General features: G+C 42.3%; 2 protein-coding genes across 6 annotated transcripts; both read left to right on the forward strand.

Moving 5' to 3' along the window:
* The first annotated feature begins 7,281 nt into the window (after positions 1-7,281).
* On the forward strand, positions 7,282-30,939 carry ZFX (zinc finger protein X-linked). Of its 4 annotated transcripts, XM_057419700.1 has the most exons (8): positions 7,282-7,419; positions 12,664-12,752; positions 13,200-13,766; positions 22,350-22,499; positions 22,693-22,836; positions 22,923-23,057; positions 25,480-25,620; positions 27,116-30,939. In XM_057419700.1, exons 2-8 carry the CDS (start codon positions 12,692-12,694, stop codon positions 28,300-28,302), a joined length of 2,385 nt encoding a protein of 794 aa, XP_057275683.1. In that variant the 5' UTR covers positions 7,282-7,419; positions 12,664-12,691; the 3' UTR covers positions 28,303-30,939. The 4 variants fall into 4 exon arrangements, with proteins under 4 accessions (XP_057275683.1, XP_057275684.1, XP_057275686.1 ...); XM_057419703.1 differs by lacking the exons at positions 7,282-7,419; positions 12,664-12,752 and adding an exon at positions 14,859-14,936 and having other exon boundaries at positions 13,628-13,766; XM_057419702.1 differs by lacking the exons at positions 7,282-7,419; positions 12,664-12,752; positions 13,200-13,766 and adding an exon at positions 19,445-19,563.
* A 23,502-nt stretch (positions 30,940-54,441) lies between these two features.
* Positions 54,442-64,340, forward strand: LOC130604780 (organic solute transporter subunit alpha-like). Of its 2 annotated transcripts, XM_057419644.1 has the most exons (8): positions 54,442-54,528; positions 55,808-55,959; positions 56,076-56,149; positions 57,742-57,900; positions 60,868-60,979; positions 61,836-61,982; positions 63,297-63,402; positions 63,871-64,340. In XM_057419644.1, exons 1-8 carry the CDS (start codon positions 54,450-54,452, stop codon positions 64,056-64,058), a joined length of 1,017 nt encoding a protein of 338 aa, XP_057275627.1. In that variant the 5' UTR covers positions 54,442-54,449; the 3' UTR covers positions 64,059-64,340. The 2 variants fall into 2 exon arrangements, with proteins under 2 accessions (XP_057275627.1, XP_057275628.1); XM_057419645.1 differs by lacking the exon at positions 57,742-57,900.
* The last annotated feature ends 6,662 nt before the right edge of the window (positions 64,341-71,002 follow it).

Genomic DNA, 71,002 nt, shown 5'->3' on the forward strand with positions numbered 1-71,002 from the left:
TCAGTGTGCGCTCGCAGCCCAGAAAGCCAACCGTATCCTGGGCTGCATCAAAAGGAGCGTGACCAGCAGGTCGAAGGAGGTGATTCTGCCCCTCTACTCTGCTCTTGTGAGACTCCACCTGCAGTACTACATCCAGCTCTGGGACCACCAACACAAGAGAGACATGGAGCTGTTGGAGCGACCCTAGAGGAGGGACGTGAAGATGCTCCAAGGGCTGGAGCACCTCCTCTATGGACACAGGCTGAGAGAACTGGGCTTGTGCAGCCTGGAGAAGAGAAGGCTACAGGGAGGCCTTACAGCAACCTTCAAGTATCTGAAGGAGGCCTACAAGAAATCTGGAGAGGAACTTTTTACAAGGGCATGCAGTGACAGGACAAGGGGGAATGGCTTTAAAATGAAAGAAGGTAGATTAGATTAGATTTAGATTAGATATTAGGAAACAATTCTTCCCTGTGAGGATGATAAGGCCCTGGCACAGGCTGTCCAGAGTAGCTGTGGCTGCCCCATCCCTGGCAGTGTTCGAGGCCAAGTTGGATGGGGCTTGGAGCAACCTGGTCTAGCGCAAGGTGTCCCTGCCTATAGCAGGGGCTTGGAATGTTAAGGTCCCTTCCAACCCAAACCATTCTAGAATTCTGTAAAATACAATTAAAAATACAAAAATCAGTGTTATCTTTACTGCTACTCTAGCAGCAAATTTTGTTTCTATTAAAGTCTTATTGCAGTTTGTCCTTCAGTGTAATGGTTGGGTTTGTAATGTCCTGCTGTCTTGTTATGTATTAGAGAAGCAGGGAGGGGCTGGCACAGTCCTATTTCAAAATACAATGCTTATATAGTCACTGAAGCAGATTGCCCTCAGGGCCATCTACAACTTTGTTAACCAAGAGGAGAAAATAGAAGTATCTTTCAACGATCTGAATCTTCTCTAGCCTTTCTTTTGCAAGATCTGTCAGTGCTGACTTCCAGCACTGTATCAAGCTGAACATTTACTAGCCCTTTTACCTTTATTACATGTAGTCACCAACAACTCTGGAGGCAGTTATGTTTGATTCATGGGCAAATAAGGCAAATGAAATGTGAGCTTACAGAGTTACAGGGTGAATCTTGCATTTTTTGGTGGGTTGTTTTTTTTTCCTCTCTCCCCCCCCAAAAAAACACCCCAATGAGTTTAAACTAAGATGATGTTATTTGAATTCATAGAATAATTAACCTCCATGCCCCATTAAAAATTCCTTTAAGCTTGCAGTTAATAAGGAAGCACTAGAAATAAAATGGCCTGTGAAACCCTACTTTTAACAACTAAGTATGAAGAAGTCTAGTATTTGTAAGCCAGAGTATTTAAAGGAGTTTAATGCAGCCATAGAACTTGTCAGTTCTCCATTCTCCATAGGATGCCAGTGACCCCTGCTCAACACAAGGACCACGCTGCTGTTTAAATACAAGACCTTTTTTCAATTTTAACTTTTCAATAAAAAAAAAAAACCAACAAAATTGGGGGGGGGGGGGGGGTATTTTAACAAGGGCAAATAATCTGCATTTTGATCTCAGGCAGCTGACAAAACTGGAATCTTCCCAAAAAACATCAGTTTGAGGCCAACACCCATTATGGAAAATTTCAGACTTGGGAAAGTTGGTAAAGTTTTATGAGCAACTAAAAACCTGTATAATGTGAAATGTCAGACAGCTTCAAAATGAGTGACACTACACTGCACATTGCTAATATTTTAAAATAGAGAGGTTATCAGAGAGAGATCACAGCTGTAGATATTTCATATTGGTCTTACAGCATTTTCACCCATTTAAACCTACTGGGTCAGTACAAACCTCTTGACTTCTTATAACACCACCATATCCGGACTCTCTTCTCATCTTCATCTACAACTATCTTGCATAGCACAGCACAGGCAGAACAAATACAAGACCTTCCCACTACTCTTCCAGGTCCAAACAGCCAGCGGGTTCTTTACATTTGACAGAGTTCTCAAACACAAGTGATGATATCTGCATAAGAACCACGTCAGCTGGTTGTCAGCATGATATATCTGCACACATTTTTAAATTTCTTTATAAGTGGGAAGCATTGGAAGGTCTAAATCTGAATTCATTGTTCAGTCCCCAGACAATACTGAAAATACCCTCAGATCACAGATCTGCTTTCCAGGAGTCATTAATACCTTCTAGGTACACAATTTGCATTCATTAATCCTAGATGCACAATTTTGCATTTGGACACATAAAGATATGACTCAGGTGGTTCAATTTATAAAGTAATCAAATGGTTCCATTTACAAAGTAATCCAGTCTGGTGTGATTGTTCTGCGTTTCTGTCTTCTCATCATCCACATGTACTCACTCCAGCATCTTTCTCACAGCCACAAATAAAATCAGTGGCAATATTACCATGACTTCCGAACTACGATGGAAATGTTGGGCTGTAACTAAGGCTCCAGCTCTGTGAACAATACGACTGTTTATTTTCATAATGTTACTTATTTCTTTGGATCTCTCAGTCCATCAACTTTTAAGATATTTAACATACTTTAAGCTATTTAACATACTGTACTGAAACCGAGTGAGACTTGGTGTGTGTAGTATGAAGCACCTTACCAAGGTCTACTCCATCAACATTTTGTGCTGAAGATTCTCACCTAGTCAAGTTATGAAGCTTAGTGTGTTTGCCAAGATCTCTTTTCCTTAAGCCACACATACTGGTATTAGTTATCTTCCTGCCTTTTTTTCAAAGAAATCCTGTGTTTCCTTTTCCCTTATTTTGATGAGGACTGACTTTAACACGACAGGCTGGCTCAATTAGTACCTGACTCATCCTGCTCATTCCACTCCCTGTTTTTCATCTGATGGAAATATACATTGGCTAAAACCTGTTGCTACTAACATCCTACAAAGCTCTTTGTCTGCTACAATCCTTGTCAGGGTAGTTTTGGTGGTGATACAAGCTGTATGAAAACAAGAACAGTAAATACTCGAGTGTTTGGGTTCTTTAGAAATTCACTTTTTTTTTTTTTTAAATGCATGTAGTCTTCAGTGTATAGCTGAGAAGTTACTAGTATTTTTCCTGCGTATCACAAGCAGTTTAGGGCACAGCAGTATTAAAAGCACAGCCTCAGAATCACATATGCAAGTTTTTGTGCTTACGCCAAACTCCTGTTTCTTGTGTTTCAAGGGTGGACCAGAGCCAGCTAAAATTAAAAGATGTTTTGTCCCAACTCTTCTTCAGCTTAGTCAGCAGCTACTACAGTTATGAAATAAACTTTTACCACTGTTACAAGCATTTTGCTATTCCTTTTTAATCAATTGATTGCAGGTAAGTATTGGTGTATGGGCAATATTAGAAACAACTGAAATAGAAAAAGTTACGTAAGACTTTAGTTCCTTGGGTAAGATTACAGTATTTTCTTTTTATAGACAAATTTCAAACAGAAGCTAGAAGACTGAAAAATTATTCATAGAATTTTCATGAAAATACATTAACAGAAGACTATTCTGCAAGAAATAAGCCCAACCCCTCCACTTCCTTGCCTACCCAGCCTCTAATTCCTCTCTGTCACTGTGGCTGCATAGCAAAAACATGAACAGATATCTTCAGCAGGCTCAGTATTCTTACTGTACAGTGAAGTAACCTTGATTCAACTCAAAATGACCACTCATCACTAGTCAATGGGTTTGTCAAGGTTGAAAAATTGCTACTGTTAAAGGCAACACAATAATGAACTGGATGGTAACTCAATTTCCTTGTAGATGAAGAAGCAAACACATTTTTACCTAAATGCCTTCAAACCAGTCAACACAAAGTTGACAACCATCAACTCAGCATCTTATAACCCAGGGCTGTTAGCAATAGAGGACCAGAAGCCTGAGAAATTTGGCAGGTTACTCGGCACACTGGTGTTTGCGAAGCGTGTTGCCAACACCTGGAAAGGGATATAAATAAGACATAAATAGGAAGGAATATAGTTCTTTCTTTACTAATTTTTTACAATTTATTCACATGTAAATTATTAGTGAGATGGATGCAAACATTCTCAGCAAACTTACAGCCATTCCAATTTTTCATGACTTGGAAGGACAAACTGTTTTTAAGATTACCTACATGGAACCTGATCATAACACTGCAATAGCCAATGTGATAGTTACGCATCCAAGTAAGAAATTAACAGCACATATCTTCAGAACTAACTTCATGCTACGCAGGAGTATAATTTTAAGAGGATATTCAGCAAAAGCCACCAACTTCATTTGCTTTTGTGAGGGTGTAGTACTTACTGCTGGGTGACACTAAAACAAGCTCTAAGGAAAAATGCAAAGAAACACTGGATCACAGGTAAAATTAGAACCAGAAAATAGGGGCTCTGTTCCCAGGACTGTGAACAACTGAGCTATAAACTTGTATACGCAAGTATATTCTGTCTCTGACTCAACCCAGTCACTATTGCTTACAGGGTATTTTTACTATGTGCCTACACCACTCCAGAAAGTACAAACTACAAAAACATTTGTGCAAATAAGTTATGCTATGCTGCTACAAAGTGGTGCAAGTGTACCTACTGTATCTGCAGTTTTCAAGCGAGCAGAAAGGGCTGCGAGTATCAGTTGTAAACATGGGTTCCCTTCTGGCAGCTCCACCAATGGGAGTTACCCTGTTCCTGATCATACCAGGTTGTTTGTGACCTACTGGAAACAGTAGAGACTGGGGACAAAATTTAGGTGATGGCTACATCAAGACAAAAATGTTTCTTTAATGATTCACAAGCTGCTGGAATCTGGCTCCTGAGTAGTAAAGAACAAGGGGATAAATGTGAAATGGTTATATGAAGACAGGGTAAGCGGCCAAACAGTCAAGAAACTGAGATTCACATCTTCACAAACTATCTAGCCATTTGGTTTTTAAAGGCATCACAGCTTTTTTGAGGTCTTCCCCTGCAATGACAAAATAATTGCTGAATCTCTGAGGGTAATGTGCCCTGTATTCTGGACTTCCACTCCCTACGTGAACAACAGACTGGTTAAGATGTCCTTCAAACATAAGACCTTACAGGATATCCCACTGTTCATTATAATCTTCTGGGCACATTTGTTGGAAAAACTGGCTTAAAAAATCATAGAATCACTTAAGTTGGACAGCACCTCTGCAGACCAACCTTCCTGCTAAGAGCAGGGTCATCTACAGCAGGTTGCTCAAGGCTCTGTCCAGTTGGGTACTGAGTGTTTACAGACACTTCAGAATCTCTCTGCGAAGCTTGTTCCATTGTTTGAACAAATGCAGTCTTCTTTTCCTCCTTACATTTAAACTGAATTTCCCATGTTTGTGCCATCACCTCTTGTCCTTTCACTCAACACCAAGAGTCTGTCCCTGCTATCTTTACTTCCCTCATCCCATATCTATGCACATGGATAAATCCCCCTGAGTGTTTTCTTCTCCAGCTGGACTAAGCAGACCCAGCTCTCCCACCCTCTCCCTGTACATCAGATGCTCCATCCCCTTAACAATTTTAATGACCTAGCCTCTATGAAAGCATTGTATAATACAGGCTATCAGAGACAGGTTCCAACCAAAGATCTCATCAATGTATAAATAAAATCAATGAACAGTCTAACCATATTTTTACTTCTCTGTATTATAACTACCTTGCCGTTGATTACAATTCTGTCATCATCTTTCTCTGCTTTTGTTCCTTTGGCTTCTTCCATGCTGATAAGAACATTTACTTAAGCCTGTTTTACATTAATATCACATGTAGGGTCAAGCTCAGCAATTCTTTTTAAGGTAAATGTTTTAGGACACCCTTCTGCAATACACATCTGGGTTGAGCCTACAGAAGTTTAAGTAAAACTTAACGGAATTAAATAAAAGGAATTAATTTTTCAAGCAGCATGTTTTTTCTTCCATTCTCATATCATGGTTAAAATCTGCATAGTGCAGGCAGGGTGAATGTTTACCACATGCTATACTGAAATAAAACAACAAGCACTGCCCAAATTACATTTTAAGCCTGTGTGTTAAGATAGAAAAGTCTAGTGCCTAAAACTAAAGCTGAGTCAAGGCTGAATCTAAAGACTCATTCACAACATAAACACTGCACGTATGCTGTTCTGGTCCAGATAAGTCACATTTGCATTCTTTGATAAGTGCAACAGCCAATTTCCTCCCAGTTTGCTTAAATAGCAATAACAGGAGGCGAAGCAGCCTCCTCAAGCCCTGACCCCACAATTATGCAAGAACTCCAACCAAACGAGTGTACCTCCTCATCCGTGAGGTTACTCATGGTACATAATTTCTTATGCCTCAGAAACTTTAGGATGCACCTTTCATGGACGAATAGCAATTCTCTTCTTAAAATAAGTAAAAAAAAAAAATTAATTTCACGACAAGGACGAGAGCAAACCGTTACCCAGGACTTTGGTTTTGACAGTACATTATGTCCAGTTTTTTACTGTCCACAAAGGCGATCCCCGCCCGCCCCACTACTGCTGTTCCCGGGGGATACACGAGTGCCAGATGGCGTGGGGAGCGTCGTTCGGTGACGCGTGGAAGGGCTGCCTCCTGCATGGAAACCCGGGGCTGCGCCCGCCGCCGCCCGACACCCAGCCTGACCGCTCCGTAGCCGTTCTCGTTGTTCCCAGTAATTCCCACCGGTAGCCGCGGCCCACGCAAGGGTGACCTGAGGCCACGCAAACCCCGGCCCAAGGCCCGAGTCCGCCACAGTGCGGCGTTTCCGCACCCTAAAAATCCACCCGTCGCCCCCCGGAGCGCAGATACGCGTTAAACACACCAGCCGGGGGACGCGCGGAGCCCGCCGTCCAAAATCCCCGCACCAGGGCCCGGCTGGGCCGCAGGCCTAGCGGCCGGCGCCGCAGAATGGCGGCCGCAAGAGGTGGAGGGCGGGGGAGCCTCGCCCGGGCGGCGCCAGCATGGAGGGGCCGGGAGGGGGGTCCCCGGGGCAGCCGCTCCACTTCGGGGGCGCACGCTGAGCCCCGAGCTGCGCTTCGCGGCCGAGCTGCGGCGGAGGCGGCGGCAGGAGGAGCCGCAGGGAGCCGAGCGCCACCGCGCCTCCCCACCCCCCCCCTTACCGCCACCACCCCCCCCTACCCGCGCCGGCTCGCCTCGGCCGGCAGCGGCCCCCGGCCCGTCCGATGGCCCAGGCCCCGGCGGGCGGCTGGCCCGAGGCAGCGGGCAGCGGCGGCGGCACGCTCCCTTCCGCCTTTTCCTGGGTCTCTCTCGGGCAGTGACGTGACGTGCTGACGGCGGGCCCGGCCCGGGGAGCTTGGCCGCTTCCACTCAGCTCCGAGCTCGGCCCCTCCCTCCCCTCCCGCCCGCCCGCCCCGCCGCAGCCGCCGCCGCCGCTCTCGGCCCAGTCGCGCTGAGAGGCCGCGCCGAGGCGAGCACCGCCGCCCGCCACCCGCACGGTAAGCAGCCCTGTACGGCCGCGCCAGGCCTGACAGCCGTGCCCCTCCTGCCGCGGCGACCGGCACGCCATCCTCTTGATCTCGTCCCGGCCGCAAGGGAGTTCGGCTGGGCATCGGTCGGAGGTTCGTCCTCAGCCTCCGTGGGGAGCCGGGTGTGGAGGCGCGGGCTCCCCTTGTGTTCCCCTTTGGTGCTGGTTTCTTCTCCTGCTTATCCCCTCTCCTGCAGAGGCCCCCAGCTGAGTGGAAAGTAGTTTCAAAGGGACGCCCGAGACTGGTTATTTTCCTAATCTGGATTTCCTTAAGAATTAGTTTAGGTGTCATCTGACGCACAACATCCCTATGAAATTTGGAGAAAATGTATTTCTTTAACCAGCTTGTGCAAATACCCGCACCACTGAACTGCAACAAAGAGGAAGAGACTTGAGATTTTTATTACAAAATCGCAGTGAAAGCAGTATTGATTCTTCTGCCAAAACTGAGGGAGATGCATCAAGAAATAAACAGCTAAATGATTACATTGTCACATTTGTAACATCGTTTTTATTCTTCCAATTATTCACCTAATAATAAGGGGGTTATTTCCAAGACCAGAATTAGGTAATACAGGGGTATAATTCGTTTAACCTTTCATGTGTGTGTGATTGAAAGCGTGTGTGTGTCCATTGCATTCTACGTAAGTGGGTCATGTAGGGAGAGTTGTGACGCTGCAACAGTAGTGTAGACTGAACCCACAGTTGTCTCATAACCACAGCGAAGCTTCAGGTAGCTCGGGGCTCTAACCCAATTGGGACATGCAAGGCGTGCTGCAATTTTTAATGGGATGTAGCAAGGCAGGATGGGAATTTGGTTATGGTTGCACACTAAGTCATCCCAGCGTACGTAGGAATTGGGGCTTGGACATGAGCAAATTTTGCTGGTTTTGCCTTGATTTTTCTGGGAAGTTTTGCTGTGTTGGAATTTGGTTTGTGCCCTTACCCACAAATGAAAGAGATGTACTGTTCTTTCTTTAAGAGTAAACAAAGTAGGCAAAGGTCTATTCTATGTATCTCTTTTTTCATAAAGGTGGTTTTTCTGAAGTTTTCCCTATTTTATCTCTTTTTTTTTTTGGGGGGGGGGGGGGTGAGTTGTGTGTGAGAGCAGAGAAACTGTCAGTTTCTGTAGCATAATAAAGCTCTTTCTTCTAAGGAAGCCTATTTTTAAAGTTACTCCTCTCTTAACACGTGACAGCTCCTTTATTTCTTTTTGTTTCATCTCTATTACCTTGCTAGGCCTATTGAGTCCAGGATCTGTAACATGGCAAAACTAATGCACTGCATCTGTTGCTTCTCTTGACTGATTGTACTCAAGATTTACAGAAAATACCCATTTTTATTTTTGAAGGTTATTTTATTACTAATAGCTTAACACTATTTCTTCCATTTCATTTTTTATATGTCCTTTCACTTGAAAATACTGCGTTGACTTTCATAAAACCAAACCCAGTGAAGTCTCTGGAGAAATAGGTAAAAATATATTTGTAAGAACTAACTTTACAGACAGAATTGGGTGTATTTCAGGCTTGTGTTAACTCTTGATCCAGGTGAAGCTGGCTTAGACCCCACCAGAGGAGAGATGTAGATACTTAGTTTTTTCTGAGGTATAAAACCTGGATTTAGGTGCTTGGTCTTTTTCTGATGTAGTGGTAAAAAAGCAGTTCCCACATTACTGAGATCTGAACAATGAGCCATGTAGATTTGGGCACTGAGAAGAACTAAGAGTAGGGGCATGGCTGGGCACCTGCTTCTTCTCTGGGCACTACCTCTCTGTTGAAAGTTAGGTTGTGGAAGTGAAAATTGATTCGATTCTGTCCACTTCAGTGCCAGAACCTGTTCCTGAAGTAAGTCTCAGCTGAAATATTCTGAAAGGACAGATGAGTATTTCTGCCTTTCTTGGAATCTTGCAGGAAAATGAGCTGCTGGAATTTCTTCTTAGACTTGTGGTACCACAGAGTTCAGGGGGCTTGCTAAGGAATTTGAAGGTGTTCAGTGTGGTGCTTGCAACAAGAAGCTCTGGTATTTCTTGTGTTGCAGAACAGTGCCCTCATCATGGAACTGCCGGTTGGTACAAAACCATGTGGCTGTACCTCCCTTTGTGTGGCTGAATCTTGGGCCTCAGTGCTGGCCCACTGCTCAGAAGAGCAAGCAGGAAGAAACGGTGGTTTCTCATCTACTGGGTAGAATGCTGAAACCCTGACATGATTTCAGGACGTTTTTAGGGATTTTTTTTTTTTTTTTTTCCCCTATCCATAGTGAATGCCTTGATGTCTTTTTGGACTGCAGATTTTGATTTAGACACCCTTATTACTATAGATAGTTAAATCCTGTTTTAAATGTCTGCATCCTCTTCTGGCCCTCTTTCTGCAGCAAACTTCTGTGGAGAGTGGAGTCTGTGCCCTAGTGGAGCACTTTGAAAGTCTTTATGGTCCTGCACAGGGGTAAGAATTTTTGCGCATTAATTTGTTGGCTGGGTCTGGGTGCAAAAGTGCATTGTGGGAAACCTTATTTAGGAAGAAACCCATTCAGTGAAAGGGTTGTTTTTTTTTTCTTTGGAAGAAGTGCCAACGTTTAAATATGTGGCTTTTTTAAGACTCTTGTCTTGAAACCCCATGTGCTCAGGAAATTTCTTCAGTTTGTGGGGAACCTGAGCTCTTGTTTTGTGGCATATTACGTCCCTGTAAGTGTAAAGACCTCGCCAATTTAGAAAAGGCCACACTTGCACAGAGAAGGTAGTTAAAGGTCTCCTGGGCTGTCACTGCTGGTGGCAGTATCTTTATGAAACTGCACTGCTGTGAACGCTGCAGAGTCTTCTTGGTTTTAGCATCTGTTGCCTGGAATCTGGGCAGCAATGAGATGGTGTCAGTGTGCATGGAAGCTGGGGAGTAGTGATTGCAGCCTTTGGGTCTCAAGGGTGAAGAAGATAGAAGGATGATGAAGGAGAGAGCCTCAGTCAGAGAGACAGACAGGAATCCAGGGAGAGGATAGAGAAAGTGTATGCATGAATCATAAGAAGTAGGAATTTGTGGTGGAGTGATGGTCAGGTGAGTGATGAAAGCAGGAAGTGGAGAAAACAAATGCCAGTTCATCCGGTAGCTAGTGGTAAACTAACACTTCAAGCTAGTTGAGTGCCAGCTGATCAGGGGCTATTATGTGTGATAATACAGTCCTCAAAAGCATAGGCAGAAAGAGCATCTTGACTTTTCCCAACAAGCCGGACACCGAGTGCCATCTTCTTACATGTGTGTTGCCTGAGGAAAAAGGCAGTTTATTTCTGCTAACTGTTGATCCTCCCTGCCTCCTCCCAGAAGAAAATCTCAGGATTGCTGATACAATCTTTGCTACAAATTGAGGAGTAGCAAGGTTTTGTATGAATGATGAGCGTGTGCTGGAGTTACAAGTTGGAGAGCTGAAATGAGCGGGTCAGGAGGTAATGGGTATAATGTAGGTATAGGCACACAAGAAGTTGTAAAAGAAGCAACAGAAAAGAAGAAACTAAGCACGGAAGACAATGCTGACAAGATGGGAAGATGAATAGGAAAGACGTTTGTAATAGACTGGCTAGGTATGAACTGAATAGATGGAAATAAACCAATTTGGGTATGAATAATTCTTGCTTAAATGATTTTGTAGGAAACCTTGTTACTCTGTTTTTGTTTCTGTGGCATGGCAGAAGTTGATCAGTTAGTCAAGCTGCATCGTGTATCTGAGGCTGAGAAATAATTTTCTTCTGCTCTTGATTCTGAAGGGGCATCTGGGTGAAGAGCTGCTCCTGTTAATAGTGGGTGCTTCTGATAGAAATGTTTGACAGAATAATTGTGAGGTGATTTATGTCCATCTGGACACAACAATGGTCTGTTGACACAGCTGTCTTTAAAACGGAGGCCATCCGACTGAGCATCACACAAATAACGCGACCCCTTAGATAGTTATTACATTGACACTGCTTTTCCTCCAGTTCAATTTCTGGCTGTATTTCTCCCTCAACTTGTAAAAATGAGTTTTCTGATACATAAATTATGTGATTAGGTGCAGAGAGTTTGAGCTAGAAAAATGGTAAAGTCTAAAAAAATACTTGGTACAGATTATGGTTGTAGGTTTGTGGCTTTGAGTAGTTGCCTTTTTTTTTTTTCCTTTTTATGGTAGTTTTAAGGCTTAATTATGTAAATGTTAGTTGAGATCATTTGGAACAGTTAAGACTCTTGGAGAGAAATCTTGCAGATTCTGCCCAAGGTTTCCATGTCTTTCGTATAAGTGTCACAAGAACTGGAGATTTTGTGCCTATCACTGTCAAAAATGTTTGGAGGAAAGAAAATTGCATCTTCCACTTGTATATCTTCTGTTACTTCTTGCTGGTTCTGCACCTAGGAAACTAGTTGGACTAAGTGCAAGAGAGTAGTACAAGTTGGTGTTAGATCACATTTTACCCCCTTAGGTTTGCCTGATCCTAATTATAATGCACATATGTGAACGGCAAAATTTAGATTACACTTTCAGATTTTTGTAAGTATTTTAACTTTGTAGTTATGTTTGTTTCTTTTGTTAAGAAGATGGAAAAGGTTGTTATTATGTATTGCAGAAATGTTGACATTTGGTAGAATATGACATTCAATAGTTTTTGAGAACCGGTGATACTTTTTAATACAAAAACAAGTAGGTGCTTTGTCTTGGGGCAGGAGTTTTTAAAGTATTCACACATTAGGGGGTTGAAAATGTGATGTTTTGTTCTGGAAGCAGTTTACATTGGTTATTTCAATTCTTGAAGTGACATAAGAGTAACCTCCTCCTGACCACCCAAGTGTGAGCACAATGGACATCAGAAGCACCATACATTTCAGATTATTAGCTGTCTGCTTTTAACTTACATCATTAAGCCTTATTGATTTGACGGCAGGGTATTCCTCACCATCCAAAAGACTTGTGTGTGAACTTGTCTAGGTTTTGGTTAATTTTTTTTCCTTCTAAGATTGTAAGGAAATAATTTTTTCATACCTCTTTATCAACTGCTTCTCTGTTTGTGGGGTTTTGAGAAGTCGACCTATGGTGTTCTAGAGTTATTATTTCTGGAATCCCGAACAGAAGTATCCTAAAGTCAAGAGCTGTTATCTGTTCACTTCTGTGCGCCCAAAATTTCTGCTTTTCAGTGCACAGGGAGAAGCAACCTTCAAAGCATAGTACAAGCTAAATAACCTTTCTTCTTTACCTTCTGCAGAAACTGTGACTGATGAGAGTTAAAGGCCATGGATGAAGATGGGCTTGAATTGCAGCCGCATGAGCCAAACGCATTTTTTGATCCAACAGGTCTGTCAGGAGAGAATATGTAGATAAGTGCTGACATTAGATGCAATTGACTGTCATTTATTTTGTCTTTGCTTGGAAGTGCTGTGCTGCATCAGTGCTTTTGTATAGAGTAGTTGCTTTAGATTTTTTGGTTGCTTTTATTACTCAGAGCAATATGAATGAGCTACTGTTCTGTCAAGTAATAGTTGTTTGGGTGTTGGGGAAGAGTCTAAAAATTGTAATCTTTACCAGGAGAAAAAAATGTTGACCTTAGTTATGTTAGCATATACTGAGGACTGACTTTATCAGCTCCCCGTAATTGTGCAAAGCTTACCTTAATTGTGCAAAGGCTATTACGCCTGTTTTACTAAATGACAACATAGTGTAAAATAGAAGGGATTTCGATTGTTAACCACTTCATCTGAGTTAGGTTTACAATTTAACTGCTATTATAATTATGTTTTTCAGGAGCTGATGCAGCACATATGGATGGAGATCAGATTGTTGTGGAAGTACAGGAAACAGTATTTGTTTCAGATGTAGTCGACTCAGATATAACCGTGCATAATTTTGTTCCTGATGATCCAGATTCTGTAGTAATCCAGGATGTCATTGAGGATGTTGTTATCGAGGATGTTCAGTGCCCAGATATTATGGAAGAGCCAGATGTATCTGAAACTGTCATTATTCCTGAACAAGTGCTGGACACAGACGTAGCTGAAGAGGTTTCTTTGGCTCATTGCACTGTTCCAGATGATGTTTTAGCTTCTGACATAACGGCAGAAACAATGTCTATACCAGAACATGTACTGACAAGTGAGTCAATGCATGTACCTGAAGTTGGACATGTAGAACATGTAGTTCATGATAATGTTGAAGAAGCAGATATTGTCACCGATACTCTGGGAACAGATGTTGTTTCTGAGGAAGTTTTGGTGGCAGACTGTGCATCAGAGGCAGTGATTGATGCCAATGGAATCCCTGTGGAACATCAAGATGAGAAGGGCAACTGTGAAGATTACCTTATGATTTCCTGTAAGTGTCTGTGTAAAGCCATCAAGATTCTTATGATGTGGGCATTGGGTAGTCCTTGAAATATCTGAGGGAGGGCTTACAACAGATTTTCTGTATTACTTAATGAAATGCAGATCTCAGATGAGGGTATTTTTGGGAACATATGCCAACTAGAAATGTTCTGAAGCTAATGGAGAGGAATACAGGCAAATGTATGTCTGATTACAAGTTGTTTCTGTAGCGTTTTATAATGTATGAACAAAAGAGTAAGAATTTCAGTAAACTAAATGCCATATACTTAGTAAGTACTGAAAGAGAATAAATGTGGCAATGTTTGAAAACTCATGGGAATACAGGTTACTAAGATTACTTCCAAAACATTGAGAAAACAAAGAGAAAAATCATGGCAAAGGGAAAGTAAAACCCCCTATGTTTTGGAAGTCCGAGTGATAATTTCTTATGTTTGTCCTGTTTTTTGTAAGCCCCCACCCCTTTCACCCCTTTTACAGTTAGATACAGGCAACAGTATGGTTTTCTTTGCTGTTAGGATGTGTTTTGTTCTCTTGATTAAAGAAAGGAGGGAGGTACACTGCTAACAAAAAGAGTAGCTGTTGCTGCTCATAGCTGTAAAGCAACTGCGAATATCTTAATCTCCCTTAGGAACAGTGGCACAATCCATTTGAATCATATTTCAAAAGAGTTAAACTAGAGAGTGGAGAAAAATAGAGCATATCATCAGTCCTTTTTCTACTAAGGATATTCATTTGCGTGAACTAGAGCTTACTTTAAGTATGTTACTTACAATGATTGCTCAGTGTAGTACTTAGGAACATGAAAGTGTCACTGCTGAAAATTTGTCATAGAAGTAGGAAAGCTTTGTTAGACTGGTTTGTTTAATTTGTGATTTCAGGCACTTCAGTTTTGTCTAGTGTTGAGTGACTCCATTGATGAGGTATCCTTCATGCTCTGCTTCAGTTACTTTTTTGTTTCTCGTTTCCCCACCACTTTTTTTTTTTTTTTTTTACCTTTGGACACTTTTTTTAAATGTATAATAACTTGTTTTAATTTTATATTCTGTACTTATGGATTTTAACGTTGCTTCTCCTTACCTAGGATCACTGCATTTCTTAATTTATCATCTCTTGAGTTCCTTGAGTAACCTTGTGCAGCCATGTTTTGAGTTTATATGAGGTACAGTTAATTCTCTATTATCTGGGAAAACAATTAAATGGGATAATGCAAAATATGGATAACACAAAATATTGTAAAATTAAGCTGCGAGATCATACTGAGGTGAAATAGGTCAGGGATGCTGCTCTCTGAAATAGTATTTCTCCAAACTAGTAAGTGTGCTCTGTACAGTATACTTCAGATACAGCTTTCTCATTCTGGATTCGAGTTAGATCAGATAAAAGCAGCTCAAATGCTTCTGCAGCATAGTTAGGCAGCAAAGTGGATAATCCACCTATGCATAATTGAGGCCAGACTGTAAAGGCTCTGGTGGTGATCCTTACCTGTCTATGTCTTGTCCCTAACTGTAGCTCTGAAAGGTGCTGTTGCTCCTGTCTCTCTGCTCACCCTCTCCCTGCAGGCTGTCATCCTGCAGCATGGGCAGCCTTCTAGGGCTGCTGTCATAGGAAGACCTTGCAAGTACTGTCTGTGTGAATTCAAGTGAGAGGGTTGGGTAAATATGTGTCCCATTGAGCCATTACCAGTGGCTGAATGAGGGCAGGATGTCTTGGTAGATGCCATCTTGCACGAGCCTTAAAATTCCCAGCTGGGAAGTCTTCTTAGAAGTACTAGTTGTCAACAGGTAGTAACTGGCAGAAAACACAGAAACTTGATTGTTCAGTTGTGCTGGAATATTCTCTGTTTTCAGTCATGTATTTCTGCAATTTCATACTTTATTTAATATTAAACGGCTCTTGATAGTCCTGCCGTGTACTTTGTTTAGATCCAGAACCTCAAACATAAGGCAGTATTTAAAGCAGTTGTTAAGCTATAAAACATGCATCTCTTCTATTTGTGTTTAAAATACTATGTTCTACAATTCATTTTAAAGGGAAGTTCCCTATTACCACCTACTGTGTTTAAAGCCTACATAACAAGTTCTTCTGGTTGTAAAGTCAGAGTCTAGTGCTTTTCCGTCAAGACTATCTTGACAAATATGTATGGAAAACATTATTTGAATTAATTTCCGTGGGGTTTTTTGCATCCGTATTAGATGTGTTTATTGATCTGTTGACTGTCTCAGTTCTTCAGTTGAACTTAGTAGTAGGTGGTTTTTAAAAGGTAATGACATCAGCCAAGTTTTTGAATTTTTTTATCCTAACCTGTAAATTCTTGATTCTGGCAAACCTCCCAGAACTGCTGGGGCAGATGTTGGAATGTAATCTTGTCTCCCATTACAGTAGCCAAATGTAGCTGCTTTCCAGATCTGGGAGCTAGACTTCGTTCTTCAGGATGCTTTTGCCTGTCTTCTTTTAGCCTAGTCACTTGCAAAGCAGGGAGTGACATTTTGTGCTCTCTCTGTTGTAGGTTTCACAGTCTGTATTTTTCAATGAAAGTTACTGGCAAAATCTTTTTGCTATCTTATCTTGTGGCTCTGTTCATGCATTTCTATTTTTGTTCCTGAGGAACTGAGTCTACACAGATTTTCTTAAAATAATTTTCTTAGCTTTATCCTGAAAATAGCTGGTTTGAAATGACTAATATATATGTACTTTTTTAACGTTCTGTTTCTGCCTTCTTTCTTGGTTCAGACTGGTTTGTCTTTTCAAAGAGTACAATCCCTGTGGGTTTCATTCTGTGACTTTGCTTATTAAACTCAGTATTTTAATATTTCTTTTCCAGATGAGCTTTAATTTAGCTTCTGCATTGATATGCCTTTGTTGTTGGGTTTTTTTTTTCATTTCCAAGATGATGTTTCTTGGCACAGCTTGTATTATCACTTGCCTTTTGATATGCTCACCGTTTTTCTTAGATACTTAGTCTTCGTACTCAAGCTTCATTTGTGGTCCATAGTAGACTTGAGGCACTCCTGCAGGGTAGAATCAGACAGTCATTCAACAAAGAATGCAAACTGCCACTACTTAGTAGCTTAAAAAGAATATGAGGAGGTTTGATAAATTAGGTTTTCTTCCACATATGCTATAACAAGCCAGATCATGAGTTTGAAAAGAGTAGATTTTACTCTGGCCCGCACTGGTACTAATTACTTGGCAGAAAATTGTAAGGCTTGGAAAATCCTTTCTCTGTGAGACCACGAAGTAACTTAGTGTTTGTCAAAACAGTAGGAAAAACACCCAAACCTGCATTTACGAAGCGACTAGAGTAGTTCATGAAACCTGGCCATAAAATGGAAATGAAGATTTTTGCTTTTCTGATTTTATTCAATGTGGCAAAAACTTGTTCTGTAAGACTGAAAGTTGTACTCTTATATACTCAATTAGAATAAAAATAATGAGGCACAAAGGCGGTTGGACAAGGGGAGTCTGGAAAGAAGGAAGGGTAGCCTAACAAAGGCTTGCAGGTTTGGATATTATATGATGTTTGCAAATATAGGGGCTCTGTTAGGTCCATCCATATATTCTTACTTTGCTCTGACTTAGAAGTGTCTTTTGTTTGTTGTATCTGAATTAACACTTCTGATTACAGGAGTTGGAACCCAGGGTACTCGGAGAACAATGATTGCATCTCTTCGTAGGTCTAGGTGAAATCCATGGCATCTCATCATTGTTGGATGTTCAGTTTGAAAGCAGTGGATCTGATCAGCAAAGCCACAAAGTTCATGCCTTCATTAGGATTTCTATTCAAGAAAGCAAAATGCTTTTATTTGCTTTTTTAGCATAAATAAGTACCTCCCTCTTTTTCTCTAGAGGTTCTTAAAGATGCAGGAAATCACATTTTTCTTTATGTGAGGTAGAACTTGCTGCCAGGCTTCTGCCTGGCCACTGGAATGGTACCAACAGTTATCATAGCCGAGGCTGCTCAGAAGGTCACTGTCAGAAGTGATGGAGATGAGAGTGCCCTTGGGCTGAGTGATGCCTCACAGCTTAGTCTGATTTGCGTGCAGGAAGGGAAGGACAAGCATTAGGTACTCAGGAAGTTCACCTCTCCTAGATTTCTGCCCTGAGGGGAGCTTCAGAGGCATAGGGTATACTGTTGCTCATGTGTAATGGCAATGACATTGAAATCAAAACAGAACAGGTTTCTTTTTTTCACACAGGTTCGGAAATCTGCTTCTCTTTTAAGAAATAACTGGATGGTAAAACTTCTTTAATAGACTAGGAATTCTTGCTATCAAGTGAAGTACAAGTAAAATGTTTCTGTCACTGATGACTGACCAAAGTCTGTCTGGGGAATACAGCATGCTTTTAATCTGTTTTGGAGGAAACAGAATAGTTAGCAGTGACTTTTTTATTAAGAATGGTTAAATAGGGTTGTTTATTTTGTAAGCAGGCAAGAATCCCATGACATGCAATTTTTTAGCAGCAGAGAGAATCACTTGGGAATGTAAAGGCTGACAAAATAGATGATTCCCATCTGATTGCTCCATAGACAGATTTTAAGATCTGTTAAACTGATGGAGAGACAGACTTTTTCTTACAATGTTTGTAAGAACTGTTTCAGTGTGTTATTTTGCAGTGAACAGCCTCTACTTGCAAAAGATTGGAAATTTCTCACTGCTTAAGTGAATGTATCGTGATTAAACAAAAGGTTTACCATTTAAGCAAATGCAGTATGCAGGATCTTGGGCTGGCCTTTGTGCTTCTGTATGGGGAAACTGGCCTCAGCTGGGTTTTAAACGTGGTTTTGAGTATCAATGCACAGGTGCTTGTTTCTGTCCCAGAAATGCCATTGGACATATTTTAATAGGAGGGTAAAGATACAGGAGATTCATTGGGCATTACAGTTTATGAAATTACACCGTTTTTTAAAATGTGTAATGTTTTCTAGGAGACAAATGCTGTCATCATGATAGAACCCATCTTACTCTGTTGCTAATGTTGCCTGCATCTTTTATGTCTTTGCTTTACTCTTTGTTCCTCTTTTTTTTTATCTGTTGGCCTCTTTTTGTTGATTTCCCTGTAATATAAATGATAACTAGGCAGGCTTTAAGTATGCCATGTCTTTCGTGTTGTGTGACACCTTTCTCATCTGTGCTTTTAATAAAATTCAAGCATTATCTTTATATGGAAGCAATTACTGCAATGTTGGAAAAGCACATACGGTTTTTAGTTGTTTACTGCAGCTCATAGTATGTAAAGAGAAAGCTGCACTAATCAGTGAAGTCTGTGCAGAATGGTAGCAAACTAACCATAGAATGCGTTCTTGGAATTTACATGAAATAAAATTGTGTCTAATAATTTTTTTCTCTTTTTGCTTTAACTTGGAGAATTAGTCTGAATGCACTAGTTTACTGCAGTAAAGCTGCCAGCTAGTAGATGGGAAAAATACCATACACTTAAAGCTCTGAGTGTTCGGTTTGTGTCTAATTAAATGGAGGCACAAGGTATGACAGCACTGGAATAATGCTGGCTTGAACTTTTTTCTAGCATGTGATTTGTGATTAATTTAGTACCTGCCCAGCATGTCTACTTGAAAGGAAATGGTCTCTTACAAACTTAACCAATACTGTTAAGTAAGCTTAACTAATACATTTAAGTATTTTTGTGTTTGTTTTTGTAATTCCGGAGAGGAATGATGTGAGAGAAGATCAGTCATGCATGGTATTTGTGGGATCCCTTGATGGGCTGAATGCAAATGAAAAATTCAAACATCATCAGAGTTCCAACTTCAAACATTGAATAGTCAAGTATTCATGAGTATCATTTTCTTTGATTGTGAGACTGAGATATGCGGAGAATGCAGAAACACGGGGAAAGTGTTAAATAGAAATCAGATTTCATAAATGCTGCCAGAGCATCATCAGTGAATCAGTATAGATAAAAACTCATGTAGCCATAGGACAAAATACCATAGAAATGGTACTTTGTGAAATAGATACCCATTCTCTTTCGCCTTGTTTGTCTCTTCTGATGTTCACCTTTTTTCCTACCTTTTTGTTTCCACCCTATCTTTCTTCCTGTTAGCTGTTTACTACTACACTGCAAATACTGTTACTTTTCAAACACTTCAGAGACTTTAGCTTTTTTAGTGATTTTTTTTTTTTTCCTTTTGGAAAAGGAAAAAAGAAAAATTGACCTAATATTCCTGTACATAATTTTCCTTACAATTTAACGGTGCTGTTAAAGACTATTTAAACCAATCACTACATTTTTAAACCACTATTGAATAGGGAAATTTGGAATAAATAAACTAAAGTGTGTAATGATTTTTTTTTAAATTTTTTTCTTTTGTAATATTGTTTAGAAGGTGCCTTTGAACCTTGGAGAAATTATTTCAAGGAGTAAATGGAGCATATTTTTAAGATTAGAATTATGTTGTGTGAATGTTATCAGTGGATACTTCCATATATATATGGAAGTAAAAATCGCTGTTTTGGGTAAAAGAACCCAGCCTGTTTCACATGGTGCATGTAGGTTTGTTTTCTCTCTGGCTACTTCAGCTATAGTTTTCCTTCCTAGAGTATGTTCCAGCATCAGTTGAGCTTGGCGGCAGACTTCCCCTTCAGCAGCATAAAATCAGCCTACACTGATTTGAAAGCCTTGCAAGTACATGTGTGTGACACTGGCAACAGCCAACTTAAAGGAGAACAACTACATAAATGTAGTGTAGGAACAAAAGCAAGCTTTCTTTTTGACAGTGTTCCAGTGACGTTTGTTTTTTTCATGCATATGCCTGAGAATTTGAGAGTCTACTCAGTAACTGAATATACATACTGTGGAGCGGAGTGATGTTAACATGATTCAAAAGAATATCTTAAGGTTTTTACTTTTGAAATGCTTTGAAGTTTCAGCTACAAGATACTACGTTGTCCCATGACACAAAATAATTTTTTAGACATCTTACTGCTTTAAATGTTCTGTACAGTAGCCATTGGTAATGAACTTGGCATAAGAGATTTTGGTGTTTTTTCTGCTGCTCTTTTGGTGGGGAGAGAGAGAGAGACTTAATTTATTTCAGTACTTCATAATTTAACATTATTCATATTTTTTTTGTGGGTAATGATGCCCAGTTGAGAAATTGTACATAAATACTGTTGTGTTTGGTACGAGACAGAACACATGCTAGTTGATCTAATTTAAAGGTTAATTTATTGACTTAATGCAGGAAAAGAACAGTAATAACATTTTGAGCTTCTTTGATTTAACTAGATTTTAAAGTAAATGGAAGGAGTGCAGTTACTGAGTAGTAAGACTATGATATAGTTTCAAGGGTAATGAGTGCCAGTAAAATGAGCATGCTTACAATAACTTATTTTATATGTTCTAAATATAGTAGTTAAAAATTCTAAAGTATTTATGGGACAGATCTTACACTTCCTTTAGTATAAATGTCATGTCTTGCCATGAATTGAAGTTATGCATGGCTCTGGGGGAGCCATGTCAGCCTTCAAAAGTGACTTTATGCACAAAAAAGTCACAAATTACAGAAGTATGTCATCTTGTTAAAATTCTTAAATAATCTCAACACTTAAAAAACTTCTGGGGCTTCTGAAATTGAGAGACTCTCTGAAGGTCTTGAGATGCTGGATTTTATTTTTGTGAATGCATATTTAGTATTCTTTTCTTTAAAACCCATGCTTGGTAGAGTAAGAGGGCGAGTGTGTGCACGTGTCTCTGTAGGGTCTGTCTTAAAAAGCAGAAGTGGGTTCTCATAAAGCTGGCTGTTAGCCATGTTTATGTGGAAGGCCTGGGCAAGTTACTTCAAACTGAAGCATGATGTTGGGGCATTTCTGAAAGCAAAGAGAATAAAATGGGAGATGATGGTAAAGAGAGTATATGGGTCTACGGCATAAAATCCAGTGCAGCCCCTTTCATTGAGGGCATCTTGAGCAATCAGTTGAGTAGGTTCACCAGAGTTGTAGCATCAGGGCAGCACTTTCACACTGTGCTTGACCCCTCTGTTGAGCAGGTGAGAAAAGTGGAGGAGTTTCTTCCTGTAATATTCATTTAGGTGTCTTCTCCAGTTAGCTGAAGAAGCATCAGTAACACCACTTTGCAAGGAACCAGGTCTGACTGGCAGCGGTAGTAGTGCTGGCATTAGACAGGGTTGATCAACAGTTAATGCTTTTGGAAAAAAAACCCAAATCAGTTAATAGCTTACTGTGAAGGAGAAAGCAGTTAAAACTGAAAAATAAGTAAAATTATGCCACAGAGTAAGTACAAACATGCAGTTTCTTCCTACCGTCACCTTGCTACAGATCACTGTTTCCCTATTAGCTTTGCCTGATGTGGTGTTCATCCTCCTAGTCATATCACTGCAGCACTCTTGTACTTCCCCGTTAAGTAGAAGATACGGCTTGCATTTATTTTTGTATTTATTGTCATTGTTTTCAAGGATATGAAAAAATATTTATGGGTAGGTTCTTTATCGCAACCTTTTAATCTTAAACTGCTTCCAAATTTGACTAATAAAGTAATAAAGTATATCTCTGTCTGTATATGACTAGATAATTGTAATAACTTGTTTTTTTAGTGGATGATGCTGGTAAGATAGAACACGAAGGTTCTGGTGAAATTACCATGGAAGCAGAGTCAGAAAGTGGCTCTTGTAAAGTGGATGGCATTTGTCCAGAAGTCATCAAGGTCTATATATTCAAGGCAGACCCTGGAGAAGATGATTTAGGTAAAATACACTCATTTTGGAATACTCCAACTGACAATTTAAATTTTGCATAATTAGGGGCTGTGGTTTCTCTCAATTTATAAAGAGCTGTAGATCTAATGTTAAAGAGTGGCAAACTTGAATTTTTCTGTGGTTTAGTATAGAATTTGAGCAGAGTGTCTTTAAAATATTTTGCTCTGGTCTTCCTAATTAGGGGGCACAGTAGACATTGTGGAGAGTGAGCCAGAGAATGACCACGCAGTTGGATTACTTGATCAAAATAGCAGTATTCGAATTCCAAGGGAGAAGATGGTTTACATGACTGTAAATGATTCTCAGCATGAAGATGAAGACCTAAGTAAGTAGGTGGCTTTCATCTGGGAGCAGGGATTTTCACTTTCAGCAGTGCAGTGTTAATTTTTTCTTGACTTCTTTTTCTCTTAGATGTTGCAGAAATAGCTGATGAGGTTTATATGGAAGTGATTGTAGGAGAGGAGGATGCAGCAGCAGCCCATGAACAGCAAATTGATGACACTGAAATTAAAACTTTCATGCCTATAGCTTGGGCAGCAGCTTATGGTAGGTAACACTCAAAGAATTATACTTGGTGACATTGTCTATGGCAAAATGTTGAGAATTGTTTTTTGGAGGCTAGTGGAGTATTTGTGCTTTTGTATTTGTTTTTGAAATTTTAGTTGAAGAATGGTTTCTTGGCATAATGAGCCTTAAGAGAAGGGGAAAGAAGTTACGAGGCAGGCTTCTTTTTACTCCTATTTTAACAGGCATTTCCCTTAATATTTTCATTGGGGGGGAGTACATGAGCTTTCAGCGGAAAAATTGCATCTCAAGTACATCTGTCTTTCTAAGTTTTAAGACAGAGTAAGAGCTGGCTTGGGAATAGAGCTGAATATTTTATTTGGGGGAAAAAAAAAGCACAGATGGAAGTATGTAAGAACCAGTGTAACAGTGAAAAGCAACACTGACCTCTAGCTTGATTTAAGTGTTTTCTAGAAGGAACATATAAATATGTGACTTCACTAATAGAAATAATTAATTGATTAAAAAGTAAACTGGAGAGCGACATCTTAAAATTATAATGGAACCTTGATAATATTTCTGGCCTGCAGAACCACTTTTGATTGTTACGATCTGAGCATGAAGTGGTGCACAAACCTGATTTCCAAAACTTACGTAAGCTGGTAAACTGAAATTTCATGCTAGAAATGTTTCCATTGTGCCCCTTTCTCCTTCTAAACAAAGTAGAAGAAATAGTGGAGTAGAGGACAAAACTTGGGTTGTACATTTGCACAGTGTGTATTGTGGTGATGGTGCCAGCAGCCACATGACAGGGAAGTGCTGAAAATGTGATGGGGGCTGGAAACAGGGACAAGGGAAGGGAGGGCAAGATTTCAGGGGGCAGTGTATGTTAAAAGTTGTTTAGGAGATGGATGGTAGTGCACCTTGGCTATACACTGGTGAGCACAGTTTCAGTGGAGAGGAAAGGACAGAAGCCGGGTAGAGTGGGAATTAAAAATTAACTGAATTTGAAACAACAGCGGTAGACTGAGCAGAGTGTGTTAAAAGCAGAGAGATGGAATGGAAAGGACAATTTAAGAATGTAGGAAAAAGTGAATTGTCAGCAGTAAGCAAGGTGAGAAGTGGTGGGAAAGGGAGAAACAATGAAGCATGAAGGGTTCTCAGAACTCTTCTTCAGTTTAAGAGTGTTTAAGAGCTGATAACAGTGGCATCTTAAAGTGTTAAATTTGTTCTGTCCCTGTCTTGTAGCAAAGCCCAGTGCCACTGTGCTTTATATTCCAGCAAGTTTTTGTGATTTTATTCTCGTATTAGAAAATGTTTGGGGCCTGTTTTGTATTGTGCTCTAGAGGGACTTTTCATGCACCTGTTGCAAACTGAACTTTCTACATATGAAATGGGTATTTGCTTTTCAATGTTTGTCACTTGATGCATTTGCTGTTCCAACACTTGAGCTAGCATATAGATCAGAATCCTTAGGGTCTGCATGTGCCTTTTCCTGGCTGTGAGTCTTCTTACATTAATCATGAATATTAATTCTCAGCACTCTGCAGAGGGAACAGCTGTTAAGCATTTTGCCCTGTCTTCCACTTCAGTCTTCCTGTCTCATTTGTGTGCTTTACTTTCGCTAGGAACTGTTCCCTTCTGTAGATGAAGTAAATACTTAACCACAAAATCTGTTAAAATTTACTTATGCCCTTAAATCACCAGTGTTAAACTGATTACCAGTAAATACCTTCCTGAATATTTATATATTTACTTGTGATTTTCATGTTTGTTTTACATCCAGTGATACCATATGTGCATTAAACAGGAAGCTCTGTGAGGCAAAAATTGTTTCCTTCTTTCTATTACACAAAAATGAGCATGTTCTTTGTTCTAAGTAGAAAAAAATTGTGTTAGAGCTTCAGGTGTGCAAATAGTAAGTAGTGTGTTTTGTGGGCAAGTTTATGGACTGTTCAGAACAGTTCTTTGATCTCTGTTCCAGTTATGGAACTTAGTGTGTGAGAAACTTCAGTCAGGTAAATTCAGATTTAAATTACAGAAGTGAATGGGAGCTCACATGTGAACATACGTCAGGACTGAGAGGGAAATTTGGCACAGTAAATATTGTGACATGATGTTATTCACTGGTGTTAAATATTTGGGGCATAATTAGCAACCAGCGAAATGCAGAAATGTTTCATTTAAAGGAGGATTTCTTGTGAAATGGAAACCCATGAATTCCTGTAAGTTGTGTACTCCTGTAAAATCAGGTTAACAAAGCCAGTGCTTCCAGGTTCATAATACCGATGGTAATTTGTAAGTTACATGCTGAGACGTTTTGCAGCTCATTCTGTACGTTATTATGGTTTGTTTAAATGTCCAGATAATGGTTTGTAATTTCTTTTATTACCACTGTAGAGTTTGTTGCTTATAAAATTTGTAGAGTGATGATGATAGGTAACTTTTTAACTTATCTCATTAGGCAATAATAATGATGGCATTGAAAGTCGGAATGGCACTGCAAGTGCTCTTTTGCACATAGATGAGTCTGCCGGACTTGGGAGACTGGCTAAGCAAAAACCAAAGAAAAAAAGGAGACCTGAGTCTAGGCAGTATCAAACAGGTGAGTAGCGGGTGGATGGCTGAACTCTTATTCCTCTAGGCACTTATCCGTAAACAGATGTACTTTACTGACGGTATGTGCAGTATCTTGTAAAAACCAGTGATATTTTGGGAATTCCATGATTCTGTGATTCTATGAATTATTTGGTTGACATCACCTCTGCATCATAAATGAGCGTGTATTTTATCTTGAAGGTTTTAAATACGTGGTTGGTTTGGATTGTGGGGTGCTTTAAAGAGCAATCTCTGACATAGGAGAGCATCAGTATTGTAGCAAAAGGTTAAAAACCTGTATACTTAACTTGCCACACCAGTTTTAATGTTTAATGTAACTTTTTCAAAGATCATGTTAGATAAATGGTGTTTTGTGGTAGTGCTTTTTAAAAACCCTTTTTGTCTTTATTGAAAGCACATTGAACAATGCATTTCTTTATATCAGCTGAATAAGTAACTGGAAGATCTCAACATTATATATTAAGTTTGGTAGTATACTTCTGTACAGTTTTCCTCTTTTAGCTGTGAAATAACTTGCCTTGGTGTTCATGCCAGTGTTCTTACTTTCATCTGTAAGAACAGATGCGCTGCTTTGGCATTATTTTGTGTCTGCTGTTACTGTGTTACTGTCTGAATGATTTATTTGGTTGATAAAGTTGAAAAAGCACGTGACTGTTTTCTTTAGTAGCCTTGCCTTAAATGATACTAAAAGTTTCTTTCCAGAGTGTGACTTAACTGTAGGAGTTCTGTTTTTTTTAGCACTGAATCAATAAACTGGGCAAATTTTAATCTTAAAGTTTGCTTTTTCTATTTCCAGCTACCTAGTCAGTTCTCCTGAAACATTTTTGGAAAAGAGAGCTTTATAGCCTGCCTAGACAAATTCAGGGTAAACAAATCAGGCTGGTGGATGAGTGCAAATAAGTTCCAAAGCTCTGAGGCATCCGTATGTGAAATGTGTTCTCATTGATTGCTACTTGATACCACTTCAGATTGTAACTGTGACAGATGGCACAAGAAGGAGGTGTCAGTGTGGGGACATGTGAGCTGTAGTCAGTGGTAGGTGATTAAGCTGCCAGATTAAACTTTATCTACAGATTCGTGGAACGTCAAAGAAGATCGTGTGCTGTGCCTACTATGTAATAGTTTAACAAGTTGGCCTCTGTTCTGTGTACCAGCATCGGTTTCTGCATGTATTTACTGTGTGAACTGGGTCAGAATTCTTTAAAGTTGAATTTCTTGAGGTGAAGGGCAGCTAGGTGATGCTTTGGTTGTCTCAATCAAAAAAAAAAACATTATTTCTTTTCTCCCAATAATTAAACCAAATTAAAGTAGTAATTCCCTCAATTTCTTACACCTAACGCAGTAACAAGCTGGTTTGTTATAAAGTTTATGTGTCTGACCTTACTTAACAGTTCATCTTGTTGTAAAGGTTGAAATACGATATGTATTGAAGGGTAATATTGTTGTATAATATTACTCAAAGGTTTTTTGTTGTTTTTCAGCAATAATCATTGGCCCTGATGGTCACCCACTGACGGTCTACCCCTGCATGATTTGTGGCAAGAAATTTAAATCGAGAGGTTTCTTGAAAAGGCACATGAAAAACCACCCAGAGCACCTTCTTACTAAGAAGAAATACAGATGCACAGACTGTGATTACACTACGAATAAAAAAATAAGTTTACATAACCACTTGGAGAGCCATAAGCTGACCAACAAAACAGAGAAGCTTATTGAGTGCGATGAGTGTGGGAAAAGCTTCTCCCATGCAGGAACTTTATTTACTCACAAGATGGTGCACAGGGACAAAGGAGTTAATAAAATGCACAAGTGCAAATTCTGCGATTATGAGACAGCAGAACAAGGGTTGCTGAGTCACCACCTTTTAGCTGTCCACAGCAAGAACTTTCCTCACATTTGCGTGGAGTGTGGCAAAGGATTTCGCCACCCGTCGGAGCTCAAGAAGCACATGCGGATCCACACTGGTGAGAAGCCGTACCAGTGCCAATATTGTGAATACCGATCTGCCGACTCGTCTAACTTGAAAACTCACGTAAAGACTAAACACAGTAAGGAAACGCCGTTAAAGTGCGATATTTGTTTCCAGACTTTTTCAGATACCAAAGAGCTACAGCAACATACGCTTATGCATCAAGAAAGTAAAACACATCAGTGTTTGCATTGTGACCATAAGAGCTCAAACTCAAGTGATCTTAAACGACACATCATTTCAGTCCACACGAAAGACTATCCTCACAAGTGTGATATGTGTGACAAAGGTTTTCATAGGCCTTCGGAACTGAAAAAACATGTGGCGGCTCACAAGGGTAAAAAATTGCACCAATGCAGACATTGTGACTTTAAGATTGCAGATCCGTTCATTCTGAGTCGCCACATACTCTCAGTTCACACAAAAGATCTTCCATTCAGGTGCAAGAGATGTAGGAAGGGCTTTAGGCAACAAAATGAGCTTAAAAAACACATGAAAACACATAGTGGTAGGAAAGTTTATCAATGTGAGTACTGTGAGTATAGCACTACAGATGCCTCAGGCTTCAAACGGCATGTTATTTCCATTCACACAAAAGACTACCCTCACCGGTGTGAGTATTGCAAGAAAGGTTTCCGAAGGCCTTCAGAGAAGAACCAGCACATTATGCGGCATCATAAAGATGTTGGGCTGCCTTAAAGTCTCTTCCACAGACTTCCGGCTGGAATTATAAAGGAATTTTTGCCTTTCAGGCAGTTTAGCTTATTTTAAAGCCAATCACCTATGATCACACACAAAAAAACAATAAAAAAAAAACATACTGTGCATTTGATTTGTTGCTGTATAAAAATAGGATTATTGCTTCTAGTTGACTTTTATACCTTTTGTTCAATAGCGTGTTCTGAATTCTATTCAGTTTGTTTAATAAATGAAGAAAAGATGGCAACAATAAAAGTTGCATTTAATAAAGTAAACCCTGTCTCTTACTGAATTTTTCAACCATAATAGTTTATTTAAGTCTATTTATCTTACTGACCTCGTTGATACTCACAGTGTCCATGTTAATGCAGTGTTGTCATGAATTTTAGAAAGATGAAATTGTCAGAGGTGTGTATAAAATGGGGAATTGTGATGTCAGAGTCACTAGGGTCCAACCTGATTGTTCTGTCTCGACTGTACAGACTCTGTGGCAGGTTAACTGTTTTGCATTTGAGGAGTTACACATCTCACTTTACTGCAGAAAACCACTCTGCATTTTAATTCAGGTTTCAGAGGGAAAACTTTTTTAAAAATTATTCGGGGCATTTGTCACCTGTTTTTGCCGAATTTAAAAGTGTGCTCAAATATTACATTATTGTTCTGTGCTTCTTTGTCTTTGGAAGGTTTTATGTGTTACAAATGAGTTGCATTTCTTTCACTTTACTGCTGTCTTGATGTTGGAAAGGTAAAATACCATTGTTCCGTTTGCAGAGTTAATAGATCACAACTGTCTGTACGTGCCGGTAAACGTACTTCAAACTTAATGCTTTTATGTATTCTGGTATTTCTTTGAAAGATCTGTTTGTGGTTCAAGTCACATTTTTGTTGTGAATTGGTTTAGAATAAAATTTAAGACCAAGAGATGCCTCAGTTTTGGAAATGAGATACTTACAGTGCGAGCTTCAGAGAGGGGTGGAGTGGAGCAGATGTGTTCAGAAGGAGTAGAGATGTTTTAACGTAGATATCCTTAATAAGTAACTTAGGATAGTAATAGAACTGTTTGTAAATTGAATGTTTTTCCTGAGCCATTAGCAGCAGTGTTAAGCTGCTGATTATTAATTGCTACAGTATCCAGAATTAACCCAGTTCTTTTAATCTGTTTATAAACAGCTTGGAGAACATTACAATTATTATATGCAGTTTTACCACCTGAAGACTATTATAAAGTAACGCCATATCATTTGCTAGTTGCAGCATAAGTGTACCCGGCATGAAGTCATGTACCTTAAAAACAACAGCGGAGCGAAAAGCCCAGTTTACTTACATGCCAGGTTTTAGGGGCCAGCCCTGCTCCTCTCAATCTAATTTCCGCTGAAGCCACTGGCTGAGGGTGGATGGCAGAATTCGGACCCTGCTGCCTGCCGGATTAGGGTAAATTTGTAACCAACAATTCAGTAATGGAGAGGGTTCAAAGCCCAGCCCAGTGCTGACTCTTTTTCCTAGGCAGGTAAATCTATAGAAATCAAATGAATTTTAATGACGATTCTACGTTTAGGGTGATAAAGGGACAAGGCTTTCTTTTCCGATGTGTGTCTTGTCAGCCTTTCATACTTTGTCTTGGTACCAAGCCCTGCTCCTATTGCTCAGCCCCCTTCTGTTTCACTGTAAGCCGAAATACTTGTGTTTACTTTGCAGTCAGGAGAGTCGAATGCCATGTTATTACCTTTACTGTGTAATGTGGGTTTTTTAATTCTGATGCCTGCTTGGCAATGCCCCCAGACTTGTCCAACGTGCTCTTGTGTAACACTGCTACTAGCGGGCTGTGAGTCTTCCATGTGTAGTACCTGAGTGTGCTGCACCGTGCCTTCCTTGAAATCCCGGTGGAGTCAGTGGGTTTCACACGTGGCTGTAGCTCTCTCTTGCCTACGGATGCCAAACTAGATGGTGTAAAACCCAGTAGAGATTTTCCATTCACCTCTTTGCAAAGCACCCTCCTGCGACTCCTTCCTCCCCTCCGACCCCTTAAGTTCAAGAGTTTTTCTAACTGGAAACCTGAAAAGTGTGCAAATCTGTGTAAATTCGCATAGGTCGCCGAGGATTTTAGCCATTTTGAACTTTATTTTTTTAAGTAAGCTGAAAGACAAAGAACACAATTTTACACATTTGCTTTCTCTTGCATAGCCTGGAATCATACACACTTTTTTTTTTGTTTCTTAAAGCACAATGTTGGAACATTTTACCTTTTTTTTTTTAATTAAGGGTTTGGTCAAGTGGTTTTTGTACAATGTATTTGTCTGTATAAAGAGAAAATGAACTATAGTTATTGTTAATGTACTGACATTAGTTACAGGTTAGTTTTAATTCCTAAAAAATTTGCTTAGCAAATGCTATAAAATGGATGTTTCAGTTTAATGTTTAAAGAAGGTACAGATTTTTACAAGGACATAATATAAATTATTGTTCTGTAGAAAATACCCTGTTAAATATTGTATACGTCCTGCCCTCTGTACACTTTGTAAAAAAGACAAAAGGAAAAAACAAAATACATAGAATCATATAGGGATGTGTGACATTATTGTAATTGTGTACTTGATAATAACGTGAAAAAATAAAATTCAAAGTATTTTCCTTTTAATGGACGTTCAGTCTATTTGATGCCAGTTCCGAGACCAAGCATTGTTCTGAGGGGGACAGCCGGCTGCAGCTCTAGCGCACCTCAGCTTGTTTTCCTGCTCCTCTTTTCCCAGCTCATTTTGTCTAGTACTGGGGTGCAGGTGATTCAGTCCCTCATTTGGTTGACATGTACCTGTACAAGAGAACCTGCAGAAGGTCTTCAGAATCTGTTTTAATGCCTGTTTTTGTATTAAAGGATTCATGTCAGTATAATACTTTTCATGATTTTCAGCAAGGTGGTTACCTGCTAAGAGCTGCTATGCTGTCCCCAAATGTCCACACCTGGCCTCGAGTCAGAGGAGGTGTACCGCTGTCCTTGTAACTGAATAAAATGTGTTTCTTGGTGCCTTTTCTGGTGTGTGAGCCCCAGCTGGTACTGCCATTGCTCTTGGGCTCGGCTCCTGCCGGGATGGGTCTCTGCCCATCCTCATGCCCTGCACCAGCTCCTCCACGTGCTGGAGGGCTGGCACTGGCAAGAAGTGGGGGTGGAGTGGGCTTGTGGCTGGTTTTCCACTGCTCTATGAGTGCTTCGAACTAGCTGAATTAAACTGCACGTGCAGGAGCCATGTTGGTTCATTCAACACAGCCTCTGTGTGATCTGACATCAACCCATGGCCCCCACCTAACCTGGTGGTAGAAGCACTGTTGGTTGGGTGCTGCTGCTGCTGGTTGGGTACCTGCTGGAGAAGGGAGGCGGTGGAAGGAGGAGGTGGCTGTCTGCTGGCCAAGGTGCCTTCAGGGTATTCAATCCAGTTCACTTTCACTAGATACCTTCAGGAAATGCTGACTCTTTCATTCCTCATCTTAGTTCATCCCGCGGCCAGGCTGGCACTGGGCCACGCTTGGTAGTAAGAAGCTGTCAGGCCACATTGCCAGCACCTGCTTTTGATTTGATGTGTTTTCTTGTTTTCTCCATCTACCTGATGTTTGTTCCTCAGCATCATGAAACTATACTGAGTACCAGAGACATTTGGGGTACTGGAGGGTAAATACACCCATTCCTGGTTGCTGTGAGGAAGAGCCAGGAGCAGTTACTGGTTCAGCAGACTAGCAAATCCCGCCCTCCCCTCTGCTCTACTCCCACTTCCTTTTGAATTTCCTTAGCTGTGAAAACCTTACTGCTTCGCTGCCAGGGTCTGCTGAATGCCCTTTGGCTTGCCCAGGTGCCTGTAGCCCACACCGGTAATGTTCCCGTTGCTGGGGATACAGCAGCAAAGGCACCTTATTTGCAAGCCAAAAGGCTGTGTCACTAACTGGGAGAAGCAGCAGCTGGCTGCAGTTCTCTGGTTTATTAAAGGTAGTAATTAAAATCACATAATATATCATTAATAGGAAACACAATATGTTAAGAATTATGACAGGTAGAAAACTGACCAATGAGTGGCTGGCTGGAACCTATAGGCAGGTCAGCGGAGTGGTCGAGAGCAAAGAAGTAGTTGTTAATATGCATAAAGGGCAGGCATGCCAAAAACCTTTCATTAGGTGGAGAAGGTTGAAGGGAGGGTAGGTTGTTTTGGTTTCCTTGATACACTGATGCAGAAAAGGCAAGTTTTGATTTATTTTTTATTTTTATATATATATTCTTCTCAGAAAGTACCAAAAGTATCAAATGAGGCTGGGGGTGTTTTTTTCCAGACCTGTGGCAATTGAGAACGCTATTAATTTCTGTAGGCAATGAGCACGTTAAAAGCTGCAAGCACAGGTGGTTCAGAGCCCTTGTAGTATACAAACTTCTGTAATATTTACTGGAATCCCACACAACCTCCACAAATCTGGAAGAATGTTACTGTTCTGTGGAAGACAAAGACTTAGTGGGTCATCTCGGCACAAGCGCAGGCAAAACGGTGGGAATAAAGAATTGCTGCAATTAGGACTAAGTAAAGAACCTGAAGGGAACAGAGAAAGATAAACACAACAAATGCATCCTCTGTGATAAACGCAACAAATGCATCCTCTGTTATAGATACAGGGCATATATATGTGTCCTACTGTTAATCAAGCTCATTGCACACCTTGCTAGTGCAGAGCCCATATGCTGAGTTATTGCTGGTGTGAAAGCACAACCCCAGCACCCAAGCCCCGTGTATCCACCACTCGTGCTTGCCCCTGCTCTGCTTCTCGCCTTACTTTCTGCTGTGGTTTATCCCTTGATTGATGCTGACTTCAGCTAGCTCCACCGTGGAGCCAAGGGGGGGGTGTCACCAGCTTCAGGTGACTCCCGTTGTGGTGCTTGTCTCCCGCTTGCCTCCTGGCTGGGGGATGCCATTCTGCCATGCCAGCGCACATGTGCTGGCCAGGGGCTGAGGGACCTGACCAAACATCCTGGAGTCTGTTTTGAGGAACCAAGTGTTTCCTGCTTGCATCCAATGGACGAGGTGAGTTCTTTGAAACAAATGCATTTGAAAAGACACTTTTGTGACGAGCAAAAAAGGTGATCATACGGACCTGCTTTTTCCCTTACGTTGGCATGAATCAAGGAGTTTGTTAAGGATGGTGCTATAAAGTTAGCTTTAAGGGAGTGGGATGTGTTTTGTCTGACACAGCCCAGGAAAACAAGGAATGTCAGGATTGCATCCATTTGAAAGGATGAATCATAACTAACAAGCACACACAGGTACAGGAGCTGGGATGTTACAGCAGGTCAAATGACTTGCAGAAGCAGAGAGCTCTAAGTACTTGGAACTTAAGAAAATTAATGCACACTTTATAGTATACTTATACACTATATTCTTAATGTAGTTTTGGTATCATTAATACCATTTTGCCTATCTGTCATGGACCTACTAAGAGAATACTTTAGTTTCCTTACTTGTTAAGCTTTCAACACATGCTTTTTGCTAGGAAGCCTCTGCCAGGGAGCCGTGTGAACTCCCCATGGGCAATTGGAGCAATTCCAACACTTGACCAGACCCACTGAGTTCCTTTGCAGTAGTATCCAAAGCTGTCACTTCACTGGACAGTTGACCAGTACCACAATAAACCTAACACAGGTGCAGGAAAAAACAAACCCTAAAATATCCCTATATTGCCATATGACAGAACTTTCTACAGTACTACATACACCTTGCAAAAACACACCAGCAAGCCAGGGTGGTGATACTGTACTTGAAGGACCATCCCCAGCTTCTCAGGGAGGAAGACTTGATTTACCATCTCTGTTCAAATAAATACAGGTGGGAGGAAGTAAGAGATGTGCCTCAGAACATACACTTACCCCTGAAATACATCAGTGCTTGAGAGGTAAAAGTATTTGGCAAGTGATGTCTGTTCAGTACGTCACAGGTCTTACTTAAATCTAAACTATTTGTTGGAACAACATACAGCAACAAGCTGTAGTGCAAATGGTAGGTAACATACAACTAAGTCCTGAAGCCTCTGCCTACATTAACCAGCAGTCTCGATCACTAGAAGGGGACCTGTAGAGGAAAAGGGTCAATGCTGAGGGCACCATGCCCATCCTTTAGTCATCTCGGTGGGTTTTGTATGGTTTGGATGCTCAGGACTGCCCCTGGGCTCACCCCTGCAGTACTGGGGACACCATTTCAACCCCTGAGCTGCACGGTGCGCCCTTTGCCAGGCCAAGCTTGTTGCTTCCCTGCAGGCAAGTGTTTCTACCCCACCACAGGATTAGTAAATTCTTGTATCCAAAGTCCTATCAGCCCTGTTGGTGTGTAGCTCCTTCGCACTGAGAGGCTTGAAAGCCTTAAATCAGTGATTCTGTTTGTGGGATCAACAGTAGGAACCTGTAGGAGTCCTGCTACCTCTTGGGACAGCTCTCCTGGCTGATGTGTATTCAGGAAGCTTGTGATGCTCCTGACCTGCCAGGCTCCCACTGCTGGGAGCATTTCTGTTTGGGGCCGTGGAAGGGTCTGGAGCACAACTCTTATGAGAAACAGTTGCGGGAACTGAAGTTGTTTAGACTAGGGAAGGATCAAGGGGGACCTTATCATTGTCTACAGCTGCCTGAAAGGAGGATGGAGTGAGGAGGTGGCTGATCTTTAATTGCTTGAAAGAGTCCAGCGTAGAGCTACAAAGATGATTAAGGGAATGGAACATCTCTCTTATGAGGAGAGGCTGAGGGAGCTGGGACTCTTTAGCTTGGAGAAGAGGAGACTGAGGGGTGACCTCATCAATGTTTACAAATATGTAAAGGGTGAGTGTCAGGATGATGGAGCTGGGTTTTTTTCAGTGATGTCCAGTGATAGGACAAGGGGCAATGGGTGCAAACTGGAGCACAGGAGGTTCCATGTGAACATCAGGAAACATTTCTTTACTGTGAGAGTGACAGAGCACTGGAACAGGTTGCCCAGGGGGGTTGTGGAGTCTCCTACACTGGAGATATTCAAGGCCCGCCTGGACAAGTTCCTGTGTGATGTACTCTAGGTTACCCTGCTCTTGCAGGAGGGTTGGACTAGATGATCTTTTGAGGTCCCTTCCAACCCTTAGGATTCTGTGATTCTGTGATCTCTTCTCCCAAGTAACAAGAGATAGGACAAGAGGTAATGGCCTCAAGCTGCACCAGGGGAGGTTTAGTCTGAATATTAGGAAAATTTTCTTCACAGGGAGGGTGTTCAGGCAATGGAACAGGCTGCCCAGGGCAGTGGCAGAATCACCATCCCTGGAAGTGTTCACAAACCATGTAGATGTGGCCCTTTAGTGACATGGTTTAGTGGTGGTCTTGGCAGTGCTGGGGTAACGGTTTGTCGTGGTTTAAACCCAGTCAGGTAATTTGTTCGCTCACTTCCCCCCCTTTCTTTCCCTCCCCCTGCTCCCAGAGGGACAGAGAGGAGAATCAAAAAGAATGCAACTCCCACGGGTTGAGATAAGAACAGTTTAGTAACTAAGGTATAACACAGATCACTACTGCTACCACCAATGATAATAATGATAAAGGAAATAACAAGGGAAGAGAATACAACACCTCAGCACCAGCTGACCGATAACTCGCCCCCCAAGCCCGACCAAGCTCCGACCGATACCTCCTCCAACCCTGCAGTCCCCCAGCCCTTCCGGCTAACTCCCCGTTACATCCTGGGCATGACATGCTGTGGTATGGAATACCTCTTTGGTCAGTTTGGGTCAGGTGTCCTGTCTCTGCTTCCTCCTGGCTTCCCCTCCTCCCTGGCAGAGCATGAGGCTCACAAAGTCCTTGGCCAAACCAAAACATCGCTATCAGTTCTGTTCCCGAGCTGAAAGTCAAAACACTGCACTGCACCAGCTACCAAGAAGGAGAAAAAATGACTGCTACTGCTGAACCCAGGACACGGTTGGACTTCATGATCTTAAAGGTCTGTCCATATCCCTCTGCAGAGCCTTCCTACCCTCCAGCAGACCAATGCTCTTGCCCAGCTTGGTGTTGTCTGCAAATTTCAACGAAGGGAGCCTTATCCCAGAGCTTTTGCTTGGGCTCAGTGTACCTGGTGCCCTGCTGAGCCCCCAAGAGCAGGATAAACCCCAGATGCCCACCCTGTGGGCCATGGCAGGGAGGAAGGAGACCAGAACACCATCCCACGGGAAAGCAAGCTCAAATCAGTGCTTCTGATTCTGGAGCAAGGGATGTTCATTAATGCAAAGCCAGGATGGGATTATATGTTGTCTCCACCATACAGGCAAATACGTTCATCACAGCTATTGTTGTTACAGCGAGTACCAAAGGAATTAATGATTCACTACTTAATTTCCTTTTTCCCTACTCCCTCCACCTTTCCTTCGCTTTAATAAACTGGTCTGGAGCCAACTGTAGCATCAGATTAATAATGACTTTAAGCACCATTTATGCAGCTATTGCAGCAATTTAAATTGTCACTTTCAATTAAAAGGTCTAGCTCCAAATGGTTTTAGCTGAAAGCATCGGCACTGACAGTGCAATTAAATAAACTCTTTTCTCAGGATGTCAGTGCAAACACATTTTAAATAAGGGTTATGAAGCACCTTGCTAATTTAAACTACAGTATAGCTTTCTAGTGAAGAATAATACCTAATACAGGTTGGTTTTTTTTTTCCAGGCTATGTGACAGTTTGCATTGTTATTGTAGGACACTTAAAGGAGTGATGTGCCAAACGAGTCCAGCAGCCTTTGAAAATCTCTTTTGTTCATGACAAACACAGGCAGTGCTGTATAAGCAAAAGCTGTCATTTCTCAACAGATACCCATGAAAAGACACTCACCGTGCTCCTAAAGGATGAAGTCCTTTATATTTTTTAATTATAAGGAAGAAGTTCTTTACTGTGAGGGTGGTGAGGCACTGGAATGGGCTGCCCAGGGAGGTTGTGAATGCTCCATCCCTGGCGGTGTTCAAGGCCAGGTTGGATGAAGCCTTGGGTGACATGGTTTAGTGTGAGGTGTCCCTGCCCACAGCAGGGGGGTTGGAACTTGATGATCTTAAGGTCCTTTCCAACCCTAACTATTCTATGATTCTATGATTCTATTACTCTGATTTACAGTCTTACCTTCCTCCAGACAGTCTGTAAGAACGAGTTCCTTTACTTGGCATCCATCTGATCCTTTGTCTCTAGGTATACCATTTACCTTTCAGAAATATACTACATATGACACACTTTGCATGTCTCATGCATCTTTTATCTGTGGCTTTGAAGTAATTTATAAACCCTACAGTTCTGTGGGAAAGGAGACTCCATCTGTGTTGTAGCCCACCTGTAAAAATCACACCCAGTTCCTCAACTGGCTGAAAAACCCCAAAACACAACACTTCATTGAAAGCTCTGCAAGCTCCTCCTTCCCCACCTGCTCTGCCTCACCGTCACCTTCCCTCTAGGTCTGGCCTTTCCTTCTGTTCTGGCACAGGCTGGTCCTCCTTTAGCAAACACCTCCGGACTCCTGATGTTCAACTCTACCCTGCACACTATGCTGTTTATATTTTGCTATCACATAAAACCCTTTTGCAGCAACAGGGAAGAAGGTGCTACTACTCCACATGCAAAAAGTGTTTAACATCCCAACTGAATTACCTGGCATCAATATTACAATCACAGCATCACAAAAATACGTTTGCCCAGCTTGGGTTGATTTTCCTTACTGCTATGACAGATGTAGCCTGACAGCATGGGCTTTTTATTTTTTCAGAAGAGTTAGTGGACATCAGCCAGAATAACACCACTGCAACCTTTGGTGTCTGTGCCTTCCATAAGAAGTTGAAAAATGCCTGAACAGCTTTAAAAATATGGTTTGTATTTTATTTGAATGGCTTTAAAGCTTCTCCAGTGCATGAGAGTGTCCTTTGTGTTATGACCACTGTGGTTTCTCTGAAGTGTATTACATCTGCTGGAAATAAATGAGTCACAACATTGAAGCTCCCCCTGTCTCAGCTGCTGCACTTACTGTTCTGAAGAACACAGAGGCACATCTTGAGATAAGTATCCATAAGATGGTTATGGATATGATTTTTATGTCTACACAATTACATTTCTAGTTACAGAGCACTCCACATTTTACCACTTCACTGCAAAGAAGAAATGCAGCAAGAGAGATTGATTTATGGCTGGCCTTACAAAAATACTATGCATAAACAGGATCAAAAACACATATATGTTTTTTTAACAGAATTATGAATATTGTTCTGCTTAATTTCTTTTTAAGAAAGGGAGAACAAGAATAAGAATATACTGGTATTCCAAGGAGGAATGGAAGAAAGGTACCAGATAGTTAGAGAAGAAGGGAATTGAGGGTACACATGGCCAGCACATTTTACTTAATGATTTTGTCATTATAAAAGTGTCATACTTGTTAAAAATTAAAACTTTTCATGAGAACCACCCCGTTTTCCAGTTTCAGTGGAGCTCTCTGTGCCTCCCCCCCCCCCCGCATTTGTTTTCTAGCTGTTCTTTTGTCTCCATCCTTACTTCCAAACCCCTCCATTTTCCAAAACATAAAAAAGCCCCACCTTTTTTTTAATAAAAAAATATTTTTTTTTTTTGTGGCAGAAGAAATAATTTACCCTCCAGGTGTAATTTTGGATTAGACAAGAAAGAGATCTGGGAAATATGATCAAACAGAAGGACCCTGTAAGGGCAAGCAGTATATGCAGGGTGGCTGTAGGAATGTGAAATGCCAACATGCTCCAGTATTATCCAAGCAGGTGAGGCAAAATGGAAGAAATGTCCCCCGAAAATAAGCTACCCTCCTCATTCTGCAGATGTCTCACATGGGTCTCAAACTTGAAGGCATAATGTGATAACACAGTGTGGTAAAGCAGGGCGCTACCTTTGATTGCACATTGATGGCACCAGGCATTACCCCTTTACTGGGAGCACAGCTTCACTCGAGCCTTGAGCAGGTTGAAGGGTGCTCCCATTTTCACAGGTAGTAAATAGGAAAACTGGACCTGGGTTTCCCAAGGAGATGTTCTAGTGACCGGCTTTGTGTAGCTGTTTCTTTGCTTCACTGTGGTTTGCTGGAGTGACCTCTTCCTCTCTCCGCATTTCTACTCCCCAGAAGAACCCCCAGGGTCTTTCTGTTAGTGACAAGTGAGTGAGGCCCATGGTGCTGGGCCCTCAAAGCGGGATGTTAGAGGCTAAGGGAGAAAGGAGAGGAGGAGAAGGGGCTTCCTGGCAGTCTGTGTGTGTGCACACACGTGGAACTAGCCAGGAATGGCAGGGTGCCAAATTCCCTGGCTCCATCCCTCCCGCCCCCACTCCTGCTGCCAGTGGATGATAATCACCATGATGATGATGCTCCATCCCTGGCGGTGTTCAAGGCCAGGCTGGACAAAGCCTTGGGTGGCATGGTTTAGTGTGAGGTGTCCCTGCTCATGGCAAGGGGTTGAAACTAGATGATCTTTAGGTCCATTCCAACCCTAACTATTCCATAATTCTATGATGGATCTCCATGACACATGATCATCACTGTGATGAGGGTGATGATACAAGGGATGCCCTTTGTGGGTGGCAGTCCAGCCTTGCCTGCATGGATGCCGTGGCCACCATGTTGTAAGGGCATGGAAGCATCACTGTGCTGCCTTTGCTATGGCAGGAATGTACCTATGGCATATCCTTGTGTAATTGTCACCTTCAGTGGTGAGGTTATGGCAGAGTCCTATAGCGTGGCCACAGGCATAAGTGCATGTTTAGCTCCATCCTGGCTCAGCCAGTCTCATCCAGAAGGAATTCCCCTTCACCTAGGTTTAATCCCACTGGAGCAGGCAGACATTCACACGTAGCTGGCAAGGAGCTCTCTCTGGGTTTGAGCCTCTCCACCCTTTACAAAGCACCTTTCATTTTGGGGCTCTGCCTACGTTACACAACCGATAGGAAGTATTTGTTCCCGAGCTCTTACTGCAGTGAAATAGCACTCAGAAGTAGCTGGACAGGATTGTATAATCAAAGGTTTTACAATGATTTTGCCGGAACAGCCCTGACTGCAGGGAGTGGTTCTGTCCTGTAATACCCAAGGAACCTGCCAAAATTACACCAAGTCAATGGCTTCAGACAGGCAATTTAAAGGAGCCTCTTTTTTCCCACTTAGCCCTTTTGCCAGGGCTTGGCTGGGAGAACAAAGGGCCATATTTAGATGGGATCATTTGAGACACTTCCTCCATTTCTCATCCTCCATTAGAAAATTACACCTAACTATCCTTGTGCTCAGGGAGTAAATTCTCCCAACTCATTCTAAGATATAAATCAATTGCATTCACATTACTTTAGCTGAGGATAAAGAAGAAAATATTTGCAAGTTCGATAAAGGACAACATAAGTTATCTCAGTTTATGGAATGCTTTTTTACCCTCTTCTGTCATCTGGTGGGGCAAATGTTGCCCCTCCAGAGCACCCCTCCCTGGGGTGTTTGGGACCATTAGATGCTGTGGCTTAGGCTGGCACCCCAGCTGTGTGAAGGGACCTTCTCTGGGCTCTTGTCACACTTTACTCCTGCTCGCTCCAACAGACAGGAAAGCCTTCGTCTCTACTCTCATTTCTCAGATCAGAAGCAGCAGCTCAAGCAGGTGTTTTCCTGCAGGTGGCAGGGACGGCCCAGGCTTCCTCATCAACCCCTTCCTTGGGGGAGGCTGTCCTGCTGTGCCCAGTGCTGGGGCTGTTCTCCCTGTCCATTCATTGCCAGACATTCCAGCAGGCCAGCTGGCCCTGGCTCCTGGGCTCTGTTGCCATCAAAAGCTTTGCTTCACTTTAAGGGATGATTCTTAAGAGAAACACTTCTCAGATCTAATGAAGCAGCATCAGCCACACTAACATGTTTCAGGCCTGCTTTCCTCCCCTCTTTCCCATGAGATATCAACAGGGTTTCCCTCCTTTTTCAGGCTTCCCTTCCCCTCTGAAATCCTTACAGGGAATGGGGAGGGGTTGGGGTTCACTTTTGCTTCAGATCTTTGCCACTGAGGTTGCATCAAATACACAAAATATGATGTGAGTAATTTTTTGTTACGTTTTTGGGTATAGGGTAAGACCCTGCCAGTGTGGTTTACTTGTTGTAAGTACCTGCTGTAGACGCAGAGGTAAGAACAGAATGGCATTTTTAAATTATTTGGGCATACAGAACATACACAGGTACATTCGTTAGTCACAGAAGTACCCATGTTCTATAAACAAGCATCTAGAAACCAGAATATTCCAGGGATGCAGCTGAGCACATGAAATGGTTAATGGGTGTACATTATAGCACACATACAAGGAGAGTCTGAGAAACCTGGGACTGCTCAGCCTGGAGAAGACTCAGTGGAATCTTTGTATCTAAAAATACCTGGTGGTGTTTCTATACGGTGGTGGTAATGTGTATATATATAAAAATGTGTATGTGTAAATACCTGATGATATCTATAGAGGAGTAAAGAAGGAGTAAAGATTGTGGAGCCAGACTCTTCTCAGAGGCATAGGACAAGAGGCAATGGGTGCAAAACAAAACACAGGAGGTTCCACTGAACATAATAAGACACTTCTTTACTGTGAGGCTGATCAATCCCTGGCACAGGTCGACCAGAGGGGCTGTGGAATCTGTATCCATGGAGATATTAAAACCCCCCAGCTGGACACAGCCTGGAGCAACCTGTTCTCACTGGCCCTCCCTGAGCAGAGGGTCAGACTAGGTGATACCTGAGGGCACCATCGTTCCTCAGCTGGTCTGCAGCTCTGCATAATCCAGCATGACAGCATGGTGTTTCTCTAAGACAACATCACTTGCTGTTTCCTGGGTGTTCTGCATGTGGGTGATAAGGGTGGATGGAGAACTGGTACTGGAACACAGCTGAGAGAGATGCTCTCTGCTGTCACACAAAAGCAGTGATTTGCTTGGGCACAGGCATATCTTTACCCTCCTGAAATGGGTACTGATTTTGCTATATCACGGCTTCCCGGGGACACCCTCAGCTCCACACAGTTTTATACAGGTCAACAACTGTCCAGTGAGATAGAAACAGATTCCACAAAAGCCACTAAAGGTAGTGGGAACTGCAGGCAGAGAGCAAGTAAAGGCAAGGGAACACCCCTTCTTCCAGAATTGCAAGAACCAGAAGCACATGAATGCATTTGGGAGCCATACTGAGTATATAACAATGCTGTTCCTAAAAAGGGAACAGGTTCGTCAAGAGTTGCAAAAATAGCCTGGGAATCATTAAAAGCCTGCTTTTGGGTTGAATACATTTTCTTCAGTAATTCTAGCTTATTAGGCTAAGCTGTTACAAGCCAGAATGATGAGATTTAAAGAGATATATACCTTTAATTGTATTTTGGGGGGTTGTTGTTGTTTTGGTTTTTTTTTAATCTTTAGGATATTTTCAGTATTTTTCTGATAAAAATATCCAAAAATATCCAAATCCCAAAAATGGATTTTTATTTTGAGCAAAAACTGAGACTCTGCAGAAAAAAAAAAGAGATTTCAAGAAAAATACCAAGTATTATGAAGTTCCCAGTCTTCCTAGAGAGATAAGAGTGCTGCTTTTTGCAAGTATTTCACCTGATTAGTTTTACTGATGTGAGTGTTTTCAGCCGTAGTAAATTCCACGCAGTTGTTGTCAAATGTTTGGATAAATTACTTTCAAGCCATGCAAATGTTTGCACTGCAGAAATTGGACCCTAAGTATTACCTGACAGTCAGACAAGATAATGGTTTTCTATCGTGAGACTTGCATACCTACCTCCCAAAATACACAGCTCAGCATTTGGGTGGAACTTACTCAGCTTCTTGCTCCGCTTACAAAGTCAGAATGAATTGCTGGGGAGTAAATATTGGAGAAACTGTAAACTGACTGAGTAGAATTGGGAGACAGAGCAAAGAGAAACAAAGGGCACCAGAGAAATTATTCTCTGAAAATTATCATGTGGGAATGACAGTTCTGAAACAGGACAGATACTGTATTATTCAGCTGTCAGCAAGGGCTGAAAGATGCTGGGGGGAGGTGTGATTGTTGCTGTATGAAGGTGCTAGTCAACTTGTCAGATGCTAGGAAAGAGGAAATTGGTGGCAAGAGGAGATAATAGAAGACGCAAGTGGAGGTAAATCAGAAAGATGTTAGGATAAGTGAGCGCTAACAGATGCTGCCATGGGAACTGCCAAGCAAGAGTAGGAAAGCTTGCTTGGGTCTCAGATAGACCACATGCCCTTCAACTTACATATTAACATGAACAATTCATCCTGTAAATCAAAAAGTTATTCTAATAAAACAACAAAAAAATGGGGGGAAGAGGGAAAGAGGCCATCAGGAATGTAAGCCCTATCTGAAAACATTTAGTGAATTCATCAAACCCAGAGAAAGATGTGCAGAAAAGGTCTCTCCAGGGGCTAGTTCATAGTATGTTAAAATTGCTGCTGCCTTTTGAGCCTAGTTGCAGTTAAAAAGTGACCTAACATTACTGTATTTGAGTCACACATTGTTTTGGGGAAGCAAATATATCTATTAAAATGTCACTGCCACACTGCTGGTTTTGATAGTTCCTCACATCTGAAATCTTTCCTGTTTTTTCCCAGCTTAGTCTGGCCAGGCTAATAAAATTCTCTTCCTACACATTTGCCTCACTAGCATGCAAAACATCTGGTTTTCCTTCTCTTTCCTGTTTTTCTCTTTTTTTAACAATCTCTTCACAGTGTTCTTTGTCCCTTCAGGATCTATGGAATATATTTATTGCATGTTGTGAGATGAGATGATGAAATGTAAGAGGAATTTCTTGTAACAACTGTTTTGAACATGGTTCAAGAAATAAAAGAAAGTGGCCAGTGGTACCAGTTCTGGTTGCTCTAGAACAGCTCCTTCCTTCCTAAAACAAATACTAATGAAATTCTCCTTTAGGAAGTGTGTGCATTGACAGGTTTGGAGAATAACATCCTGGCACAGAGATTAAAAGAGGCTTTGTTGATACTAACCTGAGGTGTACACTGGGGATATGCTGCTGCATCTATCCTCAGTCATGCAGTAATCATCTTGTTAACTTCAGAGTACCCTGACAGTGGAGAAACTTTGGAGAAACATGGCTGGTCTCCTACTAAATCTCAGCTGCTGGCTGTTGGGTGAGAGCCCAAAGCAAGTCCTGCACCCTCGACGTCCCAGCCCTCACCAGAATCATCACATGCATCTCTCCTACTCTTCAGCCTCAGCCTTCCTGTCCCTCTTGACTTTGCTGTGAAGGTGCCAGAATAACTGTTCATACAATTACAAGCGCTAGGTTTTGTGTTGCGTGGGGGTGACATCCTCCTCTCAAGGTACAAGCCTGCCTGTGGCCAGCTGATACCACTTGGCTGCCACGCGTGCTACGTGGGGCACCAGCAATTGGACCAGGATGGCCTTGTCAGGTCGTGCCCAGGGTGGATCATCCTACCCTTATGCATCCTGCCTAAGTGGAATGTGCAAAGGGTACCCTACCCAAAAATGAGTCGCTTCCATGAATGGGTTTTTTCCCGTCTCCCAACAGGTCAGATTTGGACCCTCTGGAAATGCAGGAGTACCAAAACTCTGACATTTTGGAGCAGGAATTTCCATCTTAGTGTAAAAGACAGAATCAGAAACTTCCAAGCTGTCTACTTTTCTACTGGCAGATACTGCTTTTGCTTCTTTATGGCAAGACAGGCTCTGAGTTTCACCTAAAGAAACAGGTAATGAGCCTTTGCCAAAGAAATCCTTCCTGAGTATGTCCTGAAAGTCCTGCTTTGCAGCCTTTTGGCTCTGCATATCAGAGCCCCAGCTCACAACCACTCAGGAGCTTGTGTCTCAGTTCAGATGACTCTGGTGTGCGCCTACGTCCTATGTGTGTATTTACTCCAGATGGAAGAGGATGGCAAATTAACACTTTGGACTAAGTAGGCTGAATGTGTGAAGAGTAAAACCCAGATGCACAGGTAGTAGATGACAATACTCATTACGCCTATTCCAGTTCAAATTGCCTGTCATTTCTGGCAGGTCTGCAAATTTTCTGGCAATTTTTTAATGTGTAATCTTCCATATCAATGGATCATGAGAGTTAACGCTGTCAGGAGTGTGTCAGTGTTGCTTAGGCAGAGTTGCTTTAGGAGGAAGTGCCACTTTTGTAGCATATTTGTTTAAAGCATCAGAAACAAAATCATGGCTGTCAGATTCCATTCAAAGGTTTGCGAGGGCAGAAGCACACAGAAAATGAAACTTCTAAATATAAATATACGCTCACTATGGTGATGCTGTTTGTTTACTTTTTAAGGCTGGTATGAACCTATTTGCTCAATTATTTAGTGATGAGGTTTTATATTACCTCAGATTCCATTCTGCTCTTCGGACAGTCACAGATTTCTAGCTGTACCCCCTGACAGCTGCTAAGATGATGTGACAGCTGCTGATAGGGTGGGAATATTTATAGTCATTTGTGGCTTATTATGCTCAAGAAGCAAGCTGATCCAAGCCTGTCTTTTGGCTAATACAAATACCAGCTAATATAATTATGCAGTGTCTCTCTGTCTGCAAATGAGGCCTTTAACCCTGTACTTTGGAATAAATCATAACAGTTCTGCCCAGCAAAGCTGAACATCTGAATTTGGTGACTACTTTTTAAGGAATCATGGAAATTACATTTCCAAATATGAAAAGTATCAGAAAAATTCTCTTGTCTCCTTGTGTAGTGATGAAAAAACACTTCACTGTTTCTTGTACTTCTGCAACCATCACCGGAGGGACCCTTCCACCCCTCTGCTCTGCAGGCTACCACAGTTTTGCCACTGCACAGACAGAAGAGCTGAGACTTGCACAGGTTGCTTGACTCCTACAATAGCATGAAACAAATCCTTGCTAAAACCAAAAAGATACCATGATTATTGTGAATCCATGTCACTGTACTCACAAGACCCCTATTTCTGTCCAAATGCAGATACAAAGGAAACAAAGCATTTTGAGAACAGTTTTGAGAACAAAGCATCAAGAGAACAATATCATAAACTGCAAGAACAGTACAGGTTATTCACTATCAAGGCAATACTAACATGGTGTGAATATTTAGCCATTATACAGGAAAACACAGAAAATGGACACCCCCTTGAGAAGGAACTTGTGGCTTTCTCCCAACGCTCCCCTTCCCTCTGGCAGACTGAGCTGCCACTGCCCTTCTCTGTGAACTGGGGGAAGCCAGTGGAACACCCTGGGGGTCACGGTGCAGGCACAGCAAGCACACCTACTCGCTAAGGGGAAAACCCTTGTGGGTTGTGGGAAGCTGTCAGATGTAAAAACACCTGTCCAGGGGTGCACAGAAGAAAGCTGCAGGGTCTTGTGCAAGTTTGTGCTTCAGATACTTTTTCTGTTTTGCAGAAGCACAAACATTTTAACCGGGTTGGTAAGACCTGGAGGGGACGGACACCCCCAGGCTCAAGAGAAGAGCTGCCCCTGGCTTAGCAGTTCTTTGCCTGGAGTACATCTGTCCAACATGCACAGATCAGAAGTACGGACACCACTTGCACAAAGAAAGAGGGACGTGCTAGAGACAGCCGTGCAGACTCTCACTCTTGTCTCAGAGGGTTTTTTTCTGCTTTACTGTGATCTGTATATTATTTCATAACATGTCAGACCATCCAGCTATTCCTGCCCAGTTGTGGTATTTATCTGAAGCCTAAATTCCAGTTTTCATTTGCAGACAGTGTGTCTTTCAGCTATTACAAACACATGCCCAATGTTTATTTGAAGGGGTTTGCTTTTTCTTTCCAGCCACACTGTGCTCCAGATGGTCCTTCTTCTCTACCAAAACCTCTTCACTGCTCTTGTTGGTTGGTTGTGTATGAACTGCAGGACAAAAAATCATAATTTGATGCCTTTTGCATGATGTTGGTGCCCTTCTTTCACCTTCACAACTCAGTGCAAACTCAGACATTGCCTATGGCTTTTCAATATGTTTTTAAACCCATGAATTTCCTATACATGTAGGAAGAGTTATAGTATTGAGGCAGCTTTCAAATAACAGCAAACTGAAAACAACTTCCCCACCCTCCCACACCCCCTGATTGTAACTTTCTTAATCTAATTTCTGTTCATTACTTACAAGAATAAAACCTTAGAAGTGCACATCCAGACAGCAATAAGGTTCATTTTGGAGGAAGGATAAACAGATAATATGAACACACAATCTAAGCTCCCCAACCTTTACTTGTAGCATTACTTGCAAGCTGAGCTTCAGAATTTCACAAGCTGTGTTCATATAAAGGTAAAAAGTTCAGTTTCAGGCCGTAGCACTGATTTTGTAGGCAGACAGTCCAGGATTTTGCCCGTACCCAGGCTACTGGCACAGGCAGTCTCACTGCTGTGGTGACTAAAACCCATGCTGACAACATTTTGCATTCACACATGTATGCTCTTTTCTTCTTGCTTGCTAGCGGGTGGTCTGCTTGCTACACAAAACAACACACCTCTAGTTTTGAAGGCTGCTCTGTTTTGGGTTATTTCTACTATATTATTATATTACAGTTTTGCTCTCGTGGGGGTATGTTCTGGCTTTGGTTGGTGTTTTGTGTTGGGTTTTCTTTTCCTTTCCAACAATGTAGAAGGAGCAAAAACCATTTCTGACATGTTGTGACCTGTGGGAAGAAATGCAAGGTCTGTCTTGCCCAGCACCTGACTGCTGTGGAAAAAGCAGACTTAGTCATCAATGGCAGTGTGCCTGGGATGCCATCTTCCAGTCAGAACAACATCAGTAGCTCCTAAAGAGACTCCCACTTTCCCCTCCAGGAAACAGCTGTAAAACATGATCTCAGACACAGTAGTCTTGACTCTCCATACCCTATTCCACAAAGAGGTCCTTAGCCTTTCTTTATCCTATTCCATAAATAGGTCCTTAGCTTTTCTTAAGGTCTGGTATCCTGAATTCAGCTGAAAAGCAGCAACTTCTTTAAACAAAAAAAAAAAAAAAAGGAATCAATTTGCGTGCAATTTCCTTGCTTTGAAACATTGACTTTAATTTCCATCCCTTTCAATTTTTTTATTTTAACGTGTTTCAAAATGTTTCAGGTTTCAACGTTTGCTTTGAACAGCAGACGCAGAACAGTTCATGTAGAAAATGTCAAATTGAAATGTTTCCACATAAAGCCAAGTTAAAAAATAGCATCCTGTCAATAAATATTTATAAAATCATCCCTCTTATCAGAAGCTTTGGTACAGATGAACTTGGCATTTTTCACACAAAAACTTCTCAAAGTTCTTGACAGCCCTCCTCTAGAAGTTGCGGTTTATGAGTCAAGACTGGGATGGACAAAATCTACCAAAATTCACCCTAGTGAAAGAACTTCTTAATTCTAATCTATTCTTTTCAAAGCTGAAGATCTGTAAGGTTTGTCTTTGCCCATCAGTGTCCTTGGACACCTATGAGATGCTCACAAAGTGGCATTTACTTGGTCCTTAAGATATATTTGTCTTACTGCTCATCAACTCTCCTTTGGGGAAAAAACTTCTTCCATCGCTGAAAAGCCCTGCAATCAAATAGGTTTACTTTATCACAGCAATGGTAGAGAAAATGCACTACCTACCTCTATTCTCCATCAGGATGATGATTATTGGCTACCCCCCTTACCACCAATTTGAGGGTTCTAATTTTATAAGGCTCTTTCAGCTCTTTGTTCTACTATGAAGTACTGTGAACTTCCTTTCTGTTGTTTGACTGCCAAATCCAGTTGCTCATAAATTACTTTAAAAGGTAAGGCAAGACAAATCATTACTCACATCTGGATGAAAGTGTAACAATATATTACAGAAATAATAGTTTGATTCTGCTTCCTTATATTTCTCCCCTATATTGACTGCCAGAAACTGATTTGCCACTTTGGAAGTGAGATAAAAATCAAACTTGTTAGCTTCAGTTTTAATGAAAGCCTCTTTCTTTTCTCTTTTATTGTTTCTTTACTGATAACAGTCTTTGTCTAAATTTTCCTCTTTAAGGCACAGATATAAAGGTTCTGGCATACCTGATATTCTTTTTCATGTAGAAATTTGTCCATCTGAAGAGGCATAAAAATGACAACTTAGCTTTATTATCTTAGCTTATTTTATTGTAGTCACTGTATTTCTTTATTTTTACAGTTGCTGCCAGGATCCAAGTAACAAGCAAATCCCACTGCTAATTTCTTTTAACGGTGAAGCAGATATTCGTCTCACATTAGTGAGCCATCTTTTCTGAAACAGGTAGTTTATTACTGGCAGAAGGTGAAAAGTCAGTGGCTTTATAGTGGAAAAGGCCAAGTTGCATTTAAGTTCACTGTATAATATGCTAAAGCTGGGAAAAGGGATTTAATTTCATTATTAAATGGGTACATGCCTTTGGAAGCTGGCCAATTTTAGGGGGCTTTTCTTAGCTGGTTGGGTATCCAAACTTGTGAGAAATCTGAGATACAGTCCTATGGCACTGAAAAGTTATTTGTTTTTCTAACACAATCTTTTCTTGTTAGCTTGAACTCAGCTGAACAAAAATTTCCCCCCACCCCCCAAGAAAGAGGACTGTATTTCCCATCTGTATTTCCATCTGCACTGATGATGAGAATGTCTGCTGGACTTCCCTATAACCAAAATATGGATAGCCTCTCCTATATATCCTCTGCAATGGAGCTTGTCCTGTGTGATAGCCTGCAGGATCTCCTCCTGTTCAGTTGCTGAGCCAGGGCTGACATCAGGATTTCTGTCCATAGGCTTGGCCCACCAGCATGGGGTAGAGCAGCTGTGTCACCTTCTTAAGGCCAGCATACCTCCTTCAGGGGGGAACCACAGATGGCATCAGTGCCTCCAGACTGCATGCTGTGGGGGCAACGACAAGAGGCATCCTGTTCAACAGAGCTGAAAGGCATGGGAAAATGGAAATAATTCAAAAAGTGGAAGGAAGATGAAACATCTGCAGTGCTCTTTAAAAAAAGAGTAGAACCGAAGACGTATGTTCCTTGTGAAGGAACAAATCTGAGCAGTACACTGCCTGGAAGGGGGCTGAACACACAGCACTCAAAAGCCTCTGGCAAACAGAGGCAGGGAACTGCATTCACAGGTGGGTTTTATTCTGAGGAACTGTGAAAATCTCTTGATGCATCTAAACAGAAAGGTGACCCATTTATAAATACTTTCTGCTGCTGAAAGTGGGGGTTTTGACGCAAATATTATGTTTTAAACTAAAAGGTTAAACAAAAAAATGGAATAGTGAAGCTGGGAGGAAAATGTACTTAGGCTCCTGGGGATTCAAATGGTTTGCTGTTGGTGTAGACACCTGACATCTGGCTTAGAGGCCAGTGTGAAGAGGGCACTGATGAAGAGCCTGTGTTAAGAAAGCATGCACAGGGCAGCAGATCTCCAACTGTGGTAGCAGAGAGGTCATGGCATGTTCTTCAATTTTATTAATTAAATTTAAGGACTGCTAGGCAAATACTGCTGCCAAGAAATAGCCCAGAATGTGAGGAAGAGGTGATGCACGCTCCTGCTGGATGTACAGCAGCAGTTAAGGAAATGGATCTAATGTCTGAACCAAAATTGGCAAACGGTGTTTCTAACAAACAGGAATCACAGTAAGTTTATGGGTTTGCTTTCAGACTATTCTGTGCAAGAGACTCCAGTAGGAAAGAGAATAGGATGAATCTCTATAACAGCAGCTGAGAATTAATCCTTAACTTCAAAACTTCAAGCTGTGTATTTTCCATAGGTTTGAGACAGGAAGTTTTCCAGCACCACATCCAGTCTATGCTGCAGTATTTGCTCCACACTGGTATTGTTGAATGACTAAAGTACCACTGTCAGGTCTAAAATTGTTACAGTATAGATTCTTCAAGGGATTCTTAAGTCAAAGCAGACTCTGGTTTTCTTTGAAATATGGTAAAATATCCATGAGTTTTATCACTCCTATACTTGATGTGTGAATTTCTGTAACAAAAGCATTGCCAAATGTGCCTCATTTGAAAAAAGGATTCACAGGAAAGGGATTGTTATTTTTAGCTTTCAGGGAATACAAGGACCTGGAGACCAAAATAGCAGCAGATGTGAATCCTGTCATCTCTGTTTAGGAAGAACTTTCAAGGGCCTTGGGCCATCTTTCCGTTTTATCAAATCCTAATTTGAGCTTTTGGTCACATTTTGGAATATGTGATCACCCTCAAAAACCTGGATAAGAAAATCAAGCAAACTGTTAGAAAATGTAGCAACTGTTTCTTCAGGGTGAGTAAACACACTTCCAAATAGGAAATAAACTGGAATGATATTTCAGGAATTTTGCCTGCGTCTTTCTGCAGCTGGGCAGCAGAAGATGTGCTGGATGCAGGATGCTCCCAGCAGCCTGTGAAGACTGGGCAGATACCACACTCTAACAGCCAGTTATTGCCACATCCCTTCCAGTGAAACTGTAAAGCTCTCCTCTTTGCCTTTCAGTGCAATAAAGGCAATGACAACAATGCCAAGGAAGACTCAAGATAAACGGCTTTAGTCTGCGATTGAGCTCTTCTGCCAGTAACAGAACAGCTGCCAGTAGCTTCATTTGTGCTGCTGCCAAATCCTGTCTCACTGGAAGAGATCTGCTTTTTCTTAGTCAAGTACCTGCTGATGTTAGCCACTGACCAGTTCAGTTCTCCTCTGCATCCGTGTGCTCTTGCTGGCAGCATTGCAATGTCCAGCCTGTCCTTCCCACAAAACCTCTGGGAATCCTGTGAAAACTGCAAGATGGCAGCTTCTACCACAAGGGTCCATGGTGCCCTCAAATGTCTCAAGGTCCCTAAATTCTAAATCTTCCCCAAATCTGTTCAAGTTCTTGGAACAGCACCTTGATGAAGGGAGGCTTCCACACGTATTTTAGCTGGTTTATGTCTCCCCTTCTTTATCCACTAATTCCTGGCCTTCCTTTCCATTTTCTGTCATGCTGATTCATAGAATCATAGAATCATTAGGGTTGGAAAGGACCTTTTGATCATCTAGTTCCAATCCCCCTGCCGTGGGCAGGGACACCTCACACTAAACCATGTCACCCAGGCCTCATCCAAACTGGCCTTGAAAACCGCCAGGGACAGAGCATTCACAGCTTCCTTGGGCAACCCATTCCAGTGCCTCACCACCTTAACAGTAAAGAACTTCCTCCTTATATCCAATCTGAACTTCCACTGTTTAAGTTTTAACCCGTTACCCCTTGTCCTATCACTACAGTCCTTAGTGAAGAGTCCATCCCCAGCACCCTTGTAGGCCCTCTTCAGATACTGGAAGGCTGCTATGAGGTCTCCATGCAGCCTTCTCTTCTCCAGGCTGAACAGCCCCAACTTTCTCAGCCTGTCTTCATATGGGAGGTGCTCCAGTCCCCTGATCGTCCTCGTGGCCCTTCTCTGGACTTGTTCCAACAGTTCCCTGCCCTTTTTATGTTGCGGACACCAGAACTGCACACAATACTCCAGCTGAGGTCTCACAAGAGCAGAGTAGAGGGGCAGGATCACCTCCTATCAACCTGCTGGTCATGCTTCTTTTGATGCAGCCCAGGATACGGTTGGCTTTCTGGGCTGCAAGCGCACACTGAAGCCGGCTCATGTTCATTTTCTCATCAACCAACACCCCCAAGTCCTTCTCCTCAGGGCTGCTCTGAATCTCTTCTCTGCCCAACCTGTAGCTGTGCCTGGGATTGCTTCGACCCAGGTGTAAGACCTTGCACTTGCCATGGTTAAACTTGATGAGGTTGGCATCAGCCCACCTCACAAGCGTGTCGAGGTCCCTCTGGATGGCATTCCTTCCCTCCAGGGTATCAACCGAACCACACAGCTTGGTGTCATCGGCAAACTTGCTGAGGGCGCACTCAATCCCACTGTCCATGTCAGCGACGAAGATGTTAAACAAGACCGGTCCCAACACTGATCCCTGAGGGACACCACTCGTTACTGGTCTCCAGCTGGACATTGAGCCATTGACCACAACTCTTTGCGTGCGGCCATCCAGCCAGTTCTTTATCCACCGAGTGGTCCATCCATCAAATTGATGTCTCTCCAATTTAGAGACAAGGATGTTGTGTGGGACAGTGCCGAACGCTTTACACAAGTCCAGGTAGATGACATCAACTGCTCCACCCCTGTCCATCAGTTCTGTAGCCCCACCACAGAAGGCCACCAGATTGGTCAGGCAGGATTTCCCCTTAGTGAAGCCATGCTGGCTGTCACCAAGCACCTTGTTGATTTTTATGTGCCTTAGCATGCCTTCCAGAAGAATCTGCTCCAAGATTTTGCCAGGCACAGAGGTGAGACTGACTGGTCTGTAATTCCCTGGGTCATCCATTTTCCCCTTCTTGAAAATGGGGGTTATGTTTCCCTTTTTCCAGTCGTCAGGATTCTTCAAGCCGTCATTTCTGAAGACAATCCACTGTGGCCCCAAGATGTTTTCCCTGAGTGCCAACAGCTCATCACTGCATGGGTAGTTAGGGCTGTCCTCCCCACCCCAAACACTCCTTTGCGTTTACCAATACAGCGTGTTACCTGCTGCTTCGCAGCCCTGTAACCATCTGTCCGCTGCTTCTTGCGGACAGCTTTCAGTCTGACTCTCCAGAACAATTCAACGGGTCACCAAACTCCATCACTTTGTTACAGCCTGAAAAGGCTCAGGCAGCAGGGGTCCTTCCAGCACGTGAAGCATGTAGGGAGTGGAGAATCTCGCAGTTTGTTCCTACCCTCAGGGTGCTCTCCTTCAGCAGAAGGTGGTGCAGCTTTTCACTCCACCGAAGCCAAGATTATCGGCAAGTCTTTGATGAAGGCCCCATGGAAAGCCCTTTGAACGTCTGGTACACAGACCAGGCAACCATCTGCCTCCGCAGGCAGAGACCGCAGGGGCTGCTCTGGCCTGGCTGGGTGCACAGGGGAACCCAGCCCGCTCCTCTGCTTGGTCCCCATCGCTCCGCGGCTCCCACCCGCCAGTGCACGGGGCCGCTGGGCGCCAGGCGGCAGAGCGGAGGCCGGGCCCAGCCCACCGTGCCCCGGGGTAATCATTAACCGCCCCTCGGCGGCTCCGAGCAGCCGGGCAGCGCATCGCGGCTCCCGCCGTCACCGGGGACCAGCAGGCGGGCACCGAACCTCTTCCCGTCAGCACCGCCATCGCGCCGCCATGGAGGGTGAGGCCAACGGGACCCTGCACCCGTCCTGCGGCGCCAGCGAGCCGCCCTACTCGCAGGAGCTTCTCCAGAGTAAGTGCGAAGCCGGGCAGGGGCGAGGGGGCAGCGTAAGGGAAAAGGGGGGCTGCCCGCTGCCCGGACAGCCGCTAACAAGCCGGGCAACCCGCGGCGGGTGGATGTCCGGCCCCGGTCCGGTCCTGCCCCTGCCCTGCCGCCGCCGTTCTTCCCTGGCGAGGAAATCCCCGGGCGGAGGCCGGCGGCCGCTCCTGCCTGGCAGCGGGCCGAGCTGCCGCTGGGTGCGGGAAAGAGGGCAACACGGCCCCCAGCCCGCGAGTGCGGGTGTGAGAGCAAGGGTGAGCGGCGGGGATCCCGGTACCTGCCGAGCCGAGCGCTGCCCTATCCCATACACCCGGGCCTGATCTCAGGCTTCCCCGAGGGTTGCGATGTGAGGTGTGAACTGCTCCACCTGCAGCCGGGTCCAGAAGTGTTTTTTGAAGCAGGTGAGGTTAAAGAGGCTAGGGCAGAGGCTCACCTGTGCAGGCACTCTCGGTGAGCCTTTAGATAGGCTACACCCACAATGGGAGTTGGTAACAGGGGTGAGCATCACCTTCTGAAGTAAACACGACTTCAGTGCAGTGCTTTCTTCTGACTCCAGAAACACATTTCCTGCAAGAAAATACACCTCAACCATCAGCCCCAGGTAAATGTCGATACCCATATACAACTTCAAGGGAGAAGTGAAAAAGAATTTGGTGAAGGCATCAAGTTTTATCTCAGGCTAGATATATCAGAGGCTTATCCTTCCATTGTTTGTTCCCCACAAACTTCCATTGAGCCTCTAAAAGAGTTTGCATGCCAAATGAAGTTATGCCCAAAGATGCCTATGAACATGCAATGGAAACAAAGAACTAATATTGAGTAAACATATTTTTTGTTGTAAATAATGTATTTGTTGTCTGATTGGAAAAGTTCCCAGAATATGTATTTACTGTATTTATTTATTTATGCACTATGTACTTATTTATATTCTGTTATATGTTTACATTAATCTAAATACATTTAGATTATGGAACTTCATTTTCCTGCATGGGACTTTTGTGTAATGCTTTGAGGCTATGGAAGCATATTCTTTCGATATATTGTCTGTGGATCCTGGAAAGATGTAGTCATGAACTTAAGTTTAAATATTTTAATCATCCTGTGAAGCCAATGGTCTATCTATCTAGCTAACAATGAGTGCATCTCCTTGCAGGAATGGGGCTAACAAGCCCCTCAGAGATGGTGTCTTTACATTAAATGTTTGGAATGCTTATGAAATAAATCAGAACTGGTTTATTTAATGTCTCTGCAGGCCTTGACCTACCAGGGAGATTTCTCTTTGCAATCTTGACTCTGATGATGCTAATTGCCAATCTGGTGTTTATAGAGGAAGCGGTCTACATCTACAGGAAAATCCCCTCCTCCAAAAGATCAATCATCATTTGGGTTAATGCTGCAGCTCCAGTGAGTTATCATGGAATAGAGATAAAATCGAATGTTGAAAATGGGGTTTTCCTGAAAATCCACATGAACCTGCTTTATCTCTGCCCTTCGAACAACCCTCTTCCCTTTCCTTGTAGGTGATCGCTACTACTTCATGCACTGGCATGTGGATTCCTCGCTCAACGATGTTTACAGATTTCACAGCAGCAGTGTGAGTATTCTCCTTGTTTCTAGATGTTGTGCAAACCCTGAATTTCTTCCCTTTAAACATCCTCTGCTCTTGGTAAACACAGTCATTTTGTGAATTTAACAATTTAGTAATTTTTGGTTCGAGTTGAAATCTCTTGGCAGCTTTTTCTGGCAGGTGGAAAATGCCAAAGCAGTTCCCAGTGCTACAGTCCCCCAGTGTGGGAGCCTCGATATGAAAGATCTGTGACTCACATGTAATTGATCCCTCAGATTGACAGGAGCTTCGAAGCAGTACTCTTTCTTTCTCTGCGTGTCATGTGGAATGAGATTCTGACCTGTGACGACTTCTCTGCACTTTCACTAATGATGAGCCATGGAGGTCTATTATTAGTGGTGGCAAGTGAACCTCTGATGAGTATATCGATGTAAAAATGTTCCACGGTTGTCCTGATAAAAGCACTCTATGTACAAGCATGACAGCTCTGACACACACAAAGGAGAAGGGAGAAATGGGGTCCTTGCTTTCTGGAGGTGATGGTGCAGCCCTGGTAGGCAGAGCAGGGTGGGGAGGATGCTGTGGCCTTGGACACTCCACAGTTGATTTTGGGATGATGTTTGAACCTGCTACAGGACAGTGTCTCAGACTGTCATGAATAATCTCACCTCACACTCCATGTCACACTGCATTTACTAAGAGCGTAGAGTAAAAAAGGAGGGAAAATAGCATCAGGGAACACTGTTACCTTGCAGCAATTTGTGCAGGTAGTGCAGACTGCCAGGAACTTCCAAGGATCCAATCCTATGGCACCTCAAGTTTGTTTGAATCCACCCTCCCCTTCCCCTGCCCAAGCTGCAGGTTACTGTCCCCTCAAATCCACTACCCCATAGTCTTCAGCTGCACAGGAAGCTCCTTTAGGGAGTCAGTGCGGCTGAAGAGGACCTCTTTTGTTTGGAGAGTTTGGATTTCAGTGAATCAAATCCCTAAATCAGCCTGAGACAGGGAGGAAAGGGCGGTTGCACAATCTGTAGCTCCTGGGAAGGGTTGAGAATGTGTAGCTGGTGAAGGAGGGAGAAGTAGGGCTGCGGCAGTCAGTGCTTGGATCAGCTTTGGCTGGAGAGGAACCACACGCTGACTGAGATAGCACATTCAATTATATATATATATGTATATTTATATATTTATGTATGTATAGATAGATGTTTGTTGTTGGGTGGCAGTTTGGTTTTTTTTTTTTTTTAGAGGAGGGAGAGGACTTCTTCTAAAAAGTTTGGATGAGCAAGGACTAGATAACTGATAGAAAAACATGGCCATAATGGCTTGGGCCAGAAAACCCTCTACTTTAGTACTGACTGCCATCAGCTACCATTGTGGCTTTGGGAAATTCCATACCTGCTCCCTACTTCCGTTTATTCATCTTTTGGTTTTCGTTAGGTTAGGTCAGCTCCTAACTCTGAGGTGATGGAAAGTGGAAGGTTTTTCAAAGATAGCAGTGGAACTTCTGTTGATTGCAAAGCACAGGCTGTAAAAAGCATGGACAGAAGGCAGCACTGGCCTGCACAGGCATACGAGAGACACACAGGCAAACTCAAGCTGGCATTTTCTTTCTCTCCTAGATTTTTTGCCATAGTTATCCACAAGTTCCTGATGATGATGATTAAAGATTGTGGAGGTCAAAAGCTGCTCCTCAAGCGGTTTGAAAATGGTCACTTCAAGATCAGCACCGGTCCCTGCTGTTGCTGCTGCCTTTGCCTCCCTCGTGTGCGCATCACTAGGTGAGTTGCCCTTTAAGATTTCCCAGCTGGAAAAGGGCTGCTGGAATTCATCCCACTTGGCAAGGCCACGCTTAAAGCAAGGGCCTCCCCACTTCCTGAAAGTCAGTGGCAAGCCGGCTCTTTTAAACGGTGCCATCACTTTGGGGCTGTACATCACCAGTAATTTATTCAAGTCTTATATTGCAGGATTTTGCATAGGAGTAGAGAGGATGAGCTCTCTCAACTTCACCCAGTGCGGTGTTTCCACTCACAGTGATGTTGAGCACTGTGATATCTCCCCAACTAATCCCATTATCTTCCAAGAACCCATTTCTGTAATAGCAGTGCTGTGTGGGAGAAGAAATTTGTACTTCAGAAAACCTAATAATAGAGATTTCAGTTTCTTTTTGTTCCAGAAGGGAATAAATGTCTCCAAAACAGGTATTTTTCACAAATTGTCAAATTGAGGCTGCTTTGAAAGAAAATTTCTCTTACTTTGATAAAATTGAAATGTTTTATTCTGATTTTGACTTTAAAGCTACTTCAGATTAAAATAATTTTTAGAACAAGAAATGGATGTGATTCCTGGAAAGCTTTGATCTCTAAGAGGTGGCGTTGTCTGGTGTGGCAAAACCAAATATTTTCTTCTACTAAACTTAGTATTAAAGCATCTTTGAGGAGTGGGGTAAGGTTGGAGAGCTGCACTTACAGGAGCCAATATAGCATAGTATAAACCTTGTCTCCTTTGAGCAGTGGGGCCCTTCCTCTGGCTAGTGTCGCTATCATTTACATACCACATCACAGCCTGCAAGCCTCATGTATTTCCCAGGGCTTTCGTACTCACAGAGTATGAGAATATTTCTCTCATGAAAAGCAAAAGCTGAAGGACTGCAAGACAGAGACTTTCCCATGAAGGCCTGGACATTAGTGTGTCAGAGGGACCAGAGGGACTTCATGGTCTGGTTAAATGAAAGCAACATAGCAGTTTGCCTATGATGCCTTTGCAAAAATTCTTGTTTTCTATTGTAATAATTCTTCTTTTAACTGCCTCATTTGGTACTGTAATTTAAACTATTGTTTCCATCATTTTATTTTAATGGAATAATACTACAAATTATTTACATTCTGGAGGCACTGAGAATAACTGGTAATAAACCAGCCGAAAAATGTAGCTCCAAAACTGGATGTAGTACAATGATGTAAAATCAGCAACTACTGATATAGCTGTAAATGAATCCTACCTATTTTAATGACTATTGGTTCAGGCTCATTTCACAGTCAGAGCTGAAGAAATGCCATGGGACAGAGCTGTGCTGTAGATCTAATGTGTCACAAGTATATCTGGTTTTCCTTACATGTCTGTCACGCTCTGTATAGGTTGTAGTATCTGGGAGCTTGGAAGCAGTTCCTCTACTGTGCCCTCCTGTTGGTCAGTCCAGAGGCAGCTTACGCAGGATAGCCTTAACAAGTATCAGCTTCATTCAAGAGCTGAGTAGTACCTACTACTGCTGGGAGGAAGGACAGCTGTCTGTTTAAAAAATTAAGGTTTTTTGTTCTGCAGAGGGCCTAGGGCTCCTTCTCCAGTTTCTGCAGCACTGGGAAACCCATCTGTTGTCTCCACTTCTAACTTCTTGCCTTTCCCCCTGGCAGGGTAGGATGTTTTTTAAATCTGAGCAGGCAGTACCAGGCAAAGGTCAATCTCATGTTCCTCCTGTAGGTACCTTCAGGGGAAACAGGGAGCCGCTCCAAGGGCGGGATTCATGCCTTTCAGAAACATGTACTACCAAGCAGTGCTGGGAAAGCTCACAAGGTACAGTAGGCAGATGAGGCAAAGTAACAAGACATAAAATGGGGAGAGATGTGGCAGGACAGGTCCCAGGGTTAAGACCTGTGTTTGACAAGGGAAACAGCTTGTGGTGTTGCAGTGACTACACTGTCAAACTGTTCTTTAAAGCCCTTTGGGAATAAGAAATCTTTGAATAGGCAAACACACTTAGTGATTGGCCAGTTGCAGGCCTTTTCACATGTGTTTGGGCTGTTCATAATCCTGTTGTTATTACATATATTCATTGAGCAATTTGTATCATTCCAGGTTCATGGCTATATCCTGTAGCATACTGAATGGCAGCCTGTTGTTTGCTGGGGCAGCTCTGATGGCAGTCTTAAGGGCCCAAGGAGCTATAGTGAAGACAACCTTGTCAGTATGGGAAATAATACACAATAGTAGACTGAAATGTGAGCCAGCCATAGGAGCTACAGCTTGTCCTCTGAAGACTGAAGGAGAGTTCATGTCAGTCAGCTTTCATGCCCTCTGTTAGAAAGTGCATCTGCCCCTTTCCTGGTGGCCTTTAATGCTGGCTGGCTAGGTTATTGTGTCTGGGCTGTGCCCTGGACCCAGTTTATCCTGACAGAAGTAAGGAAATCCTGAGCTGTCCTGCTGTCCTTGAGCAATTTGCCAAGTGAAAGATAGTAAAGATAGTTCCTTTCTTCTGTTAGAATACAGAGGAGCACAGCCAGGTGCTTACATGACAGTATTAATGATTTATTGAAAACCTTTCACCTAGGTCAGTAGGATTCCCTTTCTTGATCTACCACAGGGCTAGGAAGTGTCTGAACAGGAAGGCTCAACTGCCCAGTTTCACCGGAGAAGTGGAATAGTAAGGCAACAAGGCAAGAGCAAGCAGCATTATTGTTCAGAACCGGTTATACTGCTACTGGCTCTCTGGTTAGCTTCAGGGCAGGGAAAGACATCATGTTTTGCCCAGCTCTGGTTAGTGTGTAATGGCTGCAGAATAGAAAAGTACTGTTTTTGTGGAGACTATTAAATAATTGCTGGGTGATTCTTGGAAGGATTTTCTAATCTCAAAGCTGTTCCTCCCCAGATTTTAGCCACACGCTACAGTTGACAGTATCAAAAAAAATAATGTTATTAAAGTTGCTAATAAGATCTCAGCCTATGTGATTTTTTCCTTTGTTGTTCCTGGACAGGCGAAGCCTCTTTTGGCTGAAGCTGGGCACCCTTCAGTTTGCTTTCCTTCGGCCTGTGCTCATGTTTTTATCAATAGTGCTTTGGACTAATGGCAATTACACCCTTTACAATGTAAGTAAATATTTTTATAGGAGATGCTTTACAAATCTATAGGTTTTAGGGTTGTTGTTAGTATCTTGATCAACTAAACTGTGACATCTGTGAGCACTTCCAAGTGAGTCCTTTCTGTATTCTTTTGAGACCCTGAAACATAATTTCTGCCTTCCCCCAGACTCTCCATTTCCTGGCTTGTCTTGGAAAGAAACTGGGCATCGGGGTGAGATGAGCATCAGACTGTGCTACAGTATGTTTCCCAGTTTGTATGGTTAGAATAATAGGAGTGCAAGTTGCCCTGTGGGATGTTCATGCCCTGTGTTTTGTAAGGTGTAGCCTTAAGAAACAAATGTAGGTACTGGCATGTAAACAGGAAGCCTAATTTCATGTTTTTCTGTGCAAAGTAAAAAAGTTACTATTGTTCTTCTGTTTTGCACCATGTAAGCTGCAAGATGATGGAGCAGTCTCTGTCTGCTAACAATTTTCCACCTCATGGATAACTCGGATTAAAACTAACACTTTTTTTTGTTGTTGGTAAAAAATAGATGACCCCTTTGAGATGTCATGCTACATTTGTTTTCATGAGCTGCTGAGCAGCCCCAGGTGCTGCTGGGGTCAGATTGAGGGGTTGTGTCACTTGTTACCTTCCCAGGCTGAACAGATTGACAGGTCTGTGCCAGCTGGGTGAGAGTACACTCCAGGTACTGTGCAGTTTCCCCATGCAACCCCAGCAACTGCCACCGCCCTCAGCTTTCATGGAGACAGCAATAAGCATTTCAACATTTGCATCATCCAGTTGTTCACAGCTTCTTCCTGGAAATAGTAAAAAGCACGGTAAAGTTTTATAGGTGTGGTTGTTTGATTTGCTTCTCAGGTATCAACCAAAGGAGCTGCAATATGGATAAGCTGTGTGGTTGGTGTCCTCACCATTATTGCTCTGTGGCCAGTTGCAATCATGTTTCAGCAAGTTAGGACTCTCCTTATCTGTAAGAAGATCATCCCAAAGTTTGCTCTTTATCAGGTGAGAAGTTTAATATTTCTGATGAGAAGTTCCCTTAACTACTGATACAACATTGTCTCTCTGGTTCTTGGTCCTTTGTTGGGAAGTTATGGTAATTTTTTTTCCCCATTAAATACCCTATGCAAAGTCATATTTTTACCTAATTAAAGCTGCATCCTTTTGAAGCGCTCTCCTTGGCTGCTGTTCATTTTCAGCTTGAACTGATTTACCTCTAGTCTCTCAGGAGTGCTGGAGATGTGAAAGACACATTAAAACCCATTTATCTTTAGGCAACTGAAGTCAAAACAGCACCTTCTCTGGGACTCAAAGGAAGTTTTGTAGATGCAGTATCCCAAAACATAATGTTAAAATGCGGGTGTGTACTTTTAAACTAGGAGAGGATGTAGAGCATCATTTTTCTTGGTCATTCTGTACTTCCAAGTTAGATATAAATGAAAATACTGACTGGGAATCATTAAATAGTAAGGAACAGAGCCAGATAGGTTAGACTGGGATTAGCCCAGGGACAGGGCCACCATCTTCCACATCACCCTGAGGAGAGTACAGTGGAATCCCTGGGTATGCATCCTTCTTGAATAGGACATAGAGAAAGACTGGTGAACTTAGGTCTCTGTGAAGTAAATGAGCAAGCACTTATAAATGCAATAAACAGGATAGTTCCACCTGCAAAGCTGCATTAGGATGAATCCAGTTTTAGGATGGCAAATACTGTTAATGAGAGGGTTTATACTCAGGTAGTTACACCCAGAAGGGTGAGAGACACTTTGGTATCTCCAAGGTCCTAGCTCAGCAAATAGCAGGTAATATGATGTGTGATTGTTGCTGAACCTAATCCGTGAAGAGTCCTTCATCCCTTCCAGCAAAAAAGACAGTCTATATAACTTGGGGAGCACCACATCTCCCTGCTGTGACAAAAAGTGGAGATAACAGAAAAGATGTTCTTTTGGTCCTTCCTCCACTAGGGAAGAACATGAGGTCATAGGAAGACCTTAAAGCATTGTTCCCTATTATTCAGAGCTCAGTAATTTTTGAAAGCCCAGCTGGGAGGTCTGTATATATTGTACCTCCTAAGTGGAGGGCTGAGAAGAAACACTTTCCAAGGAGATGTTTAATATTCACATTCAGAACAAGATCATCCTGACCTAAAGATGAATTCTGCAGATTGGCAGGCAGCCGGCTGGTAGATGGGAGGAGAGAGAAGGCCAGAAAGGAGGAATGAGGCAAATAGAGGGTCTGTTATGAAAGCACTATTGTTGTGTGAACTGCAAACCTTTTTCTTGTGGCTGAGGCATCTGTTTTCTCTTTCTGGTGCAGTTTATTCTCATTCTAAACCACCTACAGACATCCATTATCAACATCTTGGCCACACAAAGAATCATACCCTGCGCTCCACCACTCTCCTCTTCAGCAAGAGGAGCATGTAAGTTCTTTTGTGAAGTATGTATGTTCTTCATTACTTATAAAGGTGCCAGTTCAGTGTTGCTAATTGTGATATCTGGTGTTTTCCCAAAATCTCCTGGGATAGTGTAGCTTTTGGAAAATCTCAGCTTTTACTTAAAAAGACAGTAGCAGAATTTTTATAGGTGTCATAGTTGCAGAGAAAAACTTGATAATGAGAAGATTTGGAGTCAGAAATGAGAGGAAAAGAAGCCAACATGCATAATTACTCTTAAATCCCTTGGGGTTTGCATATATAACTTACTGCATGCTTATTGATGGGCGATTCTCTAACTGACTTTATTGCCAAGTCTGAGAGACACTCCCTTATGGGGACAGGGTGGTGAAGCTTGTTCCTTTTGTGCAGATGAAAATGAATAAGCCAGGTATTTTGTCTCTGATAGTCATTTCCCCCTTCTGGGGGCTTTTCTTTGCCTCCCTTTTTTGGCAGATATGACCCAGCAGCTCCTCATAATGGAAATGTTTCTGATAACCCTCATCTCAAGGGTGGTCTATCGGAGAAAATACAACGACCTAGAGCCTCTGGAGTGTAAGGCTGAAGAAGCTGGGGACAACAAGCAGACTCCAAAGATTATCCTAAATGGCACAGTTACTGAAGATGGATTGCCAAGGGTTTAGAAGACCTCTGTGCTCCTGTTCTGTGGCGCTGGAAGCTCAGCTTCAGGAGCTTGCACATTCTTGCATCACAAATAACCACTGTCCGTGTTGGAACAACTTCTGACACAAATGCCTGTGAGCTATGGTACTGAAAGGGCCACTAGTGGAAAGATAACCCCTTTATTCTCTGGTGATACATACATGATGTGAGTGGTTTTGTACCATGTAATCTAGTAAGATTTTATACCATGTATTTTTATGCTGTTATTGAGCACTCAATGGTGGCCAAACTGTCTCACAATGTGATTTAGGGTTAATCCAGAGTCATTCCTGTTCATCTCTTTACTCTGTCCAACACAGCATTTTCCCACCCTTCCTCCACTAACATTTATCAGCTCTCACTCTGTGCCATAAACTCAGTATAGCTTATTCTGATAAGTAAATACATTTGCATATGTTTGTTCTGAAATCCCCAAACCTGTCTGGGCTCTCCACCTACAGAAATTATGATCTCTTTAGGTCAAGACTTTTCACATTCTTTGGCAATTCACCTCCTAACTTGATAAATACACAGTTGCTGTTTGTAAATACGTCCCTGGCAGATGTTCTTCTGTCCTGGGTTCAGCTGTAAGTTATTTTTCTCCTTCCTATTAGGTGGTGCAGTGCTGTGTTTTGGCTTTAGTCTGACAACAGTGCTGATAACACACAAATGTTCTAGTTGTTGCTCAGTAGTGCTTACCCCAATCAAGGACTTTTCAGTCTCTCATGCTCTGCCAGTGAGGAGGGACACAGGAAGCCGGGAGGAAGCAGAGACAGGACACCTGACCCAAACTACGCAGAAGGCTATTCCATACCACAGCAAGTCATGCCCAGTATATAAACTGGAGTTACACGGAAGGGACCAGTCGGTGCTTGGGTTTGGCTGGATATTGGTTGGCAGGTGGTGAGAGATTGTATTGTGCATCACTTGTGTTTATTGTTCTCTTTTCCTTTTCCTCTTTTAGTTTTATATTTTCTCCCCTTGTTTGTTTCCCTTAGCATTATTCCTATTGGTGGTAGCTGTAGTGGTTTGTGTTATACCTTAATTACTGGGCTGTTCTTATCTCAGCCTGCGGGAGTTACATTCTTTCAATTCTCCTCCCTATCCTGCCTGGAAAGCAGGGGGAAGAGAGGGGAAGTAAGTGAGCAGCTGCATGGTGCTGAGTTACTGGCTGGGCTCAAACCACCACATCTTCCTAGGATGGCAGATTCTCTGTCACTAGCCTGGAAAAAGAAAGTAGGAGTTAGAGTATGAGATGTCTTCTGCCACTGTTCTGTGATGTTACCTGCTGCTTTGGCTCCCTGCATGGAAAATGGGAATAATGATTCTCAGGATCCTTGTGCTAATGGTTGTCTGTGGGGATTAGTGCGATTGAAAGGAATATTGCAGGTGCTGATCAACAGCCAGCTGAACATGACCCAGCTTGTGCCCAGGCAGCCAAGAAGGCCAACAGCATCCTGGCCTGTATCAGAAATAGTGTGGCCAGCAGGGCCAGGGCAGTGATCTTCCCTCTGTACTGGGCACTGCTGAGGCCTAGTGAAGAGAGTGTCAGTCTCTTCCCCCAAGTAAGGATGAGAGGAAATGGCCTCATGTTGTGCCAAGGGAGGTTTAGATTGGATATTGGGAAAAATTTCTTCACTGAAAGAAAAAGTCAGGCATTGGAACAGGTTGCCCAGGGCAGTGCTTGACTCACAGTCCCTGGAGGTATCTAAAATAAGTGTAGAAGTGGCACTTAGGAACATGGTTTAGTGGTGGACTTGGCAGTGTTGGGTTAACGGTTGGACTCATCTTAAAGGTCTTTTCCAACTTAAACGATTCTGTGATTCTGCAGAATCTCTTTCAAGAAATTCTTACCTCCCCAGCTTCTTCCCCCCAAGTCTGACATGCCCAGGCATTCAGTAGGACTTCAGGTATTACAGGAGCTTTTTAATTCACACCCATTGCTCTGTTTTGCATAAACCATTTTTAATTTTTGCAAATGATCCTGATGTTCTTGGATGAACCTAATTGCTTTGGATTAGCTCACTCCAATTTATAAAATGATACTGTGGTTAGTAAGCATTTGGATATTCCGTTTGCTGGGATGGGAGGTGCAGTGCTGTATACTAACATTTATCTATCCTCTTCTAGTACAATCCCTTAAAGTAAATACCCAATCCAAGCAACAAGAATGCTTATTCCATACAGTGGCTGCAAAAATGTTACGTATTGGAAAGATGTTAACCTATATCGTCGCAAATATAACTTACCATTAGGGCAAAGCTAGGCAGATAGAATTATAGAATAGTGTGCATTGGAAGGGACTTTCAAAGGTCATCTGCTCCAACCCCCTGCAATGAGCAGGGACATCTTCAACTAGATCAGGTTGCTCAGAGTCCCCTGCCTGACCTTGAATGTTTGCAGGGATGGGAAGCCCCTCTCTGCATAACATGTTCCAGTGCCTCACTGCCCTCATCATAAAAATTTATTCCTCGTATATAGTCTGGATCTGCCCTCTTTTAGTTTAAAACCATTACCCCTCGTCCTATTGCTGTAGGTCCTGCCAAAATGTCTTTCACCATCTTTCTCACAGGCCCCCTTTAGGTACTGGAAGGCTGTTGTAAGGTGCCCTCAGAGCCTTCTCTTCTCCAGGCTCTCAACCCCAGCTCTCTCAGCCTGTCTTCATAGGACAGGTACTTCTGCCCTCTGATGATTTCCATGGTCCTCCTCTGGACTTACTCCTGCAGATAGTGGGGATTTATTTTAAGTTTACATTGAATTTAAAAAAATGCTTTCAGTTTGGGAGTTGGTGGAAATTTAAGTATTTTGAAAAGAGGTAGTGAACCCTCTGGAAGTAGAAAAGGGGCCAAATTAAAAACATGTTTTCTGCTTTTTGATTGAGGTCAGAGAAAATACTTTCTTTAACAATTGAAGGATTCTATTACAGTAGAAAAAATTAATTATTTTTGTTTTGAAGTGGTTGCAACAATTTTTATGTTGAATCTTTCTTCTATGTAGGCAGTCAGGGAAATCAATACAGATTCTTGAGCTGCATTAATGTGTGAGAATCTGCGCTTTCCCCTTGAAAAATGATTTAGGTGAAAATTTTCACTCTGCATTAGAGTGTGTCAGTAGAATTAATTGGGATCAGATAACATATGCTTAACACAAGTAATCTTCATAATATATTTTCACATTATGGCTATTAACATGTTCCTAATGTTGCTTTCTATCAGTGTAGTCTAGGCCACAGGTAGCTATGTAGACTTTCAGAGTAGTGCTTAACTTCATAATGGCATTGGGAATGGCTGGCTATGAGTTCAAGCAGCTTCAAAATTGGAAAACAAAATAGTTTGAGTTTGTAAAGGATCTTTGTGAATTGCTGTGGAAAAGGCATCCATTACTACAGCAAATGAGACCAATGAGCTTTACTGCTGAATGTTTCCTGCAGTGGTTCTGCTAGGGGCATACATTGGTGGTTGGGATCTGTGGCATGGAAGAGAAGATCTATGCACTACAGCATGGATAGTGCACTCAAAAACAGATGGAGTGTATGGAGAAGTGGTAGTCTCTGTAAGTCCAGTGAAGGAAGCTGCTGGGGTGCAGCAGAAGTCTTCACATGTCACTGTTGGTCTTGTATCTGTCTTGTCTCTGAAGTGCCTGGTAAATATATCTTGTTAACACCAGTGTGGGCCTGATTTTGCCACAGGTATCATGAGCTGTTACGCTTTTGGATAGATGTTAATGTGCAATGTGATTTTCAGCTGACATATTTCAGCAATAAAATGTACCATATTGAATCTAAGCAGACTTTGGGTTTGGCAGCAAAGACGTTTCTTTCTACTGTGTACAGTCATGGAGGTCTCATTTTTAATTAAGAAATTCTTGCCCACCTCTGGCTCAGACCAATAGCTGTAGCCTGCTCAGTCAAGGTGCAGTGCCTGGGTATTTACAGTGGTAAATAGAACAAGTCAGGGAATAGGTAGATTTAGTGTAAGCAGTAGAGAAGCTCAGAAGACATGGATAACAGAGAGGAAGACAGCAGCCATTTGTTACACAGCTAATGAAAATACTAGAACAGGTCTGTTGCAGCAACCTCTTTAATCCATTGCCACTTGACTTCCTTACCCTTTTAAACAAAGCGTGACTGCTGCTGACAGTTTGAATGCTACTGCTTTGACTGACAGCCCTTCATGTGTTCCTTCAGGACAGATCATGAATCTGTTTGCACCTCCCTAGCTCCCAGGTAAAATGGATTCCTATTTTTAAGACACAATCTGGGGGAAGAGGGCTAGATTTACTGCTAGCAAATCTAGTGGGCAGATTTACTGACCTTTTGCTGTTTCAGATCTCCTTAAACATCCTTGTATCAGCTAGGATCAGGCTGCAGAAGTTACATTTTTGTGGAAGAAATCAGACTTACATTTTGGCAATATTTTGGATGGTTTGGGCCAGTTCTAGGGAGAGAGAAGAATTGACCGAAGGCAATTTCCCTTTCAGTTGTGTATATCTCTTCCCTTTGCAATTACAAACAGGCCACCTCCTTTAAGACCTGACTGCCCAGCATTCATTATGCAGATAGGGTCCAGCATATGTAGAAAACTAAAGGTAGGATAAAATTACTTTTGTTTCCTTTAATGCAATTTAGCAGCTGAAAAGTGTCAGTTTCCCCTCCAGGGATTCAGGCACTAGATCACAAATGACTTCTGGGATCTAAGGCATAATTTTTATACAGGCTGAAATTGATTCAGACATCTGATAGAACTGTTAAGCTGTGAGAAAGTGCTGCAAGACATTGTGCAGAGCAGAGCCATGAGAAGAAAGGTTAAGATTGCTGGAGAAGGGAACAGTGTTGACAAAAGATAATCAAGTAGCTCAAGGGTTCTTCAAGAGCAAACCCATGAAAAACATACAAAATCCTATAGAAACAAGACCAAGTAGCCTGAGGATGGCAGTTTAGCAACGTCAGTGATCTAAGCAGCAGCAGAAGCCAACCTTTCCCTTCCCTTTGTGACTGAAGGCTGCCCAGCCAACAGTGACTCCTTGGGTGCCTTTATCAGGGTGGCAAGCACATTAGCTTGTTAGCTCTATCTACACATTGTGAATATTGACCAATAAATCATAAGTTTTATTCTTCTTTTAAGCTGCAAAATCCATGGTGCAGAAGCTTGGTACATAGCAAAAAGCACCCCAATGAAATGACCCAGAGGAGGAAGGTTACAGAACAATGGAGAACTATTGACTATGAGCAGCACCTTCTCCTTTATCACCCTTTGAGAACCACTGCCTTAGGAAAAAAAGGAGGAGTTAGAAAAGCATGAAAACAAGTTCTGAATTTATATTCATCCTTTATTTGCTGAACGAGGCGAGTTTATGTGTTTCCTTCTAGCCTTGCCATAGCCAGCCAGCAAAGGGTGTGAGCTAATTGTTAAATTCAGTTCAACAAGTTCCTCATTAGGGGGAAATTACCTGAGTTTGAAATCTGCTAATTTTCCAATCAGGGTGAGTGTTTGCACTTGTGATTTGGAAATAATTAACACATGGTATAACATCAAAGCCTGTGTAAAGGCTAATGGTAGAAGGACTAATTTCCTTGGCATGAAAATGGCGTGGTTGGTTTCCTCAGAGCTCTATCACTATCCTTTCAGTATTGGTATCTGCTGTGTAGGGTGTTCTGGTATATATTTAGATTGGTTCTCTGCAGAGTTGTACTTTTTAATTTTGAAAAATTGAACCCTTATGTTCCAGGGCTATGAGTAATATTTTCATTTTGAAAGGTGCTACATTTATTGCTTTTTTCTTCATGTCAATGCAGACTTTTGCACTATTACTTGCATCTATTATCTCTAAAAGGCGATCATAAATCATCATTTTAGACTAGGGCTTAAGCCTAAATTCTGCAAGATTTAAAATGTATGTTTCCAGGAAAGCCATATTCTAGTCCTCAAGGGCATTCCTAGGACTGTGAATGACCTATAGTATTTAGAAAGAAAGGGTATCCAGGTAGGACAATTAATTCGGAAAGCAGATGTGTACATGGGAGAAACAAAAGTAGCTGGAAAACACAAACAAATTTTCTACTTTAAAGTTTCAGCTATTGATATAACCTGATCATCACCACTTCTATGTCTTATCACATAATATTAGCTGGTCTAAACCAGGTATTATTTCTGGTAAACAATACTACCTTTATAGCTTAGACCATAGCACTAGTACAACTCAGAGCATTAGTGACTTCTCACCATGAAGCTTGCAAGGGAGAGGGATTTAATCTCTGGTAGTTGAGTCAGCTGCACCCAAGGGTGTCCTTAGTCCTGCTGGTGTGAGTATATTGTGGCTTATTGACAAGATGGGTGTGACGTGACAGCTACCAAGGAGAAGAGTCCATTCCATGTAAGCAGGCAGCATGCAGCAGAACACAGCTGTATAATCTGGACTCGTGTCTAGTCTAGAAGCAGTCCAGTTTGGCCACAGGCACAGTGACACAGAGTGCGGTAAATGAGGTCTGCTCGCCCACAGTTAGCATCACCTTTACACCCCTAAGACCTTCAAGCAGAGCCTCCCACAAAAAAAAAAAACAAGCCAGCAAAGGTAGGGTAGCTTTAAATGGTATCTGATCTACCAAGGCTTCATCAAGCAGCATCCTTTAGGCAGGAAGGCTGCCCTGCAAAGATCTAGGAGGAAAATGTGGGTTTTTCTGCCCTGTCTTCTCCAATGTCCATGGGTATCTATGGCAACTGTTTGCACTGAGATAGGAATTGTGTTTCAGGTACATATGAGTCAGCAGTTGGGAATTCTCTTACTGGATTAATGTCTCCAACTTGGATAACCTGTTTTGAACACTTCCAGTACCTTAATTGCTCAGAGCATTCTCTCTCAAAGCTTTTTTTGATGAACGTAAATAGAGCTTGCATTTCTTCTTTCACAGAAAAAGCATTTGTGATTT

This window comes from Pezoporus wallicus, unplaced genomic scaffold (assembly GCF_028554395.1).
Source record: "Pezoporus wallicus isolate ANWC-B61680 ecotype Strahan unplaced genomic scaffold, APGP_CSIRO_Pwel_v1 contig_5767, whole genome shotgun sequence".
NCBI lineage: Eukaryota > Metazoa > Chordata > Aves > Psittaciformes > Psittacidae > Pezoporus > Pezoporus wallicus.

What these genes read in the sequence shown, in the direction of transcription:
- ZFX (XM_057419700.1), top strand. Translation starts at nt 12,692, where the DNA reads ATGGATGAAGATGGGCTTGAATTGCAGCCGCATGAGCCAAACGCATTT. An exon ending in AGATTACCTTATGATTTCCT is followed by an intron (nt 13,767 to 22,349) that starts GTAAGTGTCTGT and finishes TTGTTTTTTTAG; the next exon opens with TGGATGATGCTGGTAAGATA. An exon ending in AGCTTGGGCAGCAGCTTATG is followed by an intron (nt 23,058 to 25,479) that starts GTAGGTAACACT and finishes TTATCTCATTAG; the next exon opens with GCAATAATAATGATGGCATT.
- LOC130604780 (XM_057419644.1), top strand. Translation starts at nt 54,450, where the DNA reads ATGGAGGGTGAGGCCAACGGGACCCTGCACCCGTCCTGCGGCGCCAGC. An exon ending in CAAAGTTTGCTCTTTATCAG is followed by an intron (nt 61,983 to 63,296) that starts GTGAGAAGTTTA and finishes TTTCTGGTGCAG; the next exon opens with TTTATTCTCATTCTAAACCA. An exon ending in CTCTTCAGCAAGAGGAGCAT is followed by an intron (nt 63,403 to 63,870) that starts GTAAGTTCTTTT and finishes CTTTTTTGGCAG; the next exon opens with ATATGACCCAGCAGCTCCTC.